Genomic DNA, 60948 nt, shown 5'->3' on the forward strand with positions numbered 1-60948 from the left:
GCTTGCAGTCATCAAAATTCATGGGGGTTGAGGGGAATTAGATATCAGGAGCATAAAGATGGTTGTGTGAAAAGAATGTGGGCAAAGAATATACCAGATGAGCAAACCTACATGATACATGTGTTTGTCACAGTAACACTTTCCATTTTCAGTATATTATATTTACATCCAAAAACTTTTAAGTAGTTTTTAGTGTGTGTAATTTTTTTTAAAAAAAGATCCCTCATTAGGCAGCACCCAGGTGCCTAATAATATAATATCCAACTTTCCTTCACACTTGAGCACAGGAATGAGAAGCCTGCGTCCCTCCATACTTTGTTGAATTTCATCTCCTATCATCTGCAGCCAGCACAGCCAATGGTCAGAGATGGGAGCTGTAGTTTAAGAACATCTGGGGGGCCACAGGTTGTGTTCCCCTACCCCAGCTTAGCATGAGTGAGAAACAAAACCCAGGATGAAGCAGTGCAGATATGAGATGGGTTGATTCTCAGCAGCTGAAACCCCTAGAGATGGAGCAGATCCATACACCTCTTTTTACTTCCCCCTCATCAGAATGAATGGCAGCCATTCTGTGTGGCAAAAGTAGCATGCTGGAGGCAGCTGCAAATACTGGCACTGAATTGCCTGGCCCTTGTACACTTAGTGTCTGCAGCATGGAGAGCATGCAAGGACCTCCCCACAAGAGACTCCTGTGTCAGTCTTCCTTCCATGTATGTCCCACACATGGTAATTGCAGGCAGTTTGCTGATTTACAAATAAATGGATGTTATGAGGCTTCACCATTACAAATCACTCTTTGCTGAACTGGAGCGATAAACCTGCATTTTGCTTAGTCTAATTGAGGGAAATGAAGTTGTGGGAGGTGGCTCATATTAAAACAATGAGTTTAGCTACATCTGTGCAGAATGTGCCTTTCCCTCCTGGACTGCGGCAGAAATCAGAACCTGACTGCACTTCCATTTTTGGGCCCAAGCACTTTTCTTGGTTGCAAATATATTGGCAAACTGCCAATTCTGCACTTCACTTTGCTTTGTTGTACTGCCCATACTCTCGAGTCAAAATTCACTACTAATCTGAAGGGAATTGTAGGATGTCAATGCCGAGTAAGCCCCCTTTGCCCTACCAAGCGTGTTTGCTTCTTAACTCTAAAAATGGCTCAGTAATTTGTGTGGTGGGGTTTCACTAGCCATCCTGGGGACTCCAATGAGCCTGTAAGGATTGATGATGGATTTTGTCTGCAGGTCACGCATTTGAAAAACCTTCAGTTTGGAAGCATTCTAAATGAGTATTTTATTGTTCGTATTTTAAAGCAATCCCTTTAGTGTGTATTTGCTGCCCCCTCTTGTCCAACTGGGAGAAGGCATATTGCCTTTAGCATTAAAGGAAGACAATTGTTCCATATAAAAGTCTATGGTGCATCCATATAAATAAGTTAAAGTCAGAAATCAGTTAGCTGTAAGCAATTAAAGTCAGAAATCTGTTAGCTGTAAGCAATCCCCCCCTTTCTATTTGGAAAAAGACTGGGGCTGCAGTTGTATGTGCACTTACTGAGGAACAAGTCCCATGAAACACAACAGTAATTTAGTCTGTGAAAGCACACACAGGAGCAGGCTATAACAGTGGTTTACGGCATAAATTTGTTCTGACCCAGAAATGTGGTAAGATAATATTTTTTTATTATTCACTATGCCACAGAAATGACTAATATTATGCTATCATCCCTTTTATTCTAGGTATTACAACTCCCACACATGATATTCTATATAGTACACTTGGGATGCTAATTAAAGAACGGAAGATATATCACACTGGGGAAGGATATTTCATAGTGACCCCAAATACATATTTTATCTGTAATAATGCTATGAAAAACAACAAGAGGGTCCTTTTGGAAGATAATTGCCCTCAAGAGCCTTCTGTTACATACCTTGTAAGCGTGGAAGATGCTGCAGAACTTCTACAAAATAATTTCCCTATTGCATCCCATTGCAGATCCTGCCATTGTTTCCCTGGGCAGACTGCAGTCAATGAGCAACATGTCAGCCCTCAGCCTAATGGGAAAAGTCAAAAAGGGTCTTGTGAATCCAGATTTTCAGTTCAGAATCAGGCCACCAATACACTTGTTGAGAACCGTTCTTGTGGAGCTGCTCACTATATGCAGTCAGGGAAAGAGAAGGAGAAGATTAAGAAGTTTGGTCTTAGCCTTTTCTGGCGCAACACTTCCAAGAAAGAAAAACCAAAAAAAGTGCACACTTCATTTTCCGCCCAGTTTCCTCCTGAAGAATGGCCAGTCAGGGATGAAGATAATTTGGATAATATCCCACGTGATGTTGAACATGAAATTATTAAACGCATTAACCCTGTGCTGACTGTGGACAACTTAACCAAGCACACTGCACTGATGCAGCAAATAGAGGAGCAGAAAAAATATATCAGTAAAGGAACCTCTACAGAAGTGTTGACAATGAAGCACAAACATCTTCCCAAAGGGTTCACTCAGAAAAAACAAAATAAAGCTGCAAAGCATCGCAGGAAACTGCAGTCCAACAAAGAAAAGCACGTTAATAAGTCATCAAGGGAGTTTAAAAGTGATGACCAAATACCAGCTAATAGCAAACTGGAAAACTGTATTGAACATCCATCATCTTGTATTACAAATGAAACTATAGTTTGCAATCAGCAGTTGTGTGAGGATGCAATCAACGTTGAATCTCACTTTATATACAAAAAAGAAGTTACTAATCCATTTAAAGATATTTCTTGTAAAGGGAATAGGTCAGCGAAAGGACATAGGAGTCAGAAAAACTATGATGTAAAGTTTGGAGCTCCAAGATCAGAGAAGAATTTCCCACAGTCCTGGTCTCTGGATTCCTCAAGAACTGTGGACTGTAAAGCTAAGCAGTCAGCCAGCATCAAATGTGACGCTGAAGACGACAAAATGAAACAGTTAAATTACCTACAATGCAAGGTTTTACAAAAAGAAGTCAAATATAGTTGTCTGGAGGAAAGTGCAGCTTGCAAAGGTAATTTGCATAGAAGGGTAACCCCAAAAAGTATGGAGATGCAGGCAGTGTCTGACACTGCATTTGTGGATGAAGCAGTAGTGGAGAAAATGCATCCTCAGAACTCCAGTCAAACTCACCAGTGTGATCAAACTGGCTTGCTAGGTCAAACAGCACAGCAACTAACTGATACCCATCTTCCCAGTGAGGCAGATGCTCAACAATTTAAACAATCTGAAAATATTGTTGCTCACAGCCAAAATGATAATTTAAAGAGTGAGTGTGCCAACATGAACAAATGGCTTGAGTCTGTTAACCCACAAAATGAAAGATTCACTTATGATAAACCGACTCTGTATCAAGAATTGGATGATGGTAACACTTGTAGTTCTCTATATCATGGTGATGAAGAGCAACATGATGTGGATTTGTCCAAGCTGCAATCCAGCCAACTCCCATATAATTATTCAGATACAGGGAAGTGGAACAGCATAGAAGAAGAACAACTGAGCTCAACTGTGTTGGGAAATGGAAGTGTTAATTCTCACTTCTCAAGGTACAGAATTGATACAGATGGGGTTGGTCCCTGTGAGTGCGAAGAAAATGAATTCCTTGGTTTTTCTAGATCTAAGGATAGCTTAAAAGAATATCAGAAGATGAGCCTAGAAGGAGGAAGTTGTGTGTGCCACCAGCTATCTCAGTTTGCCTACAAAAGCAATGAAGAGCGAGAGGATGTTTATGAACGTGGGCAGACACCTGATACTGCTGAACCCTGTTTGTTTGATTTCTATGATGTACATGAGGCAGAGACCAGAGTTTGGCAGAAGTCAGTACATGAAGTGGGTGGAAAATTAGCATCCTTGATGCTGCCACCAAAAGGCTGGGAAATTAAGACAAATGATACGAGAAAGCAACAGTTGTTGGATAAAACTGATGCTGCAGTTCTAGATCAGTGTGTCCAGTATGAGCAAAACCACCTGGAAGGGATGGGAAACCACAGCATAACAGGAGACAGCGGAATAGATTCTCCAAGGTAAGAACAACCGTTACAAGTGACTTTCTTAAACACAAAGAATGTTAATGGTATTTCTTGTACACATATGTGAATCGTACTTTAAGGGATTTTTTAACAGGGCTTTCAGCTGTGCACTGGAAAAATGCAGATTGCCTATTGGCATAGATAACTCTCATCTCTGATCACATGGGCCTTTCAGGACCTTGCAAGGTTGGGAAAGCACAGTCCTATAATGAAACATGGCATTTTCCTTGTCCTTGAATGCAAGGAGTCCTCATGAATGCTTGGATAACTTTGCCCACTTAAACAACCTTTAAAATGCAATGCTGTAATTTTCACATGTGTATAAATGGTCAAATCATGTATACCACTACCAAATTCTGAATGGCAAAGGTAGGCCAGTATATTCAGTCAATGCTGATGTAAGGGACCTTACTACATGCCCAAGTGTCTGCAGGGATAGCAGGTGGTAGTACAGAGTACTCTTACTGCAGCACAGCAGGTGGAAGAAGTCCTCTTCTCAGTACTGTCACTGTACACTTGCTTCAGTTGCTCAGGAACAGCACCGATAAAGAAAAGCGGAAATCGGGTACTGCAGGAAGGCAAGAAAAGGCCAGGCAAAATATCCCAGTAAGTGGGTCTGGGCGAACTGTTGAGTTAAATGATGTATACTATCCTTTACCAACCTGGTGCCCTCCAGATGTTTTTGCCTGTGGCTGATGGGAGTTGTAGTCCAAAACATCAGGAGGGCATCAGGTTGGTGAAGGATGATGTATAAGGAACACTTGCTGGCTGCATCATATTATGACTCCATATTCCTTACCCTTCAATTGAAATAAATACTATAAATTCCACAATATTCTTGAGCTGATTCAAAATAAAGATAACTTTTTTGTACTTGTGTGCCACCCAGTATTTCTTTTAGTAATTTATGGAGAAATAAGTCACTCTGAATGTTTGAATATGGAAAAATAGGTTTCTTATTTAATCTTCTGTTTTACAAAATAATAATTTTTAGAACACAAAGTCTGGCATCTGCGAATTCTGCCATCTTAGATGGACTGAAGAAAAGACGAAGTTTTCTCATGAACTTGGAAGGCATAGAGAAGACTATACATAATGGAAAGACTCTGACACGAAGCTCCTTGCTTCAGTTGACTCCAGTCATGAACGTTTAATTTTTCTTATCAGGTTTTGATAATTCCTTTGTAAATATGTTAATATATTTACTGTAAATTCTTTGAACTGTCATATACATTAAAGTAGGTAAGATCATTATATTCTCATAATAAGATGTATTAAAACTTTGTAATAAGCATTTTTTTCCAGTGATTTTTTCTAATGTTTTATTTCTAGTAATAAATTATATTGCAGAATTGATGATCTCAAGTTGCACTTCATTCCGATTGTCTCCACAAACCATTTAGGATGCCAACTTGTTCCAAGAGTCCCATGACTTTGCTAGATCAGTCCAATCAATGATCCTAAGGGTATTTACTGATGCACCTCAAACCAGGAATTAGTGTGCACGCACGCACACATGCACACACCCTTAGCTGTGCAGTGATTCCAGTGAATTTGGTGGTCAGGATAGACGTCCCATCTTCACATAACACAAGTTTATTTCAATTTGCTGCCACAAGGAGATGATGGCCACTGGCTCAGATGCGTTTTAAAGGGAATTAGGCAAATTCACAGGGTACAAATCTAGCTGATTTTAGCCATAACAGTTAACTAGAATATCTGTGTTCAGAGACAGTGTATCTGAATACCAGCTGCTGAGGACATACAATACAGAAGAGAGCTGTTGCCTGATTGGTTACTGTGGGAAGCAGTAGGATGCTGCACTAGATTTGTCTCTGAGAAATTCTTAAGATTCTTAAGGTATCATTAGAATAAGGTCAGCTTAGGAAATACATGATCGTAAAAAAAGAGCCAACTCCAAGGGGCGGAGGGGTCTTCACCCCCCAATTATAATATTTGAGAGGACCAGGCCCCCTCCAAAGTTGATGGGCATTGCCATTTAAACTCTGTGTGTGTGTGTGTTCAAGTTGCCCCCCCTGCTCTGGGCATATGCAGAGTGCAAATTCTTCAGCGAAGCGGAGGGCGTTTCCTTACCAAAACCCTACTTATTTTAAAGTTTTGACTTTCGGCTACTTTAAAGCGTGGGAAGTGGGGTGGCGGTGGTGGCTGCAGCACATAATCGAGAAGTGGGGGGAGGGGTGCCAGCCCAGTTTGATTCAGCCAAGTTGCCACATATCTCTCTCCTTTTCACCGCTGGGATTTACTGCTCGGCCTCCGGCAGCAGCGACAGGACTCGGGCCAGAGGGAAACGGTGCTGAACGGTACGGAAACCTTTCGTCTTCACCCCCGAGGCCGCCCTCTCGCCTGCCACCTAGTGCGGCGGCGAAAGGCAGAGCCAACGCGGAGAAAGACGGCGATGACTCACCGAGGGGGGGAGTGTCCGTTTACCGCGCTTCACCTCAGGGGAGGCGGAGCAGCGGGAGCTGCTAGCCGGGGACAGTCGCACTCGCCGCCTGGGAATGGGCTGCCTCGGCCGCTGCCTCACGCAGCACTGCGCCCGCTCGCCGGCCCTGCAGGCTTTGGGCCTCGTCCGCTCCCGGGCTTTGCCCTCCCCCCGCGCCACCAGCGACCGCTCGGCTTCCTCAGCCCCGGGCCTCCCCACGCTTCGCTCCCTCTGTTGGCGGGGCTGGGCCTGGCCAAGAGCCGCCTCCCGCAGCCAAGCGCCGCCTCGCTTCCTCGTCAGCAGCGCCGCCGGGGCGGGGCTCTTTCCTTTTACCCCGGCGTCGGCCTGGAGCAGCCGCTTGTGCCACCACCTCAGCGGAGAAGAGTCCCAGGAAATGCCCGCAGCCCCCCGGCCAGACTACGAGAGCGAGGACGAGATGGAGCCCCGCACCCCGATGGACGCCGAGGCCGCCCTGGAGGGCAGCGGCAAGAAGCGCAAGGTATCCGGGGAGAGGGAGAAGGGGAGAAGCCGCCGGGCCGGCTGGGCCTCGTGGCCGCGAGTGGAGAGAGGCGAGCCGGGCCCGGGAGAAGGAGGAGGAGCCAAAGGCGGCTTCTCTCCCTCAGCCGCGGCCGCGTAGTCGAATTCTCGCTTCTCGGAAGCGCAAGGGCGCGTGGGGCGAGCCGCTGCCACGCGGCTGCCATTAACAACGTGGGCCTCGCCAGTCTTGCTTCGCTCCTCCAACAACCCCTCACCCCGCACGCCGAAATTATTATTTAAAAAAAAAAAAAACCAAGCACTCCTAATCTTATTTATTTATTTTTTTAAAGAGGGAAGTGCTTCTTCACGCAGCGCATAGTTTGTAACTGCGGGGCTCGCTCTCTCAGGAGGCAGTGAGGATGGCCGCCAACTTGGATGGCTTTCTGAGAGGATTATGCAACGGGGAGGATAAAGCTATCCATGGCTACTGGGCACGGGTGGCCAAGCTCGGCCTCCCCAGTTGGAGGCAGCGGCGTTTCTGAAGGCCGGTTGCTGGAAACCACGGGAGGGGAGAGCGCCCTTGTGCTCCTGCTCTGTTCCCTGGTTTCCCGCGGGTGTTTGCTTGGCCACTATGAGAGCAGGATGCTGGACTAGATGGGCCATTGGCCTGATCCAGTAGGTTCTTTATGCTCTTAGTACTTGCGTGTAATTCGAAAGATGCATGGTTGAGCTGCATTGCCGTGTAAGCAGTACGTTATTATTATTGTTCATTAAGTTTGTTATTCACTTTATCTTGTCAAACAAGCAAACAATCCCCCCACGAAGATACATTAAAGCCAGGGTGAGGGTTACATAATAGAAAATTCCATCTACTTCTAAAAGGCAACAGAAGTAAGCCTCACTGAGGTCAGTGGGACTTTACATGAGGATGTAATTGCATAAAAACACAATGAACTGCATAGCTTCAAATAATAGAGGGGGAAATGTGTTTTTCCATGCCGGGGAGGGGTAGATATGTCTGTGCATATTAATTTGAGGTTGTTTGTTTATTGTAGAAGGATAAAAAAGATAAATCTAAAAAGCATAAAATGAAAATTAAAGAAACACCAACAGAGGAGAATGAACTGTCTGATACAGAATTGGAACCACCCAAACCAAAGAAAAGTAAGAAAAAGAAAGAAGTTTTTGATGACATTGAAGTCATAATTGCGGAACACAATACAACATCCTCCGCCACTAATGGGGTTGGCAAGTCAAAAAAGCAGGGTAATACTGAAGAATCAAATACGGAATGTGAGAGTGACCAAGATCAGGTGAGATGATACCTTCAGACCTTTCATTTTGTATACTTAATTTCAATGGAATTTCAGTGCAGAAGTTGGGAAAGGTAAGTGTACTAACCCATGTACTGAGGCAAGGTGTAGTCATAATTCCTTTTCCAAGCACAATTCAAAGTGTTGATAATTTTTGAGTCCTAACATGGTTTGGGACTTGGATACATGAAGGAATTCCTTTCTGTGTTTCCATGCCCGGGGGCTTAGGATCGCTACCTGAAATGTAGATTGCAATGAGAAAAAGTACCTCCCTGGTGTGACACCCTGTTAATGTAAACTTGCTCTACAGGGAGGCTTTCCTGGTGACAACTTTATAATCTTTTTGTCACCAGATGAAGACTTTTTAAACTTCTCCCAGACTATTTAGGTTCCAAGTTTCAACTGTTTCAATTACTTATATCAATTGCTGGTTTTAATTGTGATGTTTCATTTTTTGTTATTGTAAAGACTTTATGGTGGTGTTTTGTTGTGGGTCACCCTGGGAAACAGCATTTATTTAAGATACTGCCTGAAGGGAAGTATAGATGAAATAATAATAATTAAAAGTAGAATGTACCTCATATTTTCATTTCCCAGTCTAGTCCACACATCTGTTTTCCAGCATTGGAAAGTTCTGTCCATTGGGGATGCAAGGGCATTTTATTAACCTTGGGACTTCCAAGTGCACAGACCCAAGGGTTTGGGTAAGCAGGCTGAAGGTGTCCATTTTCTGAGTTCAGTTTGAGGATGAAGGGCCTTGTTCTTGTAGATGCTATGGCAAAAAATACTCTAACGTAGGGGCGGCTAACTCCTAAATTGACTGAAACTACAGTAAAACACCACAGTAGGTAAAACAGCAGTAACAGCAAGATGAGTAGCACCAGGCTCATTTAAAAACAGCTCATTTGATGTTTAAAAGGTTGACAATGAAAAGACATAAGAGTGTTTGGGTAGCATCGCTAGCAAAAGTCCCACAATTGAGGTGATGCAGTCAAAATGTCTGTGGTTGCTTTAGAAGATGGGGTACCCAGAAGAAGTTCTCTAACACAGAACGCTGTTGCCAATCCATGTAAATACTGAGATAGAGGGACCAGTGGTCTGATTCGCAATGATGTAGCTTCTGGGGTTCATAACATAAATAAAGTTTGGAGCCACATCGTCAATGTTTTGCCCTTGTTTAGCTGTTCTGTTGATCAATTATGTCTGTTGACAATGCACTTTCAATATAATAGGCTTGCTGTAAGTGTTTTGTACTGAGGTTTCTGTTCTTGTTCATCTATACTACAAGTTTATGAGAGCCTTATGTACAGGATATCTTTGTATCTCTTGCTTTCCATTCCTTATTTTCTCCCAACATGTTTGAATCTGTGAAAATACTTACCAGATATATTAAACGCTTGTTTTTGTTTTCCTTTCGGCACTGCTAGCACTTTTTGGAATATTTTAAATTGCTTTTCTATAACTAATCTTTTGCATTAAAAAAATCCCAACAGGAATTGACTGAAGAGCAAAAGGAAGGAGACTTTGCCAACTTTAATCTCTCTAAAGCAACAATTGACCTTCTCAAAGGTATGTTCTTTAAATGTTTACAGTCTGAAGCAGAACACTCCTTCCCCCCCTCCCTGCCCATTTTCATCTTGCTCTCACCAGGACTGGTTATTTGATTATGTCTTAGAACAGTGGCTGAGCAATAGTAGATTAGATTCCATGTAAGTACAGAATGATGCACATTGGAACAGTAGTCAAAATTTACAAATACATTCTAATTTGGCTGTGAACACCAAGGAGAGAGATCTCAGAATCATAGCTGAAAACAGCTTGGTATACAGCAACAATGAAAAAAACAACCATATTTGATACTGAGAATAGAAAATAAAATAGCAATAAAATTTTCAATATAATAACCAAACTGTTTGTCTGAAATGCCAGTTATAGTAATTCTATGTGTTTTTCTTAAGAAAGAAGTTGACTTAATGCATAAAAACCTTTCACACCTTTTTGTGGTGGCTATGCAGTGGTAAAGCCTCACAAACTCTAGCACAAATAAATGATATATATACAATTGTAATGTCATTTAATTATGGAAACCTTAACACACCTGATGAAAATGACAAATCAGACAGCTTCTAAACATTTTAGACCAATTTTTAGATCATAATGATTCTCTCCAAACTACAGCTCCACCTGAGAATTACCAAACTCTTCTAAATTAAGTGATTAGATTACAGTTTTGTAATATTTCTTGTATACTTCTCTGTGTGGTTCTTCCCCACCCTGATCATAGTTGTTTCTTTCTATCTTTAAGTATTTGAAAATATTTTAAAATTCTGTTCAGAATTCTTTACATGATTAAATTTTTTGTATGAGAATTTATCAGTGTTAATTCTTGATCATCCAGTGCAAGTTGACTGACTAGATTCAGTAAAGAAAAAAAGAGAAAATTTCTTACACGACTCAAAATGCATGACATTCATTTCTTAAATTACTAATTTAGATAACTTTGAAGAGAGGTTAGACAAATTCATAGGTGGCCATCAGCTACAATAATTAAATGCAGCTTCCATTTTAAAGAGGCAATAAACCCCTGATTACTAAATAATAAAGATAAACAAAGCAGACAGAATGCTTGACTAGTACCTTGATCTACATTGGAAATGTAATTAGCAACATATTCAATGAAGCTTCACATCTGTTTTCCCCAATTTGTAAATATGTAAATAAAAACACTTGAATTACTTTCATGCTATGAATTGGGTTTTTTTCATATAAGCAATTATCAGCTGTTGAATAATGATGATTTTTACATCTTTCTATATAAAAGCCTTAAATGTATTCTTCCACAGCCCGTGGAGTTACCTACCTGTTTCCAGTTCAAGTAAAGACTTACAAGCATATTTCTGATGGCAAAGATGTGATAGCCCAAGCTCGGACTGGAACTGGGAAAACCTTCTCTTTTGCCATTCCTTTAATTGAAAAACTTCAGGGAGATCCCCAGGAAAGAAAAAGAGGCCGCACACCAAAGGTGAGTGAAACTGACTTATGCTTCTTCCCCCTCCCCTGCTGCAGACCAAATTCCCCCAGATGTGCTCCACAAAGTTGGGAGGCCCTCCAGAGCAGATTGGGCAGGTAGGAGGAGGAGATTTTCACCTATGCAGCTCTGAATATCTCCCACCATGTGTATAATAGTGTATGTTCAGGTAAAAATAAACTTGCAAAAATTCTGAAGATTTAAATAAGAGGCTATTTCAGCCCATAGTTTTACAACACTCAAATAACACTAACTGCATTTCAACAAAATGTTTAGGTTTTGGTCCTCACTCCAACCAGAGAGTTGGCAATGCAAGTAGCCAGAGACTTCAAAGATGTCACAAGGAAACTCACTGTGGCTTGCTTCTATGGAGGAACGGCATACAATGGACAACGTAAGAAATCACAACAGTGGGTTTTTTTGCGGTAGTAGCACTTTAAAGAAAGAAAGAAGGTTATCTGTGTGATTGAGGAGAAAACACCATTAAAATGTGAAGAAATAGTGTTACCTTTAGATTAGGCTCTATTAGTGCTTGTTACATAAATGTTAGCATTGGTGGTGTGTTATTAGGTGCTAAAGATACATTCACTCTATATCCCTGCTTTTAAAAAGTACTTTTTTAAAAAACTGAAGTGGTACTGGTCCCCCTTTCAAAAAAAACAGAACACAACAGTCTGAAGTAAAGTCAAACCTCGGCTCCCGAACGCCTCCGTTACCTTACATTTCGGCTCCCAAACACCGAAAACCCAGAAGTAAGTGTTCTGGTTTTCAACGTCTTTTGGAAGCTGAATGTCCGATGCCAATCGGAAGCTGTGCCTTAGTTTTCAAATGGTTTCGAGAGTTGAACGGGCTGCTGAAACTGATTACGTTCGATAACCGAAGTTTGACTGTACTTCACTGTTTCACTTTTCTTGTGTTCAGAGGTGTGTGGTGAAACTTGACACTTACCTATAGGAAATCAGTGTTGCTTAATAGGAAGGGATATCAAAAACTGAAGAAAATAATTACAGCTCCGTCCTATGTATTTTTACTTGGGTGGAACTAACTTCCACTGTATTCAGTGCAGCTCATTCTCAGGTTAAGTAAGCATAGGATAGCAGCCTTAGATTATATCTTAAAGCAAAGGGATTAATGGAAGCACTGCCAAATGTCCAAATGTATATTAAAGTTACACATTTTGGAGAGTACCATGCATGAAGGTTTGGGGCTCTACCAAAGTAGTTCCTGCAAACTTTAGAACATTGTCGTAGATATGATCATGGGTCACAGGAAACCGCTTTTTAGAAATGTGCTGCAGAGCTGTTTCATCTTCACATGGCATTTCGTCACAATTCGTGAAACTAATTCTTTAGCAATTTAATACATAATCAACATTAACTTTCCTTCTCAGTTGATCTTATGCGTAATGGCATTGACATCCTGGTTGGGACTCCAGGTCGAATTAAAGACCATCTTCAAAATAACAAATTGGACATTTCCAATCTAAAGCATGTTGTCCTGGATGAAGTTGACCAGATGTTGGACATGGGATTTGCGGAACAAGTAGAGGAAATTTTAGCATATGCTTATAAAAAAGGTAACTACTTCATCTGTTCACCTGTCATGGCAAGCCATAGAGCTCTTTTGTATCTGGATCTGTTTGCTCAGCAGACACTGTGCTGTCCACCTTAGTCTCTCACATGAATTGAAAGTACCTGTGGAGGATTGGTCAATCTGTAGTGGAGGATTAAATTTGAAAGCAATTTAGTCTTACTCTCTTTCAGTGTCAGAGGACTTTAAATATAATTTGAGCCCAGTGCATAATATAGCATATAAATGAAAAAAAAATGAGCTATATGTACATTGGGTTAAAATTATTATGATACTTTAGTTTTAGATTTAAAAGTTATTTTTAAGCATTTTGAAATACCCAGTGTCACACATTGCTTCTAAAAGGGAATGATGCTCTAAAAAGGTTTGGTATGGGATTGTGTTCCTAATGGCATTTCAATATTTTTTTTAATTGGAGCTTATTAAAAGTAGAACAGGAAAATGCTCACAAGTAAAGCATGAGACACTGGATATACAAGAGATGTGCATTCATTTGGGTTTCTATTTTATAGTCTGCATCTGCGTCTGTTGAATATTAATACCTTGAGTGCACATGTTGAGAATTATCAGGAAGTAAGAGTGCACAAATGTTAATGTAATTTCTTCTCTTATTCTGAGTGGCGTTTTTGCCTCTATTATGGATATGATGATTATAGATTTTCCTGTATTTTTAATCATGGAAATTAGTTTAATTGCTTTAACTTTGTATGACACAATATTTGTTTTGTGTTAAAGATTCTGAAGACAATCCACAGACGTTACTCTTTTCTGCAACTTGCCCACATTGGGTTTATGATGTAGCAAAGAAATACATGAAATCTAGATATGAGCAAATTGATCTTATTGGAAAGAAGACTCAGAAGACTGCAATGAATGTAGAAGTAAGTAATTTCTTCCAGTGAAACAAGATTAAATTTGTGTGTACCAAGTGTAATTCTTTTTTTTAAAAAGCAAGCAAACTCACAGTAAAGATAATTGGGTTGGATCCAAAGTTGGTTATACTTCAGTCAAACTGAAATCAATTGCATTTAAGTCATAACTTATGGCCCACTCCTAGGCATGTCAACTTAGAAGCAAGTCATACTGAATTCACTGGGGCTTACTCCCAGGTAAACAGGACTAAGATTCCAGCCTAACTTGTACCATTGAATTTAGTGGGATGAATGTTCAACTAATTTAGCCTTTAGTCATAGCTTATTTTATTGCTAACCAGCATTAATTTCATTTTCTGACAGCATTTGGCTATTGAATGTCATTGGTCCCAGAGAGCTGCAGTCATTGGAGACGTTATTCAAGTCTACAGTGGTAGTCATGGACGTACCATCATATTTTGTGAGACCAAAAAAGAAGCAACTGAACTGGCCCTGAATGCCTCAATAAAACAGGTGCAATGACCCTCATTTCTGTAAAGGATTGCTACAAATTCAACTTAGCTTGAGCTGACTGTGGGAAAGGGTGTCTTGCTGAAGTGGATGCCATTTTGGCAGTCTCACAGTGCAAGTATCCTGTTTTCTGCAGGAATGTATTCATGCAGCTATGGATATTTTGGACATCACACTTTTCATGTAAAGGGGGGGAAAATAGAAAATGGGTATGTCAGAATTCAGGGAAAATATTCTCTTGCATCCAAGATCTGTCAGAGCTCATTTAAATTGCTTTTGGGGTGGGAAGGAAACTGATCCTTGTCATTTGTCACTTCTGCCAATAATCTCCCATTAACTCTGTTTTATGTACTTAGGATGCACAGTCTTTACATGGTGATATTCCACAAAAGCAGAGAGAAGTTACACTGAAAGGCTTTCGCAATGGATCATTTGGAGTTCTGGTTGCAACCAATGTAGCTGCCCGAGGTTTAGATATCCCAGAGGTTGATCTGGTAATACAAAGTTCACCACCAAAGGTAAATTACTAGTTCCTAGTGGAAAGGAGAGAACCCCCTTTAATTGTATGTTCATGTTGCAGGCCAGAGGTAGCTTACTTAAAGTGACACACAACATTGGATGCCACATGTAGTGTTTTGTGCAATCTGTCTTTCATTTTGCATAGCTAAGCACTCTTGCATGTCAGTAAATGTGAATGTCTGGCTTCTCTGTAGCTTTTTCGTAAGATTAATATAAGCATTTCCCACGACTTTTCATTTGTGAAGGATGTAGAGTCCTATATTCATCGTTCTGGGCGCACAGGTCGAGCTGGCCGAACTGGGATGTGCATCTGTTTCTATCAGCGCAAGGAAGATTATCAGCTGAGACAAGTAGAACAAAAAGCGGTAATTATCTTCTTCCAACATTTTTGTGTCATTTATATGTTGTATATCTAAGCCATTGGCATGTGCCTCCAAGGGTGGCTTTTCACTTGAATAATGTACATACTCTTACTCTTATCTTCAGGGGATTACATTTAAACGTGTGGGTGTTCCTACAGCAACGGACATTATTAAGGCTTCCAGTAAAGATGCTCTCAGGTACTTCATTCTTTGTTTATATTTTGAACTTAATGTAGTGTCCAGCGCATGTCACGAGTTTCCATTAACCGTATCTGTCCAAGATCAGATCAGGATATTGACTTAATGAAGACAGATTACAGATTCTGCTTCACAGCCTTCTATTTTAGCTCACAAGAACAGTAGCACTGTTGCACATTTTTGTTTCTTTGCAGCATGATAATCAGCACTTTTGTCAGCTGTGGAGAGTATGTATGTGGGTGTGTACTGATTTGATCTGAATTTGTCAGGAAAAAACAAGAAACAAATTACTGGAGGCATACGGGGAAGTTTGGGTAATAATCTAGAGGTTGCATCCAGCTTGTCTTCCCCCTCTGTGTTCTCCATGCTCCTCAAAAGGCTGACGCAGAGTTTTGGGGAGTGAGGGGACTCGCCTGAACAACATGGGGAGAGGAAAATGATTTATCTACCCACTTCTGTTGTAGTCCAGCATGTACTGTTGAGTGGAGCTCTAAACCTCTGGAGAATCTTTTTGTAGAAGGCAAAGTGGGAAGAGGAGAAGATTATGCAGGTCACCTGTCAGCCATTGGATACAACGCTAGAATTCCAAAGCTGCAATCCTGTACATGTTCTGAAGTAAGCCCCAAAATAGTGGGGTTTGCTCTCCAGTAAGTGTATTCAGGATTGCAGCCTTGTTTAAGCTTCAGTATCTCCTGTGTTATAAAATGTACACTTCTCATTTCAGCAGTTGACATTACACTGACTAATCTTTTGCTCAGATCTTTGGATTCCGTTCCTCCATCTGCCATTGACCACTTCCGACCGGCAGCTGAACGGCTGATAGAGGAAAAAGGGGCAGTGGAAGCTCTGGCTGCCGCACTGGCTCATATTTCTGGAGCTACTGCCATTGAACAGCGTTCTTTGCTCAACTCGGATGCGGTAAATATGGCATGCAGTTGCATAACATTTTTATAGTCTAAATAAGATCTATTTTAAGGATAATCCTAGTCAAACGTTCCTGAAAGGACTCTCCATTATCTGGGTGAGAACACAGCGAAACTGCCACACCCAAAAGGTCACACACCCCCTCCCGACATACTGAATGTACCAATACATTTTCTTTTTGACAAAGGACTAGCCAGTGTGATATAATGGGTAGTGTGTAGGACTGGGACTTGGGAGGGTTCAAGTCCCCACTCAGCCATACAGTTCACTCAGTGACCTTGGGTCAGTCACTGCCTTTCAGCCTAGCCTACCTCACAGGGTTGTTGTGGGGATCAAATGGGAGAAGACCACACACGCCACCTTGAACTTGGAGAAAAGGGTGGGATATAAATGCAACAAACTAAGTAAATGAATGAATAATATCTGAGCCATAATTAAGTGATCGTGCATGGGCCCTGTAATTCCTTCTTTGGCAGGGGATCTTAGACATTGAATTTCGTGATGGCACCAATACTAACCACTGTTAAGGTTATCCAGGATTCCCTTTTAACTGGAATTTGAATGCTGCTTATATCTGCACTGGCCCTAATTGTATGACTGGCCTCCCAATGAGGATGTATTAAGGAAATTAAATATAGATTGGATTTATAAAAGCTAAACAGTCTATTTGGTAGTTTCACTGAATTATTGTGGAACCCTTTTTGTACCCTATGTAGTTTTTATTAATAATAATAGTAATCAAATTCTAATACCTCACCCTTCATCTGTGGATCTTAGGGTGGTTCACAGCATAAAAATACAAGATAAAAACACAAAACACATAATAAAAACAAGGAACAAAACAATAACCCCAACTCCCTCTCAAAAACACAATATATAGGATGTCAGTCAGCCAAAAGCCTGGTTGAATGGGAATGTTTTCACCTGGTGCCTAAAGTTGTATAATGAAGGTGCCAGGGGAATCTCCTCGGGGAAAGCATTCCACAAACAGAGATAGGATAAATCTTTCCATTGTAAAGGCCCTGTCGTGCATCACCCCCTACCAGATAGCCCCCATTGACAACACCAACAAGGTCTTGACTGATTGTAAGGTCCAAATATGGTTGATATTGGGGAAGGCACTCTTAGATACTTGGGCCCCAAGCCACTTAGGGCTTTATATAGGCTAGTACTCTACTAACACCTTGAATTTGGTCTGGTGGTTCACTGACAGCCAGTTGTGGTGCTTTCAGGATCGGTAGCACATGTTCTTATCAGGCTGCACCACCTACAACCTAGGAGCCATTAGTTGTAATGTAAATACCTTTGTCAAAGCTCTTAACAATTAACCGGTTATATCCCTCTGCTGTTACTGTAAATGTCTATTGCTGCTTGCTTTTTTAAAGGGTTTTGTGACCATGACACTTCAGTGTTCAGTAGAAATGCACACCATTGGCTATGCTTGGCGAGGTCTGAAAGAACAGCTGGGTGAGGACATTGACAGCAAAGTCTCCCGAATGCGCTTTCTTAAGGGGAAGACGGTAAGAAATATTGACCTAGACATTTTGTAGGTATTTGCTGGTTGAGCATTTTATAGTATTTGTTTTTCCTCATCTGTTCTGATAATATGCAAAGCACAGGTTTTGCACTTGAAAACCAAAATGGTATTGGTTAAATGATATGAGGATGACTTTTATAATTAGAGTTAGTGTTGTCATAGGATAGAACATATTATGTTGGAAATATGCAGAGTTGAATCATCACTTTTATGTGGCTGTGAATAAGGATTACAGAGCATGTTCTAACATTCATTAAATGTTAGGTAGTAAGGGTTATTTGATCTGCTTTATAAGTGACGGAATAAAATACCAGCACTTCTTTGTGTACACTTCATATTTTTGCAGGGAATTTTTCAAGTACTGTACAGTTATTACTTCTGGTTAATGTTAATGGCTGACAAATCCTTTTCTCCTTCTCCATTTGACTTGTGTTTAGTTATTAAAAAACCAGCCATCTGTGTTTATCCTCATCAAACTAGTAGCCTTTTCTGGTTCTGAATGCTGGTCTGTAAAATACTTGGCCTTCGCCAGTACCTGAACTATTCACTTAGACGCTGCTCTATAATTTTTTGTACAAATCAAATGCCAGCACTTTGTCAGGCACTTACTGTTGCATCTTAATATGTGAACTAATAAGTTTGCCTTCTTCAAAGTGTTGCAGATTCTTTGTTTAATGCCTGACAGTCAGTGTCTCTCTCTTGTATTCAGGGTGTGTGCTTTGATATTCCTGTTGCTGAACTAAATAAAGTACAGGTGAGAAATTGTTACTTAATGGATTTTTAAGTTTTTCCCCACTTTATTATTAATGCATAAATGAAGAAATACGACCTGCTATCACTATAAACACATTAAATTGGAAATGTTGCATTTTAGGAAGAAATTGGTTTTAAGAAATTTAATCAAGGGGTGAAATGGAACCTGATAGTTTCTACTCTTCTTTATCATTAAATACTTCTTGTCTGAGATTCCATTCCATTCAGAGCAACACCATCATGTGGTTAAAACATGTACCTTATTTTATCAGATTATTTCCAATAACTAGAGGCAGTGGCTGAATAACATTTATAAAGTGTTATCTAAACCATTGTTTCCCAAACTTGTGTTTCCAGCTGTTTTTGGTCTACAGTTCCCATCATCCCTGGCCACTGGTCTTGCTTGCTAGAGATGATGGGAGTTGTAGTTCAAAAGCAGCTGGAAACACAAGTTTGGGAAACTAATCTAAAGACTTGTTAAAGTAAGAAACATGGCTTCTTTTTTTACAGAAATGCTCGCTTTTGGAAGTTTTGATACTTTCCTTTAATCAACTTTTGTTGGTCATTGTATGGAAGAAACATAGGAGGAAATAACAGGTTACCTTGAGGTGTCAAGAGGCAATATAACAATACTTTTCTTAACTTACTTTGATGCCAGGGGGGTGGGAATCTTCCATGTAGTTCAGAAAACGTCTATCCTTTTATTTTATGTGATGTTTGCAAATACTGGTTTGTAAATTCAGTGCCGATTGTAGAGATAACAAAAAAATTGTTTTTTATTAGCAAACATGGCAGGATACAAGACGCTGGCAACTTTCTGTGGCAACGGAATTGCCCGAGCTTGAAGAATCACGTGACAGCGGCCGGAGTGGTGGCTCGGATTTCAGGAATGGAAGGCGAGGTGGCGGCTCCAACAGGCATGACAGATTCAGAAACAGGGGCCAAAAAAGAAGCCATAGCCGGGCTTTTTGATCATTTGTTAATATGTCATACACAACTGGGACTAAATCACTTGTTTTATCAAAAGTAAAGTTGGTTACACTTTCCTATGTGCTTTTTATTGCTTTCATAGATTTGTCTCATTCATACAATTCTGGCCACATAACTCACTTGTTGGGGTAGGGAAATGGGAGTGAATCGTTCTACTTTTGAATGTTACTAGGTAATTTTGCAATAAGGACTTGGGTCCAGAGTTTGCTTAATTCCCCCTGAAAAAAATTGCTCTGGGGGGGTTAGAGGATCCTCTGGAACAATATGTGGCTCTAGAGGACTGAACAGGGAGTGGGGAATTTGACAAATGTTGCCTCCTTCTCTCCTCTCCCCCATTCCACTAGCAGGATTTCAGCACTTGATAAAAAAGCTGTGGACAGAAGGAGCCATTGTTGTTTGCAGAATGCAAAGTCCGGATCCAACCCAAGGGCTGCTATGCCATCCCTTTGTGCTAGTTAATGTGAGTGGATGGTGGTGTAGGATCAGGAGCCAGCTATACTAAATGCAGTGGTGCTCAACCCCATTCTTCTACATTTTTCTTAAGGCCATAATCATGATCACTTTGCTTGGCTGCTGACAGATATCACCACAACCTACAGCTTTCTGAGAGGTGTCAGGCCATTGTAGTAGCCTTGGAGGGAGGTGGCAGTGGGTGGTCCAGGCAAGCTTTGGAGAAAGTTACAACTAGCCAGGGCAGCTGCTCATCAGCTGTCCTGCTCTGCTGCCCACTTTACCCACTATGTTGTTTCAGCTTTGGTGGCAGAAGGCAAAGAGGTGGGAAGTGACAGGAGAGCAGTACGGTGGCCAGGGAGCTGTCCTATCATAAGTGTCCTTCCACAGCTCACCTGAGCTGTTGTCTTCTGCTTGCAAAAGGTCTCAGCTGAGCGGTGTGGGAGACTTGGTGAGGCCTGGAGGGAAGTGGGAGCTTTGTGAGGAAGAGGTGGGGTTGGTGCGCCTTGGCACTGTTTTGCACCTCTTGACATGGGGTGGGGAGCAGGAGGATGGACTGAAGAACATTGAAGCTATCGGCCTGGGGCAGGCTTGGGAATATCCGTCTGATATTTCAGATCAGGATGTTAGTGGGACAATCACATTTATGTGACATTGCAGTTATGTCATGTGATGAGCTGGCGGGTTGCCCTGCCCATATGTCAAAGGAGGCCCACAGGGTTGGAGCCAAAGAGGTTCCCCACTCCTGGTCTAATGGGTAAGTGTGTGGGGTTGGTGAGGGGAAGAGTTGCTGTGGGTCACGGTTGTAGGTGGGTTTGACAAGCAGCACAAGCTGGGATGGACACCTAATGTTGAGAGTGGGAGAGGTAGGTTGCAATGGAATGCAACCCACCCACCCCACCCCGCCTCGGAGCCAATCACATTATCACAACCCTGTGAATCTGAAATAGTACTGAAAATGGAGGGCAGGTTTATATCACTAAATTCCAGAACAAGCTATTAGCTGCACACATTTGTTAATAATTTATACCCTGCCCATCTGGCCGAGTTTCCCCAGCCACTCTGGGTGTGGGTGGCTTTTAATGTTTGGTTTTAGACTGCTGTAACCCATTTTGGGACCTGGTGAAGGGTAGGTAATAAAATAACAATACACATTAATAATACATTATTATTATTATTATTATTATTATTATTTACTGCTTTTTTGCCCAAAGCCCTCTAAAAGCATGAAAATGCATCATACAGAGGAGTATAAGAGGAGACGTGTCATTGATCAGTAAATAAAACAACACAAGATTGCAAAATCACAACATTCGATTGTGGGGAATATATTCTTCCCAAGTTAATTGACCAGTCTGGTAAAGGTTTTATATTTAAATATTAAACCATGGGTATTCTGGGTTCGCTCCCCGCTTCTTGAGGGTTTTGTGTTCCAAATTAGGAACCACTGTAAATCTCTGGGCTAGGAAAAATTATCTAGAGCCAGTACTCAACCAAAGACGACAGAGTGGTGGCACACAAGGACACTTTAAAAAACAGTGGTGGCTTCCCACCCCCGCAAATATCCTTCCTAAGCGATAGCTTGTAGGGTGCCAGGAGTTCCTGGGAGACCCCTATTCCCCCTAACAGAGATAACCACAAAACTACGCTTGAGCCCAATTTCCTCTGCAGTCGCGGTCTTTTCGCGCGCGCGGCCTTTGGCGCCCACCGCGGCCTCTGCTCCCTTCTCTTCGTCCCTCGGCCGCCCGTGACGTCACCCGCTCCCCGCGCCTCCATTTTAACTGAGGGGACGAGGTTGACGCGCATGCGGACTACCCTTCGGGAGGGTTCTGGGCGGGCATAAAGCCAACTGATCGGGAGAGAGAGAGCGAGTGGAGGAGGCGAGAGACGAGCGAGGAAAGCGCAGCAGCCCGTTCAGTGGGAAGATGGCGACCCCCGCCGAGTGGGCCTCGCTGTGCGAGAAGTTCCGCAGCGCCGTCAACCTCTCCTACGTGGAGTCCAAGAAAGACCCGGAGACGGAGCCGTACCGCTCCAAGTACAGCGCCCGGGAGCTGCTGGAAGGCATCAAGCAGCAGCTGGGCTCCGAGGAGGCGGAAGGCAGCCCGGGAGGCGCCGGCGGAGGCGCGGCCGGGGCCGACGAGCGGGAGCGGCAGCGCGCCGTGGCGCTGGCCGCCGTGGAGTACGAGCTCGGGGTGAACCACACCGACACGCAGGAGTACTCGGCCGGCGAGGAGCACCTGGTGAAGTGCGCGCAGCTGCTGGAGCCTCACCGCCTCTCCCGGGAGTGCGTCTCCCTCTACATCCAGGCCCAGGTGGGGCAAGGAAGGAGGGGGTTGTCGGTCGCTCCCCCTCCCGCAATAGCTCACCCCAAAAGGGGGCTCAGACCCACAACTGCGATGAGCGGTGGATAAGAAACAGGGTGCATGAACGTGTGCACCCCCCCAGCACACGCGCGCCAAACCTCTTTGCGTCGCTCGCGCTTGCGGTGTGTGGGATACTGCAGGTTCCTAAACCACAGAGTGCCGCATACTTGCCGGGGCATTTAAACATCAGCCCGGGCACGTGGCGCAGTGTGTACACTCATCGCCCACCTATCTTAACAGCAAAGGTTTTCTCGGGCCGGGGCAGTCACCGTTTGTCCTGGGGGATGGCATCATTTGGAAGTCAGAAATCAACTGGGGAGAATGAGCTTTCCTGACCTGTGCAATTTTCCTTACGGAAATGGCTGTGTTTTTAGTTTTGTTAGCCTAATCGATTCTGCGGCATCTCTCCTCATTATGAAATCTAGTCGATGCATAATAGGCATCTAAGACGAATAATATGCTGGCTTGGATCCAAAGTCGGATCTAATGGCTAGCGGAAGAGAGCAGGCAACGTTTGCTGGTTCTCTCATCCTCCTTCACCTCTTCCCACACTTCCGGTGTTCCTCCATATTAGAAGGGGGGGGAGGAAAGGGGAAATCAGCAAAAAATATTCTTTCCTTCTCTCCTTTTCTTTGAACAGAGATTTTTGTCAGTAACTTAACTCACAGGATCTCAAGATCCAAGTTATTTGATTTGGCACTTTGGAACTCCTGTTGAAGTACTGGATGATGCCTCCAAAAGATGTGTGGAATGTTACATAACAAACATTAACTGTCCACACTTTTAAAATCCATCAATGAATGAAGTTGTTTCCTCCCCATTCTTCTCATTGTTTTGCCTTTTTGTAAGGATAGCCTTTGAACTGTTACCCATTCTATAGAAGTATTGTTGAAACTGCATATCAGTGTTGGAAATCCAGAAGACTTTCTGTGTTTTGTTGCTGCTGCAGCCATGTGTCTGTTCTTCTTGTTTTAGTGCAAGGGCGTGGCATGTGTCAAAGTGGAGAAATGCAGTGCTGCGGTGCAAAGTATTAAGGGAGGGTTGAGCTGATGGTGATGACAGACCATCCTCTGGAATATAGGTTTGCAAGGCAGTAACACTGTTACTTCAAGAAATGAAAAACAAATTTGCAGTTCATGTGCTTACAGTGATTATTTACTATTGCAGTTTGAGAGCTGAGTAACTCCACTCAAGAGAGTCTGTGGATCAAAATAATTTGTGTGCCAGTAGCAGGCTGTGTGTACACAGCATATTTAAGGCTTCCCCCAAAAATTCTTCCAACAGTAATTTGTTAAGGGTGTTAGGAATAAGTATAGTATAAGTCTGGTTCTTGTATAATATGTAAGGGGGTGACCCCTCTTCCCTATTCATTGATGGTGGATTTGTGCCATTCATAGCTTTACAAAAAATGTTTCAATTTCCCTCTTCTTTTGTAGAATAACCTGGGCATCCTGTGGTCAGAAAGAGATAACATTAAAACAGCTCAGACTTACTTGGAATCTGCAGAGGCTTTATATAATCAGTACATGAAAGAGGTAAAGTGTTGTATGAGCACGTCTTATATTTCTGTAATGTGGTGGCACCTCAAGGCGTATTTGATTTCAAGTTCTAATATCAATGAGTTGCAATCATTAAATAATAAACAGGCTTTCTGGATTACCGTATTTTTCTCTCTATAAGACGCACCTAGTTTTTGGAGGAGGAAAACAAGAAAAAAATATTCTGAATCTCAGAAGCCAGAACAGCAAGAGGGATCGTTGTGCAGTGAAAGCAGCAATCCCTCTTGCTGTTCTGGCTTCTGTGAAAGCTGCGCAGTCTGCATTCGCTCCATAAGACGCACACACATTTCCCCTTACTTTTTAGGAGGGAAAAAGTGAGTCTTATAGAGCAAAAAATACGGTAATTGTTACTGAGCTTTGCAAGTTGAGAGGCCTGTTTTCTCATGTTATAAAATGAGACATTTTGATACAATATATGTGTTGTCAGGAGTTTTGATGCCTGAATTCTGAAAAATAATTATAGTACTAAGTGAAAAATATATCTACTGTACAGATATCATTTCTAGATAGCTTCAAAATGGTTGGCATTTATGCAGAGTGTTCTGTGCAAACAGCTGACTAGAAAATCAGCGTCAACTCACAATGGCAGCTGTGCTTTCATCCCTCTGTAACCACATAAAACATCTATAAAACAGCTTAGGGGTACTTCCATTATTAGTTATAATAACTGGAAAATTCTAAAAACACTTTGACTTATTGCTGTATGGCTAAAATGCAGTGCAGAATTAGTTTTCTAAAAAAGAGCTTTTCTGTATTTCAGGAGGACTTCTAACAAGCTAAACTCCTTATGCATAACAAGCAGCCTTCTATGTTGTTGACTCTGCTGTGCCATAGCATTAGCACAATGGAGCCTTTGTTATACCCTCGGGGGCGCTATTTATGCACTGCACTGCCTTTCTGCATTTCCAGTGTTTGTTCATTCTCCGACATGGCTTCTATGAAACCAGTGGAGTGCTGCACTTTGGCAAATTCTAAAAAGTGATGCTGAAAATATTTCACTTGTTTCATATTTACGCTCTTGTCTTATTTTGCTGAATTTGCTTTTGACTAGAGATGATGATGCTTTGGAGAAAGGCCTGAGAAGAACATGCCTGCCTTCTTGTTTAATCCACCGTAGTTCCTCTGCTTCTTAACAACCTACCTGTCACATTTAGAGTGTTCTTCCTGGATTGTTGAATCTAGGTACCAGTGGCTCAGCTTCCTGTGTGCTGGTTTATGTTCATGCTAAACCTGTCATCTCCCTAGTGTCAAAACCCTGCCTTGGGAGGTGTGTCCAGTCCCACTTGATCATCCTTGATTTGAGGTTAAATGTCTCACACCCTGTCAACTCATTTCCCTTAGTTTTACATGGTTGAAAATAAGAATTGTTGCCTTCTTCCAAATATGATGGGTGATTTTTCACCCTTGCAAGTGCATTTAAGATACCATTGTGATATTGTATGTCATAGGTTATTTAGAGAGGAAGCTGCTTTAATTTCTTTATGAAACTGTCTCTTCCCTCCCCCATTTTCCTCTGTCCCTGATCTTAATAAAGCTTCTTAATTCTGAACCTGTTATTTAACCAGATACTTTGACAGTGCGAGGAGCAGCTGTCCCTCTGTGCTTGGCCAGTGGTTTATGCTACACATGCAGACATAGGGCCACAAAATGATTGAGGAATTGACAGGTTTAATGCTGCAACTCAGTGACAGGGAGATAAAGGTGACTGTAGGCAGCTGCCCTGGTTTGAGTTTCACTTGAAAGCACTTACAGTTCACCCTGCCGAAGAGGTGAGGTAGTAGTTGGGTAGTGGTGGCAAAAGAAATCTGGGAGTCCAGACTTGTTAATCACACTTATAATGATGGAAGGGTTTGCAGCTCCAGAAAGACCTAAAGTGAAATGGAGCTAGAGAAACCAGATTTGTATTCAGAACATAATTCCAGAAACCTTTTGTTGGATTTGTTAACTATACATATGGGTCTTATTTATTGTTATTAAAAAATTTATCTTGCTTTTCAGCAATTATGCCCTCAAAGTAACTTATTAAAGGTAGAAATTTGTGATATGTGGGGGCCAGTTGCTGCCCTCTCCCTGATTTTGCAAACTCCTCTATCTCTGTTAGCCCCAGGTCTACACCAATTAAAATAGGGCTATCTCAAAATTGCGTCTGCCGCTATCCCGCCAGTTCCCAAGCAGAAAAAAAGAAGCCGCCTTAGTGATTTGCAAAGAGAATAAAAGCAGCTACAAATTAAGCTTGAGAAATAAATTTATAACAGGGACATGTGACTACTTTGTGCTCTAGAGTTGTTCAAGAGCTTGAACTAATAACTGGATCTCAATATTAAATATGCTGTTCGTTCAGGGATATATTTCTCTTGTGTTGTTTTTACTTCTGTGTGATGTCTTGTATCTAGTTGCAACCACTTTTGTCTTGAGTGCATTGAGTAGCACATAAAGCAAAAATTTCTGAAAGCATATTCTTCCAGAGTTTCTGGTTTGTTCATTGAGGTAAACTTTCTTTCTTTTTTTCTATATTGTTGCATTTACTGAAACTCTTGTTTAAATGCATCATATTCTTTCTGTCAGTGCTGCAGAGTTCAATAAGCAACTGTTCAAGAGGATAGAACAGGTTTTTAGAAGAATGTGCAGTTAGAGATGCATGATTACAGGTTCTACAAAACAATAGTGAAAAACACAGATTTTAAAGAAAGAGATATGTCTTCTGGTTGGATGTCCTGATACTTAGATGATTTGTGCAATAAGAACATATTTCTGGATGCATCTTAACTTAATATTCTCTGCAGTACCAAAGTGCAGCCTGTAGAGAGCACAAATCCACTGTATGTATTTATTAAGTTTGTATATGTTATGTTTTGTAGAATGGGAATCCCCCGCTTGATTCCAGTGAACATTTTATGGATGAAGAAGAGAAACTTACTGACCAAGAAAGATCAAAAAGGTATATGTTGAATTGTAAAGTCAGAGATTGGGAGGGGTGTTTTGTGTCTTAAAATTAAATCTAAACCCTCTGTTTCCCCAGATTTGAGAAAGTCTATACTCATACATTATATTATCTGGCCCAAGTCTACCAGCACCTGGAGATGATTGAGAAGGCTGCACAGTATTGCCATACCACCCTTAAACGGCAGCTTGAATATAGTGGCTACTATCCAGTAGAATGGGCTCTCAATGCAGCTACTTTGTCTCAGTATTATCTCACAAAGGTAGTCACTTCAATGTTTTCTTCAGTGTACCTAATTTGTTAAGGTGCTACCAATGTCAGAGTTGCTATTTGACCAGCTTTCAAAAAGCTATTGTTATCTGTGGTATGAGTCTTATTGGCAGGCATTGGGTTGCATCATCTTCCACACTAAGTTAATTGCACTTAATTTCCCTTTGAAATCCATGGGACTGAAAGTCATGACTAACTTGCCTCATTCATTTTGTAAGTCAATGTTCTTTCCTAGCTTTGTTGGCATTTACAGATGTCAAACTCACAGCCAAAAACATGAATAACAAAAAGGTCATGTTTCAGGAGAAGTGCATTAGAGGAATTTATTCCTCAAATTTGTTATGATATGAGTGTGTATGTAAGGGTGGGGAGACTCCTTAGAAGACCTTTACCTGTTTGTCCTCAGCTTTCTTACTATACAGCATTGCCAGATTATATCCCCAGATCCTTCAAAGATCACGCATTTGGGCAAACAATTGGGCAACTGAATTATTTCATTCTTAAGAGAAAAATATCTTACTGTGTGCCGGAACAAACACCACCATGTCTTCTCCTTACAGCAATGTTTCATGGAGTCGAGGCATTGTTTAGCAGCTGCCAGTGTCATCTTTGGCCAAGCTGGACAGGTGCCATCTGCAGAGGACAGTAAGTCATCTCATTTTAATCCTCACTGTAGTGGCTTTGAGTTATATGGGTTACTAAGACCCTTACATCCTTTTCACATGTATTATTGACAGTCAGGTGTCCCACCTCTTGTATTTTTGCAGCTGCCTATAACCTGCTATAAGTTGTATTGGTAGTATACCTCGCTGTTTCATTTTTTACTTTTTAGGACAGTTGATGCTATAAATGCTTAAACTATTTTAGCGATGTTATGAAAACTGTGTTCTAAGATGTTCTTTACACCCTGTTTTCCTGAATAGAAATTAAATGTCTCCCTCCATTTCCAGTAGAAGTATCTTGAGGCTGTTTGATCCCCGTTACAGTATGGAAAAGCATCAGGATTAGAAAATATTATGGCCAAAAGTTAAACCTTCCTCCTCCTAACCATTTAATAGATTCCAGTAATATTAGTTACTTGAATTCTGTGTAGTCCTTCAGGAAATTTTAAGTGGCTAACTTATTCCTCCCCCCCCCCCCCCCCGGAGATGGCTTTTCAAAATCTGTCAACTAGCCTAATGAATATTGTAATATTTTAAATCAGATGAAACAGAACAAGATCAACAAGACCTTCGACAGAGAAGAGCTGAAATTGCAAGGTGTTGGATTAAGTACTGCTTGAACTTGTTGCAGGGAGCCAGGAAATTGCTTGAGGTAATCAAGAAACGGAGTGCAAATAACCTTTTTAACATTTGCAGGAGTAACTAAACACAGTAGTCGCAACAGCTGCTAGTGGTACTGAGACTTAAGGGAATAGTAAATGTAAGTCACAAGTCACAATATTCTGCTTGGGCAGTAGAACACTTAATCTTGTGTTTGCCATTTTTGTCCATATCACCTTGATTTCATCATGGGCCTTGATGCTTTACTGATAGTATCCAAATGGGTTCAGTAGGGGCTAGATACATTACCTAACCAAGAAAGCAGAGTTTTCTTTGTTAAAGCTAGTCTGCCATTGGTGCATACTCTGTGTTTACACAGTTTTACCCTTTGACTTCTTCGGTAATTTTCTGCTTGCCTATTATTGTCCTGTCAGAGTGGATATTTAGCAGTTGAGATAGGCAAACCGGCAGGTATTCCCATATGTCCCAGTGGCCGTGAAGATGTCAATATCTCATCTATTAAAAAATCAGCTGTGTAATTTCCAATGCCTTGTTTGGTTTTCCTTAATTGTTGTGGTGCTTATATACTGCTTTTTGTCCCAAGTGACCCCAAAGCAATTTAAAAAATAAATAAGAAAATATCATTATGAATCACAAAACACCATTAAGATAACAGTAAAATATTAGCAGCATACATAAGCTGTTGAGATTTTCAATTCGGGAAAGCAGTTCCTACTGTCTGATAACACAGTACAATCATACCTACAGCTGTTGCATGTTATATGTTTTCAGGTTGCGGACCGTGGGAAACCTGGAAGTACCAGAACGGGTTACTTCCAGGTTTCACCGCTCACACATGTGGAGAAGCGCCAAATCGCGCCGGCACAGACATGGTGCTTTAGGATGCGAACGCTGCGGATTGTGGATGTGCCTCCATTACGGATTACGTCCACAACCCGAGGTTCCACTGTAGTATTAACAATGGATAGGAAAGGAAAAAGAGAACCCTACAAGATGTCAGATATATTGGGAGTGGTTTAACAAAAAATTCAAGAATGACAACCACTTGCTGTGAAATACTTAAATGAAGTCAAGGAAAATATCTCAGAGTTACTGCTTGGAGAATTGTTGAAACCTCTTTAAAATGCCTCCTCCACTAAGTTGCTGCTATAAGCTCAGCTTGTGTTTCCATTGAATTATAAAAATAAATAAGAATCATATATGGAAGTACTAAATAATTTCTAGAAATCCAAAACATGTATTTTTCTGTCATGCAAACATAGGAGTAACAGAAGTTGCAACTGTGAACATGATTAATTTATCAAATTGGTGGTATCTAGTTTTTTGACCTCTCATGGTGAAGTATTTCACACTGTGTGTTCTTGTTTTAGGACAACATTGGGGAGCTGGATCCAGACAGGCAGTCAGAGCTTAAAGCCCAGCAGAAGAAAGAGGAGGATGAGAAGGAAGAGGACAGGAAGAAGGCTGTTCTGTTTGGAACTAGTGATCTGTGTGACTCTATTTTGGCCATGGAAGAAAAAGTGAGCTGTGTGTTTCCACTAGACTTCAAAGAAGCTAGAGAAGTCTTCTTAGTGGGTCAGAATTATGTCAATGAAGCAAAAGATTTCTTTCAGGTAGATGGGTATGTCACTGACCACATTGAAATTCTTCAGGATCACAGTGCCTTGTTCAAGGTGCTGGCATTCTTTGAAGAAGATTATGAGAGGCGTTGCAAGATGCACAAGCGCAGGATAGATATGCTGGAGCCCATATATGCTGGCTTAAACCCTCAGTATTACCTTCTGCTCAGTAGGCAGCTTCAGTTTGAATTAGCTGACACCTATTACGAGATGATGGATTTAAAAGTGGCCATTGGAAATAAGCTAGAGGAACTTGACTCCCACACAATAAAGAAAATAAATTCTCTTGCTCAGATGGCCATGAAATACTATGAACTCTTTTTGGATTCATTGAGGAACCCTGATAAGATTTTCCCCGAGACCCTAGAGGAGGATGTCCTGCGCCCTGCAATGGTGGCCAAATTCCATATTGCCCGCCTTTATGGCAAGCTTATTACTTCAGATGGCAAGAAACAGTTGGAGAACATGCAGACTTCCTTGGAATATTACTCGTTTTTGGTAGACTACTGCGAGAAGCACACAGATGCCGTCCAGGCCATTGAAACTGAGCTAGAGCTCAGTAGAGAGATGGTTGGGCTTCTCCCAACAAGAATGGAAAGGCTAAGAGCCAAGCTTTCTACTTTCACTTAAACTCCTTCCTCCTGTGGAAATGTGCAATATTAACACAATCGCTGTCCAAAGAGACAGTTTCCCTTATGGCAGTTGCCTTGTAGTCATCCGACATCTGTTGTGTGCTCCCACTGTGACAGGCAGCATAGAACCCGTATAAAATGGAAAACTGTCAAGTGTAGTAATTCTCCCACACTTCAATATTAAGTATACAGTGAATGGTCAACTGGTGCTCTGTATTGCTTGCTCCGTACTGACATGAACACCTTCCTGCCTTATTTTTCTCCTTCCACAACGTGGTCCAGTTTCCAACTGTAGTGCTGCTCTCCAACTGTTTCTTCCAAAAGGGAACTTTTTGAGTACATTGTATTTACAGCCCAATCCATCCCCACAAAATAGAGACTTAGGTAGGTGGAATTTATTTTCCTCATTAACAGTCCCTGAAAAAAACCTTAACATATCTCTAATTTAATGCCGTCATATTTATTTTTGTATATGTTAGCTGTCCTCCTTTTGAATCCTGTTAAATAGGATCAATAAACAAACATGCCTGATTGCATATTCTCTTGCCATCATTTTGTGTGTGTGTTGTGACCTGTTTGGCAGTAGGAACCTGTTCCAGTTTTTCTCCACAAGTTACAGCCTGAGTCTTAAATACATTCCAGCTACTACCAAACCATAGGCCAGGACTCTTGTTAGTCCCATCCTGCAACTGAAGTTCATATTCCCATCTGTAAGGACTAGAGTTCAACTTTTAAAGACAATAAAAGCAAAGATTCTCTGGCAGCTCACATCTATGTTCAATGGCATATTCTCTTATTAATAGTGGTTTTTGAAAGGGAGAGGTGAAATTAAGAAATGCCCACCATCCTATTCTCACAGTGACCAGTCAGATATCTATGGGAAACTAGCATGTAAGACATGAATACAACAGCATTCTTCCGCTTGTGACCCCCAGAAACTGGTATTCAGAGGCATACTGCCTCCAGCAGTGGTTAGAATCTAAGCATCATGGCTAGCAGCCACTCCTCCATGAATTTGCCTATGCCTCTTATGTGAAGGAGTACTTTATTTTGTCTGTTCTCAATCTTCCAACATGGAGCTCCATTGGATGCCCATGAATTCTAGTGTTACGAGAGAGGGAGAAAAACTTTTTCTTACCCACTTTCTCCAAACCATGCATACTTTTAAACACTTCTGTCTTGTTCTCCCCCACCCACATACTTGCCATTTTCCAGACTAAAAAGCCCCAAATGTAATCTTTCCTCATTGGAGAATTGCTGCAGTCCCTTGATCATTTCTGGTTCTTTCCTGAATATTTTCCAGCTCTACAATGTCTCTTTTGAAGTGTGACCAGAACTGTACATAATATTCCCAGTGTGGTCACACCATAGATTTATCTAGCGGCCTTATGACATTGGCAGTTACATTTTCAACCTCTTTCCTAATGCTGCCTTACATGGACATTGCCATTTTCACAGCTGCTGTACACGGGAGTCAACATCTCCATCAAGCTGTCGTCTGCAACCCCAAGGTCTTGTTCCTGGTCAGTCAGCAGCAGCTGAGACTCCCATTAGCTTATATATGAAGTCAGGGGTTGGTTTGTTGGTTTGTTTTTGCCCCAGTGTGCATCACTTACACTAAAATACACCTACTATTTTAGTATAATTCACCCAGTTTGGAGAGCTCCCTTTGGAGATCTTTTCAATCACTTTTTGTTTTAAACATCCAAAGCAATTTGGCCACCTCACTGCTCACCCTGACTTCTAGATAATTAAATAAAAAGCACAGGTCCCACCCAATACTAATCATTTAGGGACTCCACTTTCCCCATCCCCTGCATTAGGAGAAAAGTCCCATGTATTCCTGCTCTCTGCTTCCTGTTTCTTAACCATCATTGATCCTCAAGAGGGCCTGTCCTCTTACTTCATGACTGTTAAGCTTACTCAGGAGTCTTTGGTGAAGTACTTCATCAGCAGCTTTTTGACAATCTTTAAGTACACAATATCTGATGGATCAACTTGTGTCAATATGTTTGTTGGCACTCAAGGAACAAGGTTTACTCTTGCGGAAGCCATGCTGGTTTTGCTTCGGTAAGACCTGTTCTATACCCTTAGTAATTCTGCCTTTACAGTGCTTTCCTTTAGCTTCCCAGCACAGATGCTAAGGTAAGTTGCCTGTAACTTCCTGGATCCTGTCTGGGTTCCTGCTTAGGAGCTGAATCCTGGCTTATTCAGCTATTTGCACAAGAGGAGCAAAGCAGCTGCAAAGGGGCTCCATTCACCTGCATGCAAGTCACCACAAGCCCACCACAAGACAAGAATGAGCAACATGTTTGCTGCAGCTTGGGCTGGATGTTTTTGATTTCGCAGTTCTGCCAGCAACTCATTTTTTGTGTTACTAAATGCAGTACCCTTAGGGAAATAGAATGGGGGGGGGGGACGGACAAGGGCTGCCATCTTCAGTGTTCCTTGCATCTTGATGAGGGTGGGAGAGCTATGGGTAGACTTGAAGATCATATTACACTTCCATTCATCTGTCCCTCCTGTACGCAGTACATTAACCATTTGAAAAAAATAACTATTCAAGAGAAAAACCATAGCAGCAGGATGCTAAAGCTGTAAGTTAATTGCAAGCTCACTGTGGGTAAATATTGGTTGTAACAAGGCAGTGAGTTATAATTGGGAAAACTATATACTTGATTTAGCTTGCCTACAAACCCCCTCTCTCCTCTGTGCTCCTGCTGGTGCTGCTACAATCTCTGACTGATGCACTGTGGAATTCTTCAATGATAGGTCAAGTACTCTGGAATTAGAAGGGTCTGTTATTTGGTTGATGCAGTCTGGAATACTTTTTCATGAACTAGGCAAATTTATGCTTTGCCATTTTTAGCTCTTATCAGGAAAGGGGGAAGAGTTGCCAGGCAGCACTCACAGAGCAACCGTTGCTGAGAGCTTACGCCGCCTCCTCTTGCCCTAGTGAGACTCTGATCACATCACAAAGGCCAGCTGGGTTGCTGTGGGCAGCTGCTTAAGGGTCTGGCTGTTCGGGACATTCTGTGGAACATCGAGAGAAGTTGCTCTTTGTTCTCTTCCGTTGTACAATTGCAAATTGTTTAGCAAGCCACCGAGAGCCCTAAGCATAGGACAAGATATGTAATCTGCAAGGTGCTGCCTTTGTAGATGGTCTGAAGACTGCAGCTTGTTCAGAGTGCTGTGTTCAGGCTAGTGTCAGTGACTAGCTGTTTGGAACGTATTCCTTTATTGCCCAGTCTTAGGAAGCTGCTTTATGCCTCGGCACATTCTTTGTACATCTAGGCCACTATTGCTTGTTCTGAGTGGCAGCAGTTCAGCTGCACATAATCTAAATTGTCTTGGTCAATGTTGGCACACAAGAACATTGCTTAGTGAATGTAATTACCTCCTCTTCCAATCACAAATCATCCTGTATTAATATTTATTTAATATTTTTGTTGTGGGGAGGGGAAAAGAAGCTACTGTGTTCATTGAGGCCCCATCCCCAAGCAGCGGAGATCGTCTTCAATAACACCTCTGGCTATTGAGGGCTAGAAACTATTATTACTAATGATTTTCAGAAAGCTGAATTCTGTACTTTTCCCATGTGCTCACAAAATAACAGGATCACTTTGGCTGTAAAGAGAAGCTGGACTCAAGGCATAGCAGCCCCTTAGCCTTTTTTTTCTTTTCTTTTTTTGCAACATTGTGTGGACTTCTGAAACCATAACTGCTATGTGAACATCCAGTGGGCTAACCTGTGTTGAAAAGTTATGGAGCAACTTTCCCAATTTCCTGTTGCACTGTAACAGTGTAACAGCGCAGATGCATGCATGTAATTTTCTTAGAAGCAAGTTTCACCGGTGGTCAATGGGACTTACTCTCTAGTGAGCATGTTTAGGTTTGGAGTCTAATAAGACCGTTGTCAGTTGAGCTGACTGCCAAAGTTAGGCATGGATGGCTGTAACGCTCCATAGCTTCCCAGGCAAGCTGTTCCGTTGAAAAAATTTGTGAGCACTTGAGTGGTTGGTGTGGTTGTTTATGTAAAATCTATCAATGAAAATAACGGTTTTATGTCCTTGGTCTGTTGTTCGGAGAATATTAGCAACAACAGCTGCACATCCCAACCGCACAATTTCCTCTCCCAACTGGTGGTGATGTCAGTAAATGTTAGGTTTTGGTATGGAAATGCTGATAATCAAGTTTAATCTATTTACCGTGACCGCTGGCATACACATAGTTTTGCTGCTCTGAAGGAAAGGCTTTGTTTAATCAGGTCACAAGCCAGCCAAAGATTATTTAACAATTAGTTGTATCAATTTCAATGAGAGAGTTATGGGGAAGAGGCTTTCTCAGTGACAGAGTACATGATTTGCATGCAAAAGGTCCCTGGTGTTCATCCCTGGAATCTTTAGGTAGGACTATGAAAGTTTTTCATTTGAAACCATGGTGAGATACTGCCCGTCAGTGTAGAGAATACACTGGTCTAACTTGGTATGGCAGCCTCCAACATTTCTAGTATGCACCATTGAAATATAAAAAAAGGATGCTTAGCTTTGGGTGGGTGGTGTTGTAGATCTAATTATCTTATCGGAAGATAAGGCAAGGTTTCCTGGAGCATACCTCATCACATATCACCCAAAAACACACACTGCAAGTTACACATAAGTTGCAGCAAGAGGGTGGGTTTGGGGAGAGGTAAGCGTGTTTGTTGATTAATGATCCCCACTCTCCTTAATTGCCCCATTCTCCTAAATATGACGCAGTAATTTATAGGATCATGGCGTCTCCCCAACACAGCAGGAGTCATTGCTATGCTGGCACGTTCTATGTACAATTGCTGATGAGTAAAACCTGTTGAAAACATGCATAAGAGTGGGCTGCAAGTAGTTAAATTTGGTAGGGGTTCATATTGCATGGCTTTGCAACACACCTGCTCAACGTCTGTTGTAGCCTCAACATGAAGCAATTGCTGTGAGAAACCAGTAACTTGCACAAAAAACTCCCTCTAAGCGACAAGAAGCATAGCCTATAACTATGGCCTTGTTCTTGGAAACAGCAGATGAGGTGATAACAGTTATCATGCCAGAACTGCAAAAGGGGCTCACATGACTAAATGATACTGCATACGATAAAAATTGGGGTCAGGCCAAGATGTTTTGTGACCTGAGGCACAGGAGAAGCTGGCATCCTCCAACGGGTAGAAGTCGGCCAGATTGGCAGTTGACTCTTTCTTCAACACTGACAATGAGACGGCAACATCCACCACCGCAGCCTGGATTGGTACACACAATTCTGTCATTGAACACTTGGGCAACGTTCCCCACCTCCAGCTGCTGCCACCAGAGGCACCTGCCTCACCCTGCCTAGCAGAAGGACCTTGGAAGACATTATTCCTGCACACAGAAAACTTGATATTGAGGGGAGAGCTTGGCCTTCTCCCTATCACAACCAGCTTTTTCCATGCAGAATTGTGTTTGCAGGAAAGAGCATTCCTTCACATAGTCAGGTGGGCGGGCTGGGGGAAGAGCGAGTTCCTTGCACAATATATGTTATGTTCACTATGCATAGGATTGCCAGCACTTTAAATGGGGAAAAAAGCTGGTAACATGATGGGAGAGTACTACTCAGGATGTAAGGCCCAGAACAGGCCCAGTGCTGGAGTCTAATGCAAATTTCTTGTCACAGGACAGAACTCAGTGTTTAGGGGTGGGTCTGAGGGGGCCAGAGTCTCCCCCCCCACCTCACACCCATCCTGTTTATTTTGTTATCCCATTCATTTTTGCTATTAAAGACCACTGATGGATGCCATTTTGCCACCATGACTATATGCACACAGTGCCTTGGAAACAATGCAAAGTCCCTAGGCAGTCTGGGTAAATAAAATGAAGGCCACCCTGTAACAGTTGTTGAGAGAAGAAGCTCTGCCACTGCTGGAGAAAGATGATCCCTCCTGCCCACAAATGGTCAATAATAAAAAGTCAGTATGGTGTGGTGTCATGCAAAGTGTTAAGACTAGGACTCAGGAAACCCAGCTTCAAATTGGCTAAAAAGCTCATTGGGTGACTTGGGCCTGTCCCTGCCTCTCAGCCTGACCTACCTCACAGGGTTGTTGTGGGGGATAAAAAGGGGAGGGGAGAACAATGCATATCTCCTTGAGAAACATGGAAGAAAGGTGGAGTATAAATGTAATAATAAAAAGTAAACGTATTGACTTTGCTAGAGGGGCATGGGGTTGTTGGTTTGTGTTGTTTTTCTTCTTGTTTTTCTTAAATGTTTTGTGTTTTTATTTTGTATTTTTAAACTGTGCACCACCCTGAGATCTACAGATGAAAGGCGGTATAAAAATTTAATTATTAATAAAAATAATAATAGACGTGTATGATTTTAAATGGTCCCATTGTTGACTACAGATTTTCATTCATTTTGAAATGAATACTGACTGCACCCCTAGGATTTTTGGTTGTGTGGGTAGACTCTAGTAGTAGAGAGCAGAGGAAAAAGTAGTCTGTTCACCTAAATACTTTTGTTTGAACCATTAGAAGGCTTTTCTTTTTTTAACTGCTGCTGCTGGTGGTGGTGGTGAAATGTTAACTTTGTCTTTTCTTTTCTTTTCTTGGCAGCTGGGCAGAAAACTGAAATGTTATGGCTTGGTAAATTGATTGATTGACCGACTGACTGCTGGGTAGTTAGTCAGGCTTCTATAATGCGAATAAATTCTTAGAGGGAAAAAATATATCTGTCAATATATTAATTATGGAGGAAGCAGGTGGGAATATGTTCACAGCTTTTGACATCTCCCCTGACAGTTTAACAGTTATACAGTCAAGACATGCAACTGAGGTAGCCTGTGTCCTCTGTCAGAAGGACATCTGTTCTATGATGTTTCATAGATTGGAACAGTGTGGAACAGCTGTTTGCTGTTGATTTTACAAATGTTTCCTAATTCATCTTACTTGTGGTTTTTACATTTGCAGCTTTTTGAACTTTCTGCTTAAAACAATGTTGAGCTCCCCCCACCCCCAGTCGTAGAGGATCATATGCTGAATTTCTGTTTAATATCTATAAGATAAGAGGGTAACAGTATGTATAGGCAGAATGGACGAATTTGTCAATTTCATTTTGTCTCTGTTTTTCATTCTTGCAATTATAAATTCAGTTTTCCACATTTCCACAGCAGCTTAATTCCCCCCCCCCCCAGTAAGTGCAAAGGACCACTCTGCAACCAGTTTGCACAAAAGATGCTTAGGCAGGCAATCACAAGAATCTGGCATCATGTATATGGAACTTTTTCTCCAAAACCCAAGTGTAGTGCAAGTAATGTTTTCTACATTTTTATTCCTCTGTGAAATGAACACCTCGTTCTCTGACCACCCGCAAGACTCCAACACAACAAGAAGCGTGCGTGCCCACCCACCCACTCACTCACTCACTCACTCACTCACTCAATAATGAGCATTTGGTTCAAACCTTTTTTTTTGCTTGGGTTTGCTAGAGGTGATATTGTAAGGGGCCACCAATTTGTGTCTTTGCCTTGGGTCAGGCTTAGCAGGATTGTAATGGGACACAGGACACACTGTTGTGCTGTGTTGGAACTGCAGTAGTTGACCTGCTTTTGAATGCAGATCAATAACACTGATTCTTGCAAGGGAAGGGCCTCAATCTGCTGTTCATCCCTGCTTGTTCTAAATAACTTCAGCCTTTCCTTCTATTATCTGACAGACATTTCTGTGCTACAAGAATCATTGATCCGGATAATTTTGATGAACCTAGTCCGGAAGTAGGGGGAGTGTTGGAATTTTACAAATCTCAGATGCTACCCCGACATTATCTATGGCTTTATGAAATACATAATACCCTTTGGCAACTCTTTACCCCCACCGTGCATGCAGTGATTACAGAATGCCTTTGTGTTATATCTGGCATATTTAACCTTCTGTATATAAATCATGGCAAACAAAATAAACCAAATAATTTTGTAAGCAGGGACCTGGATATTATTTCATAGGCAGGGAAACATTTTGAATCCGCAAATGCTTATTTGCTCATTATCAGCTACTTGTGAAATAACCCCAAGTATGCAACAATAAGCTACATGTGCCTGCTTGGATAGGCAGAGTCAAAAGTATTCACAGGAAAGAAATCTCTCTCCCAATTTTAATGCCTTGGAAGAATGCAAAGCTCTTAATCTACTTTCCATGTGGCGTGAAAATAGTGTATGCATGTTGGTCCAAAGTGTAAGAAAAAGTTACAGAAGAAAGTAGTATATTGGGCTAACCTAAATGTTGTGTTTCTCCTAGTAGGATACTGTGTACTACTAGATGATAATGACGGTGGTAATTTAGGAAAGATGATGAATATCTGGTTAGTTCCAATGCAACTTTAAGAAAAACAAAACAGTCAGTAGAGGCATGTGCTCATAGTTTGTAGATAGTATAATTTGAATTTGATATGACTGTATTTAATAACAATAATAATAATAGATAAAGCCATTTGATTAGGTGTGCCTTCCCCCAGTGGGGAATGAAGTTAGTATGTAAATGACTTTGTCACTGAATAGTTGTGATTTGGGCCTCATTCTGTTCCAGGGATTTCCAGCCTCACACCCACAGGTGCCATGGAGCCTCATGCAGATGTCCCATACACTGAACGTTTCTTCTTCTTTTTCTTTAAAAAAGGTAAGCCTCAACCATCCTAGAAAGAAAGTCACCCTTCTAAGCAATTTATGTGAAATGCGCAAGTCTGCCTGCTCCTGTCAGTGTTTTTGGCCAATGTGGGAAGTCAACACTGTGACTGATGAGTTGTTTGGACCCCAGGCAATAGGAACTCCTAGAGACCTAAAGAGCTGCTGTTTCCCCTTCCACTTTAATGTTCTTTTTCCTGATTCCACCTTATTTTCTATGCAGAAATTGAACACGTTAAGCCTTTTATGGGATGGCAATACAACTGAGTGAGATAATACAGACAACCAGTTTATACCAAGTGGTTGAATATATACATCATGGTAATAATGAGTTAAAATTGCAAATGACCAAGCCATGTTTTGTTCTACAGATGAAACAGGCCTTCTTTTCTTTTGGTCATCATAATTATGACTTAGATACATGCTATAATGTGATAGCTTAGTTGGTAGAGCATGAGACTCTTAATGTCAGGGTCATGGGTTCGAGTCCCATATTGGGCAAAATATGACCCTTGTGGTCCCTTCTGACTCTATGTGTGCTTATGTTTTGGTCTCTGAAGAAAGGGTTAAAGACAGTTTATCCTTATGAAAAGATTACTACTGTAGTGCAAGATAAGTTGTGAGGGATTTATCAACATCTTTGAGAAGAAGACACCGCTTTGAGGGAAGTGTTAAGATTAGATTTTGTCTGAGTGGCTATTTTGAACACACCTCCACCCACACCTCCACCAGGAGCCTACTGTAGTAGTACACATTTACAACTCATTTTTAAACTGTCTTTCTCCAAACTTAGGGCTATCTCATACATGACAGTTATGACTATGGCTTAAATTAGTATTCAGGAAAAATGTGCAACTTACATTGGCAATCATGCACATTAAATCTCTCTCCCACATCCTGGCCTGCTTGAATGACTTTTGCATTTGACCAAAGCAAAGCACAAGACATCTGGAAGCCCTTTTTAGGGCCAAATGACAAGATACTACTTGAATGTTTAGGATTGAAGTCTTGTGCCATAAAAGCTTTGAAACTGATGCTGTAAAAGTTGCTTGTGTGTGTGTGTAAGAGAGAGAGAGAGAATTTGGGGTAACAAAAGAATGAGTGGGAAAGCCCCCTGCCACTTCTCTGTTCCCACTCACCTCCTCCTGAGGTGGCTTTTCCTGTGAAGTAAGAGCTACTTATTACACAAGTTTATGCCTACAGTTTGGCGCTTAGTGTCTCATGTGAAAATGACCGTAGATTGGTTGGCAACCTTCTCTAACCTTGCTAGACCCTTTATTGAGAATAGGGCCGTCAATGGCTACTATCCATGATCGATGTTCTCCTTTCACTGTCAGACAGTATATGGTTGCTGGGGGTCACAAGTGGGGAGAGTGCAGTTGTGCTCATGTCATGCTTCTGTTCTGTTCTGATGTACTTGCAGCTCTGCCTCCTTATGAACAGTCTCTCTAATGGCTTCTTAATCATTTTCTCTCTTATTTGCCTTTCTGTCAAGATTATGTTCATCTACCCTTTGTACATGGGCATACAACCCCATACTATCACTGAGAGCACCTACGTAAGTGTAATTCCTGATGCATTTCCTGGTGACATGAAATTTATTGAAGACATCGTCATAACTTTATCGCTGCCCTCAAACATGTCATTCTGGTTGTTGTTGTTATCATCATCATCATTATTTATTTTAAAAGCCTTGTTTTGTTTCCCTCATTTGACTACTTATATCTATGTTGAGAATTAATGGCTAAATAGAAAAAGGGAGCCAAGTTTTTAAACAATGGGACTTAGGTTGTGTGCACACTATACGTTTAAAGCATATTTCTCCTCTCAAAGCAATCTAGGCACTGTAGATGGGTAACTGAGGGGAGGAATGAAAGGCAAATAAAGCACAACCCAGTCTGTCAAACTCTGCTCACTATTGTGAATGACCGCCAGAAGCAGAGTAGCAATGAATATCCAGGAAAAAACAGGAAACTGTGGAAGCTAAAGTGCCGAATGTACAGAGACATCAAAACCAGATCTTTATGACCCATTCACAATATAAAGCCTCCATATGGAAGCACCTTAAGAGTAGGTAATAGTGGGATTCATAGTCATACACAGGATAAGGCAGCTTCCTATGTGGTCATGATTTTGTGCCATTCTCTCTGACCAACCGGGATGTCCACAGCATGCCCACTCCATTTTGAACCCTGGCTTCCTCTATTCTCAGCATTGCTTCTCCATTTGTTGGTTCCTATCCAGCCAACGCTTTAAGATCTTCAGTACCTCACGGGGGAAGATTTCTGGCACCCACCTATTTGTATTAAGTGTACGTGGGATAGAATATATGAGATGGAATATGGAGGTAGCTATGAATTTGTTGTGTGACCTCATACTGGCCCAGAATATCACTCACATTTCCATATGCTGTAATGGAACACAGAGGATTTCAACTCTTCCCATCTCCTTGGGAATGTTCCTGTCCTCAGAATCAATGTGAAAGACTGTCAGTCTTGTTCAGTATTGTCTACACTGGCAGACAGTGGCTCTCGAGGGTTTGAGGCAGCGGACATTGTTTGGATGGAGTGACCAGCTTATTATTGGTGGGAAAGTTCTGTGTGGATTTTATTTCTTCAGTCATTTCAAAAGCTTCCATGGAAAGTTTGGTAGTGATATAGTTAAAACACTTTCTGTGACATAAAGGAAGTTGCAGTAGATTGTGTCCTAAGTGCTCAGCCACAAAGTGATTCCATCAAACTAGCTACCCACTTAGGCTGATTATCGTGTTGTAACACGAAAGAACACCATAAAAATAGGAAACAGCAGGCACTCTTAACTGCTGAATGTATGGCCTGCCATTTCCTTGAGGTGTATTGGTATTAACATCACTTGTTAGAGGTTTTGACCATGATGCATGTTCAAATGTTTAGGAATTCAGATAAATGTGAAATTGCTTGGTGTGCAAAAGCATAATAGAATCATAGAGTTGGAAGGGACCACAAGGGTCATGTAGTCCAATGCCCTACAATGTAAGAATCTTTCACCCAACATGGGGATTGAACCCATGACCCTGAGATTAAGAGTCTCATGTTCTACCAACTGAGCTATCCAGCTATCCCTTCACTCTCCTTAGAGTTTAATCTCTTAATCTTTACTGGAAAAGTTTGAAAAGAAAGAGGGGAGGTGGGAAGGTATTGATCACAGAGAAAATTCTTGAAATAAATGATTGCTCCCATTCACATGTTCCTTGTGGCTTGCCAAAGAGTTGCTACGGTTTCTAATAATGGCTTGGTCTGGCTTTAACCCCCACCCTACAAAAAGAATGTTCCAGTTCATCTTATCAGCTATCCGGCAAGAAGTTTGTGCAGATCATTTGATTTGCTGCAGAAAGAATGACTGAAATTACTAGGTGCTTCTGATGCTCTCTAAAAAGCTAAAAGTATCTGTGAGGGGACAAATAGCTTTATACACCACTTTGAGGGGTTTTTTCTACAATCAAGCAGCATATAAATTCTATGAAATAAATAAATGCAACCAAAGATGGGTATTGTCAGACTTAATGAACAGTCTCCTGCGCAATCATTGGGTTCCCCACCCCCGCAAGCAGTGTTAGTACTGTATTCTGTTTTCCTAGTGTTTCCTTACCTAATAATTTCCCCGTCTTATGTGATCTTTTACACAATGTGAAACCACTTCTATAAATGTGCAATCTAGTGCATGTCTAATGCTCATATCTGTTTTAATTGCTTCCAGACAAAACTCAATTGGCAACCCCAATAACCCCAGAAAATTGTGGGATGGAATTGGGGGCTGTATCCTGGTTTTCTGCTTTTTCCCGCTGTTTTTGTTGGTGAATTATGGGGAAACAAAACATATGTACATGTGCTTATGTAGCACCCTGCTTGTGGTTAACGCTTAGCTGGAATGAAATATTCAACGCAGCAATAGAGAAATTAAAATAATAATTTATTTGTCAGACAAATAAATGAGAGGCTCAGTGGTATGGTTACCAAGCTCTGGCCTGGCCTCTTGCCATCCTGGCCAGCACTTATATTCCCTTAATCCAGCCCCCTTTGCTCCTCCTGTGGCTGCCTCTGTCCAATCAGCCTGGTTGAAATTCCTATTGGCTGTTTGGTAGAACCAATCACAAAAGATACACCCACAAAAGATACACCCACTTCCTTGCCCTTATAAGGGAGACAAAGAGCTATATATGTGACAAATAAGTAATAATATATCTTACATGGAATCTTAATTACCAGCTCACCTCTTGCCCTCCTTGCCCTATTGCCTTCTAAAACAAATGTTTAATCTTACATTTTTATGTTCAACAGATGTCAAGGATCTTGAGTTTCACATCAATATTGAAAGATTTCCTTCATTTGAAAGTTTCTAAACAAATGCCTGACAACCATATATCAAGAGTGCTTGGATGGCGTCTTCTGTCTGGCAGGGGGGCTAGGCTGGTGGCTGACTTAATTTCAGGATAAATACAACTCTTACAACCATATGAAATAAGAATCTAGCATTCCTTAAATCCTTTGCATAATTACATTTAAGCCAATATATTTAAGCTAATATATTTCATTCACTTATCATAGGTAGCCTTTTAAAAGGAATAAGGCCTTTGTAAAGTAAAAAAAGGAAGGAACTCAGTAAAAACAGCTTTTAAAAAGAAGCCTCTTCAGTTTACACCTCCCCCCTTTCCCCCTCCTTTCCAGCCTCAAAATAAAATAGAAAGAAGCTTCTTCTCCAGCCAAGCCAGTTGCCTTTTTCACTGCTCTTGGCCTTTCAACCTTAGAAAGAAGATCTGGCTCATTTTACTGGGAGGCACATTGGTATTATTTTACTATTTACCCTTGCCTTTAATTGTGTTTTCTCAGTCTGCAAGGGCAGCATATGTAATTCTCCCTTTTTATGACTTTGAGAATTGTTTTTCTACTATAAATCAATGGGGCCCCCTTGTCTTAGGAGAAAAACCTCTTGCCAAGGTTCTTTCTGCCTGGCATGAAACATTTGAAAATCTAAGCCCATTTAATTTAGGAACCTGATCAAGATATAAGCCAATATAAGTCTTGATTAAAAATGCAGTCTATATTCAGATGCCACATTCCCCCCTTTCAAGCTCAAGGACCTTCATCCCAAGTGTCCTTGATAGCTTGACCTTCATCATATTCCTGAGGTAAAGCTCTGTATAGGGCCATGATATGAGGTAGAGTTTCATTTGAAACCATCTTGCTAATTGTACTTCTAAAACATGAAATGATACATGGCATCATACATAAAACCATTACCACTACTGTCAAGAAAAACAAGCAAGACAATAGTATCCCTTTGAGTCCTGTGACATTAGGTAACCAATTGGTGAGCCATCCCATATCCCATCCTTCCCATGTTTGTACTGGGACATGTGCTATATTCTCCATCTTTGTGGCCAACACACGGATTGCCTCACCATTATCTGAAATGTTAAAGCAACAGGCATTCCCTGTCAAGTTCAAGACTCCACATAAGCCTCCCTGCCTGGCAAGTACATAATCCATTCCCATTTTCAGCTGCAAAATGGCGGCTCTACTTTCATCCAACTGTTGTGCAATAAGTCTCAAACTCTGTGCCGTTGCATTGGTTACAAGTTCCACTACTGCTTGCAATCGAATTATTCTGTTTAGATTATAAATAGGATCCCGTGCCCCTTGTATGAGCTCACCAGGATTCCAGGAGGCAGGATCATAATAGGCTATAATGCGCTCTGGCGGCCAATCATCAGTACCGCTCCAACTTTGGGTACTTCCTCCTGCTATATGAGAAATATCAGCATTCCTTCGTGTTCGCCTGGCCGAACTAGTGGGCATAATCCACATTGGTGGTAATACCCAACCCAAGAAACAAGTCCCACTCCATTTGGAAGGGAGTTTCTTGTATGCCCATTCTCCACATATCCACCACAACCATCGGGTCTGAGGTTTTTGGTACGTGGAGTACAGAAGGCGAAATACCAAAAGAGGTAGAGAGTTCACAGTGCAGTATGTTAGATTGCCTTTTTCTGTCACAGTTATGTTCCACACCACTTTCCATGCATGAATAAAAGGAGGTGCACAGGGCAAGGTATTCCGAGTTCGATAGGTAGTACCGTGTGCCCAGGTATGACTATTCTTAATATAATCCCAGGTATAGTGACAATGAGAAGAGCCTATCATGGGAGAATCAGCTGCATCTGATGATTTATGTACACAGAATTCCCCTTGTACAGGTATAACTCGTAATGGTTTAGTTGAGTTCCATCCGGGGAAATTCTGTATTTCTGTTTGGTGTGGCATTTCGCTTACCATACCAATGGCATCTAATGGTATCGGTAATAAGGGCATACCTCCCTCTGAATCATCTGGCCCAAGAGAGCAAACAAGGCAATTGGTCCTATTTGCAACATTGGCTACCATTTCAGCTAAACCTACCCACATATTGTGGTCATGGCTGAATCCATATTTAGCCAATTTGGTCAGATTCAAGGACCCTTCCCCTTCCCAAGGGATCAGGATTAATAATAAAATCATGTTGATGTCTAGTATATGCATTCCTTCCACAAAAGATTACCTTATTGTGATAGCAAATAATTATTAGCCCCAATATAATTCCCCCAGTGACAGAAATGGGGAACCACCAAGACCAAAACATATATCCCGAGGATCCCCAATGAGTAATATCTCTGATAATTGTTCCACAAGGGGGCAGTCAATCAATTGTATTAGAGAATCTTTCCGTTCACAGTCGCTGGTTCAGACGCTCCTCAAGCTTCAGGCGTGCGCAGGTCAGCCAGCTTCCAGGTTGTGGCTGCAGCAGGCCGGTCGTCAAATGTTGCCCGTGACCTAGCCCGTTCCCGGTAGGGCTAGATACAGGGGTTTTTGGAGAGAGTTAGTTTTAAAGGATTAGAGGGGTCACCTTTGCACGTCCAACTGCCTTCGGACTTCTTCAAACGAGAGTGATGAATCCAGGGGGTCACCTCAGCTACCTTCACCGCTGTTGGAGTAGAGAGCAAGACGGTGTAAGGTCCACGCCATTTAGGTGCAAGTGGATCACGTTTCCACTCTTTCACCCATACGCTATTGCCAGCCTGGAACTGATGAATCGGCTCGGCAATGCTGCACGGCGTGCGTTCGAGGGCCCACCTGTTAAGAGAAACAAAAACACGGGAGAGAGATTGCACTTGTCCCTGTGTCACATGATCTCCTATTTGTTTAAGGTCAGCTGGAATATCCTGAACAAAGGAGGGCGGTCTCCCATACAGGAGCTCAAAAGGTGACAACTTAAGTCTTTTTGTGGGTGCACACCGAACACGAAACAGTGTTATGGGTAACACATCTACCCATCCCAATCCCGTTTCCTGGGTTAATTTTGCCAATTGGGTTTTCAGAGTCCGATTCATTCTTTCAGTTTTCCCTGAACTCTGAGGCCTATATGCTGTATGCAGTCTCCATTTTACTTGTAGGACTTCCCTTCCCATCCTTCTGATTTCTGAATTTTCTTACGAATATCAGAAGCGCACTGGGCCACAAATGTAGCAGTAATCATTCTGCTGTTTTCAGGGGCTTCAGGGTCAAAAGGAGTCCATATACGATAGGCTTCTTGCAGCCTCTCTAAAAAGTCTCCTGGACTCTCATTTGGTTTCTGTTCTACTTCTGAGACTTTAGACATATTAGTGGGCTTCTGGCATGCCCTGCGGATACCTTGCACAAGTGTCTGGCGGTAGGTGGTAAGTCTGGCCAGATGAATTCCATTGTTTGGATCCCAATTAGGATCTTCCAAGGGAAAGTTATCTTGGAGATGACGGTCAATATTAAAAATATTTCCCACTCTGGCCTGCTCACGCAAATATATCTGTGCCTTTTCAATTATGTCTCTCCTTTCCTCAGTGGTGAAAAGAGTATTTAGGAGCTGGCGACAATCTGTCCAAGTAGGGCTATGAGTATTTACTATTGAAGTCACCAAGTCCATCATAGCCTGAGGTTTTTCTGCAAAAGATGGGGTGTGTGTTTTCCAATTCATCAAATCTGTAGTTGTGAATGGAATATATTGCAGGGTCGAAGTTCGAGGTGGCCGTGGTCCGGGTTGCCCGTTAACCAGCGCAGGCTCCTCAAGTGCATCAAATACTCTTCTAAGAGGGGCTACTACGTGATCTTTCTCTTCGCTTTGCTCTAGGGGCCTCAAATCATAGGGGATGGTATTTGTCCCAAGGCGTTCTTTTAGCAGCTTTATACGCCTGGCTGTATTGCTTGCTGACCGATTAAGGTCTCCCTGTAACTTCTGTAATAATTCTCTAGGACTTGGATGTACAGGGGTTTGGGGTGGGCAATCAGTTGTTCCACTAAAGGAGACTGTAGATGCAGGTCTATTAGGAGTCACAGGTGGAATAACCACTTCTGCTTGGGCTTTATTATAGGACTCCAATGCCTCCTGAAGATATTTATCATAATCTATCAAGGAATCAAGCTCTGTGACTCCACTCCCATTATTCATTCCACTTTCTTGCCTTGGGGTTACAACTGGCGGAGTGTTTGAATTAAGCTCCCTTCGATGTGGAGCATAGGGTGGAGGTGGAAGCACCTCTTCCTCTGGTCCCTCAAAAATGGGTTTGAGTTTATTTGGCAAGATTCCTTTCCTAGCTTCAGCTTTTACAGCCAATAATTTGCATCGTTTGACTTTGCATTCCATTATCCATGGAGGATTTTTATTTAATGTGCTCAGCCAGGAATCTATATATGGAAATTGTTCTGGGCACCCTCCAGTTTCTTTGGCGATGTTAGACCAAAGTTTGCTTACTAAATTTATATCAAAAGTTCCCTGAGATGGCCATTCAGTATTTTGTTTCGGCCATTCTAGTTCACATAACGTTCTCAAGCGCTCTGGCGTCATTTTGACTCCATATGCCCCTGAGAAGGCTTTCTTAAAATTATTTAACATACACTCAAGAGGTGTATTTTCCCCCTTTGAACCCCCAACTCCCATTGTATGGCCCTGTGAAGTATCCACTCAGTCACTCGCACACACACTTCGTGAGTTTCCTTGCCCAGATGGAGTCGCCTCACTGGGAACCGAAGTACTACCCACTCCACACTCAGGTCAGCTACAGATTGCTCTGTACTTTCTCACACATACAATGCGCTAGATACTTCACCACACTCTACCTCCCAATTTTCCCTTTTCCTCCACCAGATCACCATCTGATGTACCCAACCACCTAGCGTACTCAGTTTCCCCTTACTGAGACGCAGAAGTTTGATCAAGACTTCTCTTCCTCCTAATTAATTGGAGGGCCAAAAATCCCTTTGTGCACTTACCCTTGGTTGGTTCCCTGTTTCCCCCGGTCCGTCGCCGCCAGTGAGCAGGGTATCAGACAGACGAGTCTTCTGCGTTCCCCCTGGAAAAATTTACCAGTGCGCGCTGGGTAAGCAGTGGTCCTCTCTCTTGTACCCTGCCCAGTAGGGCGAAGGGGCTGCGTTCCAGCAGACCACTTATCCGAGTCACAGTGGCACCATAAAATGTAGCACCCTGCTTGTGGTTAACGCTTAGCTGGAATGAAATATTCAACGCAGCAATAGAGAAATTAAAATAATAATTTATTTGTCAGACAAATAAATGAGAGGCTCAGTGGTATGGTTACCAAGCTCTGGCCTGGCCTCTTGCCATCCTGGCCAGCACTTATATTCCCTTAATCCAGCCCCCTTTGCTCCTCCTGTGGCTGCCTCTGTCCAATCAGCTTGGTTGAAATTCCTATTGGCTGTTTGGTAGAACCAATCACAAAAGATACACCCACAAAAGATACACCCACTTCCTTGCCCTTATAAGGGAGACAAAGAGCTATATATGTGACAAATAAGTAATAATATATCTTACATGGAATCTTAATTACCAGCTCACCTCTTGCCCTCCTTGCCCTATTGCCTTCTAAAACAAATGTTTAATCTTACATTTTTATGTTCAACAGATGTCAAGGATCTTGAGTTTCACATCAATATTGAAAGATTTCCTTCATTTGAAAGTTTCTAAACAAATGCCTGACAACCATATATCAAGAGTGCTTGGATGGCGTCTTCTGTCTGGCAGGGGGGCTAGGCTGGTGGCTGACTTAATTTCAGGATAAATACAACTCTTACAACCATATGAAATAAGAATCTAGCATTCCTTAAATCCTTTGCATAATTACATTTAAGCCAATATATTTAAGCTAATATATTTCATTCACTTATCATAGGTAGCCTTTTAAAAGGAATAAGGCCTTTGTAAAGTAAAAAAAGGAAGGAACTCAGTAAAAACAGCTTTTAAAAAGAAGCCTCTTCAGTTTACACCTCCCCCCTTTCCCCCTCCTTTCCAGCCTCAAAATAAAATAGAAAGAAGCTTCTTCTCCAGCCAAGCCAGTTGCCTTTTTCACTGCTCTTGGCCTTTCAACCTTAGAAAGAAGATCTGGCTCATTTTACTGGGAGGCACATTGGTATTATTTTACTATTTACCCTTGCCTTTAATTGTGTTTTCTCAGTCTGCAAGGGCAGCATATGTAATTCTCCCTTTTTATGACTTTGAGAATTGTTTTTCTACTATAAATCAATGGGGCCCCCTTGTCTTAGGAGAAAAACCTCTTGCCAAGGTTCTTTCTGCCTGGCATGAAACATTTGAAAATCTAAGCCCATTTAATTTAGGAACCTGATCAAGATATAAGCCAATATAAGTCTTGATTAAAAATGCAGTCTATATTCAGATGCCACACTTAAAGGGTGGGGAGTGGTGTATGATGATGTCACACCATGTCCACCAGTGTGAATTAAATTAAGTGTCATATATAATTTAGTGACATGGTCAGATATCCATCAAAAAGCCACAGTTTCATAATGTGACAGGAACATTTGAAAGTGGGACAGATGAGCTGGCATTACAACTGTGCTAGCTCCCACCCTCAGACACAGTACTTGGACTCTCAGCTCAGGGAAACCAGAGAGCTTTATTCAATAAATCAGTATATGGTATCAGCATTAGTTCAAAGTGCAGGACACATGATTCACAAGTCTATAAGCTTCTAAGATTCATGGCTAGGCAGCAGCTAAGATATTATCTCAACATTTGACATGTTCCTCCTGCTCAACTTTTGAAGTGGGGCAGGACGAGTAATTTGCATGGTTCTTGTCCCAGGCAAAAAAGACTACACTTGCAAGCATGCACTTCTGTGGGTGTGCTGGGTCTGTTCACACCAACACAATCATTGGCACATCTTTGACAATGGGGCCTGAGTTGGTTTCTCCAACTCAACTTCTGCCTCTGATTCAACTGGCCCTATTCATTGGCCAGCAGCCTCCTTGGTTACCATGGGAACTTCACTCTCAAGGGGTTGGGTAAGATTGACTTAGACAGTTTCCACTCCCCATCTCTGATGTCCAGTAACAAAGGGGTCAATCAATCAACTCACTGCTTGGCCTCTCCCCATCTCTGAACTCTGTATCCTTCTCCTTCTCTGCTACATCCTGCCCCAGTTAATGCCACAGGACCCATGACACTAACCTGGAAAACTAAAGTAATAAGATCCGTATGGTGCCAATATGGCCTGAGCTGCTTCTTGGAACTTTGGTTAGGTGTGTCTGCCCCATGGACAGTGCAGTAAATAGTGCAATACTATATATTTCTGTTCAGAAGCAGGCTCTATTGACTTTAATGGGACTTACTCTCAGGTAAGTGTTTATTGGATTGCAGATTAAATTACTGAAAAGTTATACTCTCCCCTGTGAAGGAAACCAACCCTAGTAAGTTTTAGTAAGAAATAACTACTGCTCAGAAAAGAGAGAGAAGGATTTTAAAATATTTCTTTCTTTCTTTAAACCACCTATCATCTGAAACTCTTGTAGCCACTTACAATATTTAAAACAAGCAACAAGATACTAATATTTAGTATTATTTATTATAGCTATATTATACTATAGTTCTGGTATATAGTCATTTAAAACAATATTGTTATTTGGTATTATTTATATATAATACTATAATTATGATATATGGCCATTATAAAACTGGTTGGTATAAAACTGGTTGGTAGATGCCCTTATCATTATAAAACTGCACCCTTAACTACTCTATATTGTATTGACTTGCTGTGTGCATAGATTCTGAAAATTATTTTTTTAAGGCTGCAATCCTTAATGCTAAAGACCCCCTGTAAGTTTTCTTAGAATGAAGCCTGCAATCCAGTGACTTTGGAGTAACTCCCGCTGAATTTGATGGGACTTTACTTCTGGGTAGCCATGCACTGGATTGCGCTGTAACCTGTCAGTCTTGTTTGGGCAACTTCCTTCTTGTGCTGAGTGGTTTGAGAGCTGTAGAATTAGGGCTCCAGGTTTTGATGTTAGATGCGTCACTTTTCTGTGCTCAGGAAGTTGTGACGCAAGTCATGGGTTGGGTTTGAGGTTTTGGAAACCTTTTGTAAAGGCAAATCACTCTCCTTGCCCTTTTGCATTTGCAAAGTAACAGTGACAGTTGGAGGATAACGGAGGCATGCAGGCCAAAATGCAGATGCTTGTCAGACATAACGGGAGGATTTTCGTGGCGCTTTGTGTAATCCTCTTTATGGGATGCACAGTACAAGGTAAAACGGCAAGTGGCTGTTTTCTCTTTTTTCTTTTTCTGTAATCTTCTTGTTGTGCTACGCAGCCTGATATAGGAAAAACAAGGCTAGTTAGTTGTGCAATCCTACACCTGTCTACTTGGAAACAAGTCCTACTGAATTCAATGGGACTTAACTCCCAAGTAACTGTGCAGAGGATTGCTGTCTAAAACAGAGCTGCTCCATGTCTTTCTCGTGTGGATTTTAAGATTAGCATTATATACAACACCAGTCATGTGTTACTCCAACCCCACATATGAATGTGGAGGTAGCCTTGCTACAGCAGAGCAATTTCTTTGCATGGGTGGCTACCCTGATGTGTTGCTTTTATTCTTTTGAAAAAGGAGAGGTGTCTGCTCCTGCTCCGCAAACACAGGAGTACACTGCCTCTAAAGACTTGTAAATTAGAAAGGGCAGGGGGAAGGAAAATAAAAGTGACCTAAAGAAGGCTGACTGAGTTACTGGGCATTGCTAAAAAAAAAAAGGAAAAGGTTGTCTTCTTAATGCTCAATACTCCTTGTTTTGTTTTCAGTAGGCATGATGTGCTCTCCTATGTGTGAGTAGTGCAGTTGGGGAGCACGTATATATGGGGAGGGGGGGAATATGGTCACTGAATGACATTGGTATGGTCTGTGGGGGGATGTGTGTCACGGACGCTAAAAAGTTCAACTATCCTCTACCCAGCACCTTACAATGCAACGGCTATATGAGCTGTGTGCCTATGTGCACAAGTCAGTGAATGGAACTCCATTTTTCACAACAATATATTATGGTTCGAGCACCTGGAAAATGCATTTGGTGTACTAGCTGGGAAAGCTGCTGTACTTGCACTTTTGTTATGCAGCAGCTAGTCATTAGGAACGTAGAACCTATTATAATTCGGCTATAAAGTAATCATAAGAAATACTTTCAACATCAACAAGTTCCAGTCTCTGTAAAGGTAGCATACACATATATTTGGAAATAAGTTTCATAAGTAAAGCTTAATAGTTTCCACCCTTACTTTAAAATGCTATTATAATTTTCAAATGATTGATGATACAGTGGTACCTTGGTAGTTCAACGCCTTGGTTGTCGAACAAATCAGCTCCCAAACGTCGCAAACCCGGAAGAGGGTGTTCCGATTTGAGAACATTTTTGGAAGCCGAATGTCTGATGCTGCTTACGCGGTTTGCCTTTGTTTTTGAACTGTTTCTGGAGTTGAACGGAATAAATTTGAGAACCAAGGTACAACTGTAATTTAAAGCAACGTTTCCCAAGCTGTGGGTTGTGAGGCCTGTGCAAGTGGGCTTTAGAATCCTAAACGAGTATGATGAATGCCACTTACAACTTGTAACCAATCATGGGAAAGCCTCAAGTCTTACATTTGAACACTTGGGAAATGTTCTCTACTGGTTGGCAATAGATGTGGTGACGGTTCACCACAAAGTGGTCATACAGGGAGTTGTTTTGAGTGACTATTACAGTTCCCCTCTGATGTGCAGGAAGATTCCCCTAATTAGGTGATATTGCAGTTAAAATACATGAAACTGACAGCTGCCAAATACCTAAGACCCAAAATTCATGGGACAGTAAATGGATGAGTCACCATACCAAGTACGTTTGGACTTATGGGTTTGAAATTTGCTGTATTTGGAAAGTTATAGAAAATAATAATTAAAAATGATATCTTATCATTTTAAGGTAATATTTGATTTATAAAGTAATAATATTACCTTAGATGTGTTTCACCTATGTTCTCTATATTATAATAACCAAATATGCACCAGGGAACCCAATTCTATGCAGGTCTATTCAGAAAAAAGTCCCTCTGAGTTTAATGGGGCTTACTCTCAACCCTAAGGCTGCAACCATAAAGGGACTTAACCCAAGCAAACTTATTAAGGATTAAACTGTCAGTTCCACATACCGGTACTCATTTTTTAAGTCCTCTGAGCTGTTTCTAGTAACCTATTGTTATAGAGTTAGGGTAGAATCCAACCCTGTGTTTGGTCCATCAGCACAAGGATTTCTGCTTGTGTAATGGAATGTTCTCCCTTCTGATCCCCCATGTACCCCCTAAAATCTGTTTGAAGGGTCCCACTAACCACCTGCACTAGATTTGGGGGGCACCATTGGGAGGAACGAGAGAAGGGGAAATTCTATTGTAGAAATGGAAAGTTTGCACTGACAGGATGCGTTAGTATACTACCCTCGGCTGGAAAATGTAGACACTGTTTTGCTCTGAGCCAATTTCTAGGCGCCTTGTTGATTTTGTTTGATTGGTGTGTGGTATGAAAGAAAAAAACGAGCTGTTTGAAAAGGCATTCAGCTTCCTCTGTTAGGGCTTCAGGTTGTCTTGTGGTACAAGAGGAAATTTGTGTAAATGTGAAGAAATTGAGGGCTCTGTACCTCAGGAGTTACCACACAGGATACATGAACAGCTAAAAAGAAATGCAATTCACAGTCCAACGATCGGGACGTATTTATCCTCCCCCACACCATACATTTAAAGCACATGGCCTCCCCCAAAGATCCCTGGGAACTGTAGTTCTCAGGGTGCTGGGAACTGTAGCTCAGTGGCGGGGGGGTAAACTCTAGTTTCCAGGATTCTTTGGCAGAAGCTATGTGCCTTAAGTATATAATGTAGATGTATAGCAAACTCATTCTATGAGTGATGGTGCTTATGTAGCCAACGGGGCACCATCCACACACAAGAGGGGAGGTATCAGCACTTAGGGGCACCTTAAGGTTGGCAGAAATAAAAAAAACCAAAATCTTCAGATTAAAAATCCCTAAGGGTGGATCCCTCACAAATGACTGACTGATGACTGAGCATGCTGTGTAGGCACAGAACACCGGCTGACTAGCTGACTTTTGGCAGGGAGAGGAAATGGAAATGGTCAGAATGGAATAGAGTATTGCAAAGTACCATGTTCTGGAAGATGTCCTGAACAATGAGCACTTTACACTGCATCATTATGCTGAAGGTCTGACTTGTGAGACCTCTCATTTTCAAGTTTCCTTGGGATAATAACATAGTGCCACATGTCGAACTGTGGCTCATCTTTTGGCGTTTCACAGTAAGCATATATGGCAATATGTCCTCTTTGTATTCAAACCATTAAGCTCTCCATAGAAATGGCTAAATCTGTCAAATTTAGTTTATTCTCTGTTTCTCATTTACCTCATCATGAATTCAATTCTCCACATTTCCACATCCGTTTGTGGGAGAAATTGTCCTACTGAAAATTCACCAGCATTTTAGTGTGAATTTCTCCTAACTGACACCATTGTGCATGCAATTTTGCGTAATATACACCTTTTTGAAAAGCATTTCTCTCTATATATTATTGTATGATATTTTCATCAATATATACTTTTTAATGCACACTTTACATGACTAAACGACTAAACAACAACAAACCCCAGTCCAGTACAGTATATGTCTTTTTTTCTTTTCAACACATTGCTTGATTGGAGAATCAATTCAGGAAAGTGTATCTTTGAAGGATGCCTGTGTTTTCAGTTCATGTATTGTTTCGGAAAGGTTGAATTAGGTAGATTTGCCTTTAATGTTAATTTCTTCCACATTCCTAGCTCTGGCATCCAAAGAACTGATTTGGTTTACATAAGGGCACTAGCCCAGCGGATGTTTTGATTCCTCCCTTCCCTTTGAATGGCAGGCAGCATGCCATACACACAAGCCGCTTTTGTAACACTCCTAGATTTAAAAACTGGCTGCTGTTTGAGCAAAAGAAGTGCAGAATCCCGCTTGGGCTGATGAAAAACAGTTTTCACGATTTTTTTATCTCCTTGTTAAACTGCTGCCTATGGCACTTTTTAAAAAATAGCTCAAATAAAATGCTGTTTGAAACTACTATACACAGGCTAAAGATAGCAATCCAAAAGTGTCAACAGGAAACAACTTTCAATAGCTACCCCCCCCCAAAAAATATTCCTTAATAAAACCAGTCTGTGCTTTTCAGAAGGCTAGGAAAATAACTTAGGCAAATTTTGAAGCAAGTATAACAGGAAAAACACTGCCATAACTTTAACTTAAGTTAAAAAGCAACAAAGGATGGACACAACTATAAAGCTTGCTATGTGATTAGTTAATACTATTAAAGAACAGGATGAAAGTTTAATTCCGCAAATTGAAATGCTTATTTCTGCTTCTTTGATCTTTGAGTTGGGGGGAGGCCTGCACTGGAATGTGGTTAAGCTAAAACGGAAGGAGTTAAAGTCAGAAAGTATCTAGGAAACATCTGCAGTAACTATTTATCACAAGTGGTAAACGGGCCTTTATGAGGATTTAATCTATTCTTATTGCCTTTATCCAAACCACTTTCCTATCCTTTGTATTAATATACCTGTTGTTTCTGAACAGCGAAAACCCAGAAGTAAATGCTTCGGTTTTCAAATGTTTTTCGGAAGCCGAATGTCCGAAGCGGCTTCTGCTTGAGTCCAGGAAGCTCTTGCAGCCAATCGGATGCCACGCCTCGGTTGCTGAACATTTTGGAAGCCGAATGGGCTTCCGGAATGGATTATGTTCAACAACCGAGGTTTGACTGTATTCTGTATTCAGGCCCAGTTTACTCAGATTATTTTCAAACTGGTAAGTATGAGATTGTACTTGCCAATTCGAATATACTGAGGAAGAGGCTATGGAATTTTAAGGCTGATCTCTCTGTGTCTTCCATCAGCCACCAACTCTGCTTTGGTTACTCCCTGACTCGGAACCTCCATATTTTTAAATGTTACTGTGCATATATGTTCAGAGGTGCCCATTTTAATATTAAGCTACTGATGGTTTTCCCATGAAGTGATATTTGTGAGAAGCTACTCATCCAGAGTAGGTTGCTAACCTTCAGACCTTGGCAAAAGACAACCCTGTTTGGAACTTGAATACTGAATTTTCTGTTCTGTTTTCCATAAAGTACAGTGTTTGCATTAAATGTGAGGAGTCTGTATTAGTATTTAATGCAGGGTTATCTGTTGATATTTAATTGTTAAGGGTTATGAATATACCTGATTCTAACAAATGTACATTTTCACCAGGGGCTCCTGTTCAGTCCGGCCACTATGCGTGGGTCAGGTGCAGACCTGGTGCCAGTTCTGCAAATTGCATTGAAGAGCGAGGGCTAAGCTTTGTGATTCCTGATGGAAGTGCTAACATGATCCTGCCTCCCATGGCTGATCCAATGCTGTAAGGAAAAAAAAACTTTTGTCTTTAGTACTTATTATGAGTTTTCACTAAGCAATGTTTACTAAGCAGTGTTTACAGGATGATGATGCAAAACGCAATAGATTTTAGGCAGCTGTACTGATGCCATGAAATATTTTTCATTTAACTACTATACATCTGCATCCCCATTACTTGGATTCAAAAAAACCACAGGCAAATAGAATTGCTGCTCCTTTTCCCCCGGCAGCGTTCCTGTGCATTTTACAGCAGCCTGACAGATTACCCTCTGCTTCTTTTCCAAGCTCCTTTCACAGAGGTGTGTGTGGAGTGGGGACCTATTCTTTGCTAATGAAGCTCTGCAAAACACCATCTATTTTATTTCTTTATATCCTGCCTTTCTCCCATTATAGGAGCAAAGGTGACTCACAACATGAACGAAAACAGATACAACTAAAAATATACAATCAATATAAATATTTTAAGAAAATAAATAAAAACAAGTAGCCATATTAAGCACAGCACTGAAAATACTATAGCTATTTTAAAGCAAACACTAACACAAAAAGAATATTCAACACCCACCCTGCCTAGCCAAAGGTTTGTCTGAACATAAAACCCTTTGCCTACCAGTGAATGGAAAGCAGAGAGGGTGCCAACTTAAGCCACCCGTGAAAGAGAGTTCCACAATCTGGAAGCAGCTACTGAGAAGGCCCTCTCTTGTTTTCACCAAACGTGCCTGGGAAGGGACTAAGAGAAAGTCTTTCTCAAGATCTCAAAGCCTGGGAAGGCTCATATAGGGAGATACATCATATCTACTAGGGATGGGCAGGCATTAGACTTGTAAAAGGTAAAGGTACCCCTGCCCGTACGGGCCAGTCTTGACAGACTCTGGGGTTGTGCGCCCATCTCACTTAAGAGGCCAGGGGCCAGCGCTGTCCGGAGACACTTCCGGGTCACGTGGCCAGCGTGACATCGCTGCTCTGGCAAGCCAGAGCCGCACACGGAAACGCTGTTTACCTTCCCGCTGGTAAGCGGTCCCTATTTATCTACTTGCACCCGGAGGTGCTTTCGAACTGCTAGGTTGGCAGGCGCTGGGACCGAGCAGCGGGAGCGCACCCCGCCGCAGGGATTCGAACCGCCGACCTTTCGATCGGCAAGTCCTAGGCACTGAGGCTTTAACCCACAGCGCCACCTGCGTCCCCTGCGCCACCTGCGTCCCCTTGACTTGTAGGATCCCCTTAGACTTGTAGAATCTGCTTAATCTGCTTAATTTTAGAAGCCTGAGGTCAACTAAATAGAGGTGCAGCACAGTGTCTTGGATGTTATATGCAAGGAATAAAGGTTGCCTCTGGGTACATGCTCAGCCTAGGGCAAAAAACCCTAGTTTTCCCCAGCTTTGTTCCAACAGCCCAACTTAGAGTATGGAGGGGGGAGGTTACTTTTAGTTGTTGCTATGTTTGGACTACTGGAAGTCAAACCCTAGCGGATATACTGCAAACCATCCAGCAATCTTTCAATAGATCCCGATCTACATTCTGCTCATACTTTATCTACGCATTGGCAGGGCTGTAAAGACCCCTGACCATTAGGTCTAGTCATGGCCGACTCTGGGGTTGCGGCGCTCATCTCGCTTTATTGGCCGAGGGAGCAGGCATACAGCTTCCGGGTCATGTGGCCAGCGTGACTAAGGGAACCAGAGCAGCGCACAGAAACACTGTTTACCTTCCCGCCGGAGCGGTACCTATTTATCTACTTGCACTTTGACATGCTTTTGAACTGCTAGGTTGGCAGGAGCAGGGACCGAGCAATGGGAGCTCACTCCGTCATGGGGATTCGAACCGCCAACCTTCTGATCAGAAAGCCCTAGGCTCTGTGGTTTAACCCACAGCGCCACCCTCGTCCCTTGGTGGGGCTGTATATGTAAACAATGAAGCAACCATGCCTCTCATTTATTACAGCAACCCTGTCAAGTTGCTTGGGCTCTGCCCTTAAGATTTTAGCTCAAATCCTCCGAAGTCTATGTTTCATCAATTCCATTTTTACATTTACTCCACCTTTCTATCAGAATCGACAACACCTGGAGTCCACCTCTCAGTTTCTTGGAAGAATATGACTCTCATCAGACTCTCCCTGATGTCTGGCTGTAAAAGGGCACTCTTCCCTAGCTACACAGCATATATTTCTGATGTAAATGGTCCAATCTCAGAGTTAGCCCACCCATGAGGCTAGGCCAGATGACTGCCTCAGATGGCAGGATGCACTGGGGCAACAGATCCATATGTAGATCTTTATTCTCCCCTTGTTGCCGATGTAGATCTTCACTTACCACTTCTTTCCTACTGGGGAGGGAGCACATCATTTTGTGCTTTGCCTCAGGTGCCAGAATGGCTTGGGCCAGCCCTGTCCTATCCTTCATTTCAACATCATTAAATTGGTTCAGTTCATTCCCAAGATTCGTTCGGAGAATGAGGATTTCAAAGTTATATCCAAGGTTTATAATAACTACTACTTCTTCTTCTTCTTCTTCTTCTTCTTCTTCTTCTTCTTCTTCTTCTTCTTCTTCTTCTTCTTCTTCTTCTTCTTCTTTGGCTATCTTTCAGAATGAAGAAATTTCAAGACCACCCTGAACACTTTCTAGTTTCTGGAGATGAGTATGGATCAGGAAATGAAATTGAAGAAGAATATGGGTCAGGCATCGAATTTGACACAGATGATGCCACTATTTCTGACCAGATCACACCTGATCCAAATCTGAAGTTTAAACTAAAAGATGAAGCTTTGTTTTTCCAAGATAACAGACTGTAATCTGTTATGGCAATTGCAATCTAATTTCTTGCATGCTTTTGTGTTTTATGATTAAGTGAAATGACACCCAGTCAAAAGTGTTATAAAAACTATCAAACAAACTATAAATGCCTTAATTTTTTAGTGCTTCTCTTTGGTATAAAATGTGCTGAATGCAAGCGCTCTCTTTTTTAAAGATGTAAACTCGCCTTCCAAAATTTGGAATTTATTTTTAGTTGTCGTAAAATAGAATCTGAACATATCAGCCATTTGTTCAAATAGCATTTGAGTTAGGGGGAAATACAATTTTTAAAAAGCAGCAACTTTGGTCACATCCACAACATATGTTTAAAGCACATGACTATTCCCCAAAGATTCTTGGAACCTATAGTTTTGTGAAGAGTGTTGAGAATTGCTGCTCTGTGAGGGGTAAACTACAGTTACCAGGATTCTTTGGGAAGCCTTGTGCTCTAAATGTCTGGTATGAATGTGAAACTGAATTAGGTAATGGAATGTGAGGTAAATTTCTTCCGAATGCCTCACTTCCTTTTACTTGGCTTTTGACTTAGGGATGGCTCACTCTTTTTAGCAGATCCAAGGCAAGCCAGCAAGAGTGTGCCCCATAGCCCTTGTGTGCTTCTCAATGATCTGGAGACACATTCTACATTTAGCCATGGAGTTGGCCATGTAAGAAGCAGTGAAATAACCCAGACATTTCCACTGCTTTGGGTTTGGTGGACGTCCTTTGAATTATACCATGCTACACAGTTTCCTAGTCTGTATAACACTTTTCAAAAGTTTCATTAGTTTGCTATTCTTTTTTTTAAAAAAAATGACATTCCGGATAGTGATGGAGAAATCTGTCAGTTTCTCATTCTTCCCATCTTAAATTCAGACCACCAAAATTCTGCACCAGTTTGCATTAAAAAAGGGAAAAAACACTGTTACAAAAATTTGTATGCATTTGCCCTAATGTGGTATAAACGCTTTTTCTAATATACACATTTTTGCAAGCAATTTCACCTAATATAAT

General features: G+C 41.7%; 4 protein-coding genes across 8 annotated transcripts in view; all 4 read left to right on the forward strand.

Annotated features, from left to right (window-relative positions):
- STOX1 (storkhead box 1) overlaps window positions 1–5390 on the forward strand; it is a 20599-nt gene extending 15209 nt beyond the window's left edge. For 2 of the 3 annotated variants that reach the window (XM_083740590.1, XM_083740591.1), the window contains exons 3-4: window positions 1734–4035; window positions 5036–5390. In XM_083740590.1, the coding sequence (XP_083596716.1) occupies window positions 1734–4035; window positions 5036–5195 (2462 nt within the window). In that variant the 3' untranslated portion in view covers window positions 5196–5390. Of the gene's footprint in view, window positions 27–853; window positions 4036–5035 lie in introns of all 3 variants that reach the window. The other variant, XM_083740592.1, reaches the window with a different exon arrangement.
- Window positions 5391–6474: 1084 nt separating this feature from the next.
- LOC310845511 (nucleolar RNA helicase 2-like) lies at window positions 6475–19613 on the forward strand. Its single transcript, XM_083740599.1, has 15 exons — window positions 6475–6983; window positions 8017–8274; window positions 9768–9843; window positions 11118–11296; window positions 11579–11696; window positions 12693–12878; window positions 13628–13773; window positions 14128–14277; window positions 14631–14792; window positions 15039–15158; window positions 15280–15353; window positions 16112–16271; window positions 17663–17797; window positions 18524–18568; window positions 19351–19613. Exons 1-15 carry the CDS (start codon window positions 6561–6563, stop codon window positions 19537–19539), a joined length of 2421 nt encoding a protein of 806 aa, XP_083596725.1. The 5' UTR covers window positions 6475–6560; the 3' UTR covers window positions 19540–19613.
- A 2219-nt stretch (window positions 19614–21832) lies between these two features.
- Window positions 21833–31210, forward strand: KIFBP (kinesin family binding protein). The gene is made up of 7 exons (XM_083740602.1): window positions 21833–22319; window positions 23807–23905; window positions 26788–26867; window positions 26949–27132; window positions 27701–27785; window positions 28345–28454; window positions 29794–31210. The coding sequence occupies exons 1-7, from the start codon at window positions 21933–21935 to the stop codon at window positions 30670–30672; spliced, it is 1824 nt and encodes a 607-aa protein (XP_083596728.1). The 5' UTR covers window positions 21833–21932; the 3' UTR covers window positions 30673–31210.
- A 5204-nt stretch (window positions 31211–36414) lies between these two features.
- Window positions 36415–60735, forward strand: SRGN (serglycin). 3 transcript variants are annotated; one of them, XM_083740634.1, is made up of 5 exons: window positions 36415–36645; window positions 37843–37982; window positions 39254–39343; window positions 57005–57152; window positions 59732–60735. In XM_083740634.1, exons 1-5 carry the CDS (start codon window positions 36629–36631, stop codon window positions 59934–59936), a joined length of 600 nt encoding a protein of 199 aa, XP_083596760.1. In that variant the 5' UTR covers window positions 36415–36628; the 3' UTR covers window positions 59937–60735. The 3 variants fall into 3 exon arrangements, with proteins under 3 accessions (XP_083596760.1, XP_083596759.1, XP_083596761.1); XM_083740633.1 differs by lacking the exon at window positions 36415–36645 and adding an exon at window positions 36815–36840; XM_083740635.1 differs by lacking the exons at window positions 36415–36645; window positions 37843–37982; window positions 39254–39343 and adding an exon at window positions 51596–51946.
- Window positions 60736–60948: the final 213 nt, after the last annotated feature.

The sequence above is a fragment of the Podarcis gaigeae genome, assembly GCF_964106915.1.
Source record: "Podarcis gaigeae genome assembly, chromosome: 5".
NCBI classification, from domain to species: Eukaryota; Metazoa; Chordata; class Lepidosauria; order Squamata; family Lacertidae; genus Podarcis; species Podarcis gaigeae.

Coding starts and splice junctions, on each gene's coding strand:
- LOC310845511 (XM_083740599.1), top strand. CDS start 6,561: ATGGGCTGCCTCGGCCGCTGCCTCACGCAGCACTGCGCCCGCTCGCCG. Junction 6,984..8,016: donor GCAGCGGCAAGAAGCGCAAG/GTATCCGGGGAG, acceptor TGTTTATTGTAG/AAGGATAAAAAAGATAAATC. Junction 11,297..11,578: donor AAAGAGGCCGCACACCAAAG/GTGAGTGAAACT, acceptor CAAAATGTTTAG/GTTTTGGTCCTCACTCCAAC.
- KIFBP (XM_083740602.1), top strand. CDS start 21,933: ATGGCGACCCCCGCCGAGTGGGCCTCGCTGTGCGAGAAGTTCCGCAGC. Junction 23,906..26,787: donor ATAATCAGTACATGAAAGAG/GTAAAGTGTTGT, acceptor TATGTTTTGTAG/AATGGGAATCCCCCGCTTGA. Junction 26,868..26,948: donor GACCAAGAAAGATCAAAAAG/GTATATGTTGAA, acceptor CTGTTTCCCCAG/ATTTGAGAAAGTCTATACTC.
- SRGN (XM_083740634.1), top strand. Junction 37,983..39,253: donor AAAACCCAAGTGTAGTGCAA/GTAATGTTTTCT, acceptor ATTCTGTTCCAG/GGATTTCCAGCCTCACACCC. Junction 39,344..57,004: donor CTTCTTTTTCTTTAAAAAAG/GTAAGCCTCAAC, acceptor CATTTTCACCAG/GGGCTCCTGTTCAGTCCGGC.